Raw genomic sequence first — 67,343 nt, forward strand, 5'->3', positions numbered from 1 at the left:
GGAATGGTGTGTTCTTCTCTCTCTCTCTCTCTCTCCAAAAATGCGAACAAAAGTGTGTACAAAGTGGGATTTTGATTTCGTCACTCTCTCTCTCTCTCACAGATGCGCAAGCAAAAGTCTACAAATTGTGATTTTGATTTCTTTTGCTTTATGGAGAAACAGGTGAAGCATTTTGAGGTGGCTCAATTCCTTGGAGCGAGGCTCTATGATTGTGTGTTCAAGTATACTGAAGTCTGTGACGAAGTATTGAAACAGTGATCCGCTTTTGCTCATCATATTTTCTTGTATCTTTACTTGGTTCGCTTTTGTTACCCCACATGTTATATAACGTGTGGGTTATTCTGTAGACTTCTACCCCATTGACCCCGAGTCTGTGAGCTAATACTATGTGAGCTCCCGAACCCATATATACAGACACTATTGCTCCCATCTGTTAATGGTAGCTTCCGTGGTTCAGAATTTTATCATACCATTAATCGCCAATTATTGAGTTACAAGAATAAGAAATAGATTTGAACGGATTGGGGACATCATTTAGAATCAGCTAAAGTGATTTGCTTGTGTTTCATCTGTGTTGTGTCTAGTCTCTCTCTCTCTCTCTCTCTCTCTCACTACTAAAGAAACTCATGCATGATTCTCTCTCGCTAAAGAAATTCATGCATGATTCTCTCTCTTAAAGAGACTCGTGCATAATTTCTCCCTCTTAAAGAAACTCATGCATAATTCTCTCTCTGTGGACCTCATTTATAATAAAAGGGAAAACTCACTATACAACCCTAGCTTCAAGCAGGCTCTCTCTTCTGGATTTCCCCACCCAGAAGACCACCCCTAGCAATGAACTGAGATCCCTCTCCCATCTTGAGATCTCATATCACACACAAAAAACCTCGCTCTAGAACAACCCCCACATCATCAAAACCTCTACACAACCCTACATCTATATGTCGAGCTATCCCATCTTTGACCTCTTGCAATCTTGCAAAACCGTGAGACAGCTCCAAAAAATTCATGCCCATATGATCACCACCAATCTCACATCTAGCATAACCCTAATAAGCAAGCTCTTAGCCTTCTGTATATGCCCCAATTCAGGCAATCTTCTTTATGCCAACTTGGTCTTCACCCAAATAAAAAACCCCAACTCTTTCATGCATAATCTTATGATCAGAGGCCATTCCTCAAGCGCTCAACCCCAAAATTCCTTTCTTTATTTCAAGCAAATGCAAAAGCTTGGTTTGGAACCCAACATGTATACATTCCCCTTCTTGGTAAAAGCTTGCATTGAAGCTAGTAGTATCATTGATGGTGAGTGTATTCATGCCCAAATTCTAAAACATGGGTTTGAAGACAATGTGTTTTCTGGAAGTAATTTGATCCAAATGTATTCAATTTGTGGGAAGAGAATTGAGGAGTCGAGGAAAGTGTTCGATGGATTGCATGAGAGGAATGTAGTGGTATGGACATGCATGATTTCATGCTATGTCCATCATGGCCATGGTGCCATGGCTCTAGAACTCTTCGAGTCGATGAAAAGGTCAGGAGAAGCTGAGCCTAGTGAAGTGACCATCGTCCATGTCATTGAAGCATGCATAATTGCAAAAGACGTGGACATGGGTATCTGGGTGCATGACTATGTGATGCACAGCAAAAGCAAGCTAAATGTAGTAGTTGGGTCAGCTCTAATGGATATGTTCTCTAAGTTTGGTAGCTTGAATATGGCAAAAAGAGTGTTTTGTGAGATGCCTGAGAGAAATTTGGTATCATATAACACTATGCTTAATGCCTGCTGTCGAAACGGCAAGCCCAAAGAGACTTTTCGGCTATTTAGTGAGATGAGATTAGTGGGCTTGGAACCTGATGAGATCACTCTCTTGAGCTTGCTTGATGCATATGCTTCGGTGGGGGCTCTGTGTTTGTGTCAAGCCATTCATGGATATCTGTACAAGCGCAAGATTGACCAGAAATTCATGCTTTATACCGCTCTTATAAACACATATTCGAAGTGTGGAGACGCTAATGAAGCATTGCAAGTGTTCCAGGAGATGGAGGAGAGAGATGTGCTCGCTTATAGTGCGATGATCACAGGTTTAGCCATGCATGGGATTAGTGAGAGAGCCATAGAGCTTTTCAGAGAGATGGACAGGGACCATGTGAGGCCCGATAAAATTGCTTATGTGGGGGTGTTATCGGCTTGTAGCCATGCTGGGAAGGTGGAAGAGGGTCGAGAATTCTTTGATTCCATGAGCGTAATTCATGGAATTGAGCCCACTTTGGAGCACTATGGTTGCATGACTGACCTTCTTAGTAGAGCCGGTCACTTAGCCGATGCCCTAAGGCTCATAGAATCGATGCCGATGAAGCCCAATCTCATGGTTTGGAGTGCTTTCTTAAGTGGTTGTAGGATCCATGGTGATGTTGATAAAGCTGAGAGTGTGGTTAAGCACATCGTTGAATTGAATCCACAAAGTGGTGGGGTCTATGTGCTATTATCTAATATATTTGCAAAGGCAGGGAGGTGGAGAGGGGTGGAGATGATGAGAGAATTGATGAGAGACAAAAGGGCGGGAAAGAGTAGTGGGTGTAGTGCTATTGAGATAAATGGTGGGTTTCATGAGTTTTGTGTTGGGGATGAAAGAACTCACCCCCAATCCAGAAGATACATGTTATGCTAGAAGAGATGAACAGGAAAGTGCAGGTTAAAGGATGTAAGTTCAATGGTTTGGATATTTAAATCAATGTACAGGGGCCACAAAGTGTGTGTGTGTGTGTGTGAGAGAGAGAGAGAGAGCGATGAAGACAGACCTTGATAAATGTTTGCAGTCTATGGGTTTTGAACCATTTGAATTAATTATGCAAATGGATGCTCACTCTTAACTTGTTTTAAAGACAATTATTCAAAGAGGTGCTATGTCTTCTGCACAAAGTTGCAAACAGTTAGTCAGCATTCAATCTCAATTTCCCTTGAGCTTTTTCTCCATCAATATTTCCTAATCTTAAATGAGTACATCATATAGCCATATTCTTTCATGAATAAGAAGTCAAGTCATAAAATATTAGAGAGAAATGGTTACACACCACAAATATGATTTTCCATAGTAAATTTCAACGTATGTTAGTTGCAGAGCACCCCATCAGTCAAGGCTTTAAAATAAGGAAACACATATTGAAGGCTTCTGATTAAATGGAATAAAGAAAATGGAAAACAGGAAAAGTCCTCATATTCAATTTTCACATTCCACTATGGTACCATCAACAATTCAATAGAAAAATAAAGAATTAAAAATAAGAAAATAAAAGGGGAAATTGGGTCTTCTTCTTATTAATAATGAGTAGTTGTCCCAGAAATTCCAAACCAGTACACATAATATCAATTACCCATGGGTTTACATCCTTTTCCTCTCACAAAAGACGAAAAAAGATAAAACATAGAAACTAATGGCCATGGAAAAAAGACAAGAAATTTACCCATAGAGAAAACCCAAAAACCAATGGCCATGGATTGTATTTCTCTCACTCAAAAGATAACTAAACACCCATTTTCTATAGTTAGAAAATTCGAACCAGAAACATAGAAACTAATCTTCTTTTTCCTCTTCTTCTTTTTCCTGGTCAGGATCATGTGCTGGATCAGCTTTATCAATAGCCTCTCTTCCCTTACTCAAAAAGGGTTTGCAGGCCATTTCCACACCGAGCCATGCAAAACCTAAGGCAGCGAAAATTATCGCAGCAAATTTCAGGCTATTCATGGCTGATTCCTCTCTCTTTCCCCCTCCCATCTCAGTCATTTCTCTCTCTATAAACTCTGAAGACCATGCTGTGAACTCCAAAGTTCAATTTCTCCACCGATTTCTCATATCGTTATATATAGAGTAGTGGTACATATTTTCCTTTGGGACACGGTATCTGAGTCATACGTAAAAATGCGGGCCCTTCAATAATTTCTTTTTGAAATAGAATTTGATCTTAATTTTTTAAAAATATATAATCATTAATATAGAACTTATTTATCGTAAAAATAAATAAAATTTAAAACTTAAAAATAATATTTTTTTTTAAAAATATTTAAATAGTTGATTTTATTTTTTCTTTGAAAGACTATTATTTATAGGGACCCGGTTTTGGTTGACGGTGTATATCTCCAAGCCTGTATAGTAACAGGTGCGGACTTGAATGCTCTAACAATTTTCTTTTTTTTTTTAAAATTTTTTTATTTTTCAATATATATTCTCTCCGGTGTCTCTCTCTCAACAGAGATTTCATAATTAATTTAGTCTCTAGTGTAATGCTCTATTTTGTAATAACGATAGTAAAAGATTATTTATTATATTTTAATTTATTTTTGATACAAGGAGGTGACAATCATTTTTAGCTATTGGATGTGAAATTCAAAGGTTTAGAATGCTTGATAAAGTTTGAGAAATTATATTTTGAACTTTGCAGCCACTCAAACTGATACTTACCACCAAAATTATTGGATGATGATATTTATTTGTATTTTCTTTTTTTGAGAAAAAGATTGCTCAGCTTGATTGTGGATGGGTATATTATCAGCTTTCCCCTATCTTCATGGCCTCTGGAGAATTTGTTTTTGCTCCAAAATTTTAGGCACATACATTTTTTGTCTAAGGAAATTTGTGAGAAAAATAAAATTTGCTAAAATATAGAAAAATTTACTTTTAAAAGGGAGAGAAAATATATTTAATACGAATTTTCCAAATTTTAAAAAAAATGGTGATTGATTTACACATCAAATTTGCATTATCACCATAAATATAATTTAAAAGTTTTTTAACGCCTTGAGTTCGATTCGTATCGAGATCATAAAACCCCTTCGCCACTGAAAGTACCCAAAAAGATCCAACTACCCATGAAACAGACTGCATAAGCTTATCAGTAAAAAAAAGCTTCTAGAATCTTTTTAAACTTTTTGGTTTCTAATCAAAGCCACGAAGATTTAGGTGCCCTCTAGAAGGAAATGCCCCTGAGGCCCACACAATGCTATCGGGCTTGCCCACATCGGTGTGTCTTCGGACATGGGCTCATGGTTTAAAGTGTTTGTTAGTGCATTATAATATCCCAATTTCAAATACCAACATGGGGTGAAAAATATAAAAATTAGATAATGGGAAAATTCAGAAAAAATGGAAAATTAGAGAAAGCAATGTGTAATATTTTGAAAATACGTTATTTGATTTTGGTAAAAAGTGCTTTTAAAATAAAGAAATTTGTGTTAATGTCTCTTTGAATTACCTTTGTTTAAGAGATTCCTAGAGTGTTTGGTTTCATATTTATACTCGTTATTTTGATTTTTTATTATTTTTAATTGCCTTTGTTTCAGAACTTGAATTTTAATATTTTTTGCTCATAAATTTATTTCAGATATTAAAGGTCCAAAATTGTTCTAGACATCAAATTCGAACCTTCAAAATCTAAAATTCATTTGAGCTTTAAACTTGATTTGAGACATAAGTGCATATAATGTGGAGTCTTTTAGGTTAAAGTGCAAAAGTCTATGTACCCTATCATGAACATCGACTTTTGGACCTTGTGGATGGAAGTTAATGTTTAGAACGACTTCATACCTACAAGATCTGAAAATGATGCATTAGAAAAAAAAAAAATGGCAAAGTTCGGAATCAAATCTTTTGAGGTGATTTTTTAAATAAGTGTGATTCAAGAGGATATTAGCGTGAGTTTCTTTTGAAAATAAGAAAATATTGAAATAAAATCACAATTGGAAGTTCATTTGGTATTCAATTATAAATCTATTTTTACTAGATGTCATAACGAACTGTTCAACAAAAATAAAGATGTTACAACGACATTGATAGTCACCGTCTAATATGCGAACCTGCTCCCTACCTCTAAGGGTGGCAACAGGCCCAATATGGGCTGGGCCAGCCCTAGCCCTGACCTGGCTCGCATCCCCTCAGAGTCGGTCTAGGCTTGGTAGGGTCTGGCCGGGCCAAAAAAAAATGAAGAAAAAAAAAAAAACAAAATATCAAGCAGGGCCAAAACTGGGCCAGCCCTAGCCCAACTCTCGGGCCACACTTTGTAGCATAGGCCTCACTTTTTTTAGAGCCAAGCCATGACGGGCTGGGCTGGCCCATTTCCAGCCCTACCTACCTCTTGCGTTGGTAGTATGCCACGGGGAAGGGAAGATTATCTAAATGGCGCATGAAAGCGATGCTATGAAGTAACGTAGGACGTTGGTCCATTGAGACTCAACCGTTTCTTAGCAGCTAAGCAATGAAGGCCCCTTTGACTTTACGGAAAAAACATTAAATATTGGAAATTATTATATGTACCGAGTAAATTTACAAATTTTTCTTTTAGTTCATAAGTTTGGTAATTTTATGCGAGGTCCTATATCGTTTGCTTTTATTTATTTTTTAACTTTGGTCTAGATATTTTAAATATCAAATAACTTATTTTTTTCCTTTTTAGATTTTATTTGTGGGGTAGTCCGATATTCAATATATTGAACAGTCCTTAAGGGTAGGAATGGGTTGGGTTGGGTGGCCCTTAGGTTTAGTGCCAGAAAAATTTATATCTAATGGGATGGGAGGTTGATTTCTTAGGAAATTATTGAGAGGAATTTACCACTAATGCATCTAAGACTACATCTTTCCTTACTATCAAAAGACATGGTAAAATGTTAAACAGTTCATATCTTAGAGTCCATTTACTCTCCTTAGTAAAACTCAATTTGAGGTTATATGTGGTAGCATCTGTACTTGTACAAATAAAGTTATGGTGTTTTCCGCCTTCAATCTTAGTCAAACTTTCTTGTAGACATGACTTTCAACACTTTGGGTGCAAAAAAAAATATAGAAAAGGATATATTGGTCATTTCATATTTTCATCAAAGGTGATTTTTACTCTTTTCTAAAAGGAAAAATTACGTATGGACCATGTTTGGTCCGTTATATTACAATGCTCCAAGTTTCGAAATGATGTGGAGACCACCCTACCGCACCACCACCTTTTTTTCTCTAGAATTACCCACTTATGCGATATTTCCAACACCCAACAGGTGGAAAATTTTCCAAGGTTTTTTCTTTATTCAAGATCTGTCTTATGTCAGAAATGCTAAAGAACTCGACAAATAAAGTTGTTCGGTGTTTGCAATGTCGAACGGCCCAAAAAATCAAGATTGTAGGGTATCTAACGCTAGCAATATCGGACAATTGAATTTACGAGCATGTTTTTTAAGCCCTAAATTGAACTTGTTTGGTATAGCAACTAGTGGATAGCTTAAAACTGAAAAAAACTACCAGATTCAATTGTCCGATGTTGCTAATGTCAAACACTCACAGAAACTTGATTTTTGGCGCCGTTTGGTATTGTAAACACCTAACAACCTGACATATTAGGTTGTTCAGTATTTTGGAAATATCAGATAGGTGAGCAATTCTAGAAAAAGAAAAAGGGCGGCGGGGTAGGGGTACTCTTCAAGTAATATTTGCACTGTTTCGTAAATTGGGGGCGGGGGGGGGGGGGGGGGGGGGGGGAGGGGAAGGGGATGAGGAGATATGGTCCATACGTAAATTTTCTTGAAAATTTTGAATCAGTTTCGGGATCCCATAGAGTTATTTGAATGAAATAAAATTAAAATTTTAATGAATTTATTTGAGGGATTTTGTTTACAGTGTACTCCCATGGCAGCATATTGTGTTCCCGCCTGTCACGGGGGTAGGACATAAGATATTAGAAGGTATGGAACTTGAAGTTCCAAATTGGTATTTTAGTGGATTCGGAGGTCCAAGTTCTATACCAACTTAAGTAAAAAATTAAAAATTAAAAATTAAAAATATCCAGTTAGGAGCTTCAAGTACCAAATTGGTTTTTTAACAAAAACTTTTGGTCTTGGAACACGAAGTTCCATAATGAAAGTCAAGAAAATAAAATTCCCACTGTAGAAAGACTTTTGAACCAAGTGAATTTTTAAATGAAATAAAAAATCCAAAAAAGGACATGGGTGTAAAATTCAAAGTTTGTTGGACATTTTATAATGCCCCAAAAATGAATAAATATTTATGTCAATGTGAATACGTGTATTTTTAAGAGATTTATGATTAGTGAGAAGTATCAACTACATCATCAAAGCCTTATCTCAATTAATTAGGGTCGGTTACATGAATTTTATTATGTCATTATTCTCTATCAAGGGCGGACCATGTAAGTATCTATATTTCTTCTCACTATTTTCATATATATCCTTGTGGGCATTTCTTTTGTCTTTTTGGAACCTTCTACTTGAACCAAATTGCCCCTCTTAAATGGTGTTGTATTATGTCTACATTGCACACGGCTAGCCCATTGTAAGTCTATTTTCCCTCATTTTATCGTTTTTTGGAGCCACGTTTAAGTTCCCTCATATGTATTCATTATGAACTCTATCATTTTTTATCTTACCACTCATCCATCCTCATCTTATGGATATGCTGTTACTTAAACACCCAACATTCTACCCCATAAAACATGGCTAATCTTGTAGTAATCTTATAAAACTTTTCCTTCAGTTTCATTAGTATGCGGCAATCACTTAAAACTCTTGATACAAATCTTCACTTTGCTCACCTGGCTTTAATTCTATTCACGACATCTTCCTCAATCTCTCTATTCTCCTGGATTATCAACCCAAGATATCAAAAATAACTCTATTAGGCATTTTTTAGCCATCAAATCATTTTTACTTCTATTGTTACTAAATTTGCATTACATATATTCTTAACCCGACTAATTTTAAAACATTTTGATCTAAAGTTTCCCTCCAAAGTTCTAACTTTGAATTGATGCAACATCTAATCTCATTAGTCAAAAGTATATAATCCATGAACAACATATATCATGGTACCTCAATCTGTAGTTGCCTAGTTAACTCATCCACAACCATGGTGAGAAGTATGCACTCCTCAGATTTGACTTAATCTGATTTATATAGAAAAATAAATTCAAAATACAGTATATGCTCATCAATCAAAGCATGTCATCCGCAAACAACATACACGATATTACTTCATCTCGTCGAGGCCTAGTTAACTTTTCCATAACCATTGTAAGAAGTATTTACTCCTCAAATTTCAGCTTAATCTGATTTACATAAAAAAATACATTCAAAATACAATATATGCTCTAAAAAAATGAGACCTGGACGTAAAATATGAAATACATTAAACTATTTTTAATTTTAACAAAATAAAATACAACTATTCTATAGATTTCCCTATTAGAAAATCACAATGATATTTGATTCTACCGTGATCTAGTTCCACAATGGAAAATATCATAGAAAAAAAGGCTATGCATCTAACCTCCAAAACTAAGACAAGGAAAATATTTCTGGGACTTTTCCTTTCTGGCTTTAAAAGAAGAGACTCACCCTCTTTGCTTTAAAAGTAAGTGGCTTTGCCTTCACCCTTCTGCTTTATTTTGGATTATGAAGCGTAAAGTTATACTACTCTTTGCAAGTTAAACCTTCTGTAGGTGAAAAATCTATACATTACTTGTATCAAGCTACCCTTCTATGATTATGAACATCACCAATTAACACAAATCTTAAGAGATTTACGAAACTAATTAGTGGTGGTTATCGATCACCACTCGATTATTGATCACCACAAATGTTTCGTGACTGGCCTGAATCGAAATGGACTCGGGCAAGTTACCCGGACTTGCCCTATAGGTCAGGCTGAGTAAGGTGTACACCCTACATTATGTTATAGTATAAATAGTATTATGCAAATTTAATTTAAATAAAATCTAAATATCTTTTGGGCTAGTGTTTACCGTTTATTGGCCTCACGGTTCAAACCCCCTAAAAAACTTACCACTCTATCCTTTTAAATGCATGTCTTGGTTCGTTTTCTATGGGCCTCATGTTTGGGTTTCAAACACGCTCAAAACCACAGCACCACCCTATTTTTGAAAAGGAAAAATATATAAAGAGATCTTTTATTTTTGATATAAGGAGGTCACAAAGTCCATTAGATTTCAAATCTGGTGGTTGTAAGAGCGTCGTTCACTACACTTAAAATTCGAAAAAAAATTTGTAACACATCCCAAGCCATCTAATTTGACATTCAAAAGCTATGAGTAATTGTGATCTCCTTATAACTAATATTATAAGGTTACACAATCCCTTTAAAAAATACATGTCTTTTTTTTTTTTAAAAAAAAAGAGGTTAAAAAATAATGTGGGTATGTTTGGGTTTCGAACCCCCTCAAAACACCACCAAACCACCCTATCCTTTTAAATGCATGTTTATTTTTCTTTTAAGAGGTGCAGTTGGCATACGGATGCATCCATAGCTGGAGAGGTAAGGTGCACCTTCAAATTTTATCATGGTATATAATTTTGATATAAAATGTTCTTAGATTACCTCAAAATCTATTTTTATATCTAATTATAAAATTTTAAATTTTAAAAATGGTTAAAATTAAGGAGATTTATAAACATATGAAACTCTTGAAAATGGACGGTGTAGATAATATGTTGTAAAATGCACTATTTCTGAGACTTAAAATCTTTTTATCTTCCATGGTCATACATCTCAATGTCGAAATGATCGATCAACATTAAAACTACCTTTTCCAATGGATTTTTTAGGTACATCCGTAGTTCTATATTATAAGGTTGCATCCTTATATAAGCTTTTTCATAAAAATAATGATGATGCATCAACCTCGTGTTGCAAGGGTACACCGTCAAGAAGCACACCACATTTGGGTGTGCACTCCTCTCACACCTGTAAAAAATATAAAATGAAATATTTTCAATAAAATAAAATAACAAAAATAACTCTGAAAGCTTTAAAGGGTATTTTGATCATTATATTTATCAAAAACTTGTTTTTAATATTTTTATTAGGTGCTCCCATTGAGTTGAAGACACATACCAAATTTTATATTCATGTAACTTATAGAAAAAGAACTAAAAATAAAGGCGTTAGATCTAAGCCGAACGGTGAGTGGCTCACTCAATCTAAATTGGAAAGCTGAATGGGGGGAGCATATATCTTCTATACAGTAGGAGAAGTATAAAATCTTAGAGGTCTTGGGACTTAGGTACATCCGATAACACACCTGTTACAGGGAGCCCGCTCTTTTTAAATCTAGATAAGAGATGGATTTTAAGTCTAAAATCTTAGAGATCTCGGTACCATCGCGATCATGAATTGAGATAAAAAAACAAAAATTGATTTTGGATTTTTCATAAGGAAAATTTTTATATAAGGGCAAGGTCCTATACAATTAAATTAAGGCGGACCTTAAAAATCTAATAGCAAAAGTTATTTAAATGCCAAAAAATTCTCAAATCGATCATCTCGGCCTCAAGATGTAAGGACATAAGAAAAATGAATTCCAAGTCTTAGAAGCAGTCCATCATGTAATATATTTTTGGACTGTCAATTTTCAAAGTTTTTTTATGTGTTCATAGATATGCTCGATGTAAACTATTTTTTAAGCTTTAAATGTTATAATTAGATATAAAAATAAAATTTCAAGCCATCACAAAGATTTCCAGAACCCAAAAACATATTCCTATATTATTTTAGAGGTGTGCCTTATTTTGATTGTGTGTGTCCTCAGCCCTATACAAACCACACCCTTTTCAAAATGGTACATCATGTATTCATTTTTATAAATTATTCATTTTAATTTTTCAAAGATAAATTAAAACTGCACTATTGTTGGAACTTCACATGTATCAATTTTAAGGGGAAAATGGGTATGCGAGTGATTGAAAATGCATTTGAATCTAAAAACCCTTGATAAGTCCAGAATACTATCCATAACCTTTCATTTACATTATGGGAAAAGTTTATATATTGCCGAGGATCTTAACAATCAAATTAGATCCCACCTCAAAAATTTTACCATAAGAGGTTGTTTTAATGTCTAAATATCTTTAAATTGATCATTTCGACATCAAGATGCATGGACATAAGAAAAAAAATGGATTTCAAGTTTTGAAAATAGTGCATCAAGAGGTTTTGATGCCCAAGGGTGCAAATGGACAGTTTGCTCCTGCAGGAGCATGAAATGATTTGGCATCTACCCACCAGGCTATTCCTATGAGAGAGAGACATGGGATCGCCAATGACCTCACACTGCAAATCAGCTGAAAACAATGTCTTCAAAATTAGAAAAATGAAATAGAAACACACTGCAAATCTCCAATTACCAATGCTTCAGAAAGAGAGAGAGAGAGAGATGAAAGTGAAAGACACCGCAAATCTCCAAATACCAATGTCTTCTAAAATAGAAAGACGCTACAAATATCTTATTGCCAATAATTTCTAAATTGGAAACATCGAAGAACATGAAAGGAACCGAATAAAGAAAGTGACTTATAATAAAAATTTTAAACCCTAATATACATTTAAGGGAAAATTTCGTAAAGAACCTTAATTCTTCATCTTATTTTATGGTAGGCCGTATTTTCATTTTTCTTTCAAGAGGCATAAAAAAAGCGCTAATAATTTCATCGTACCCCTTTATCTTTTATCTCTCTCATTTATTCACTTATGATCATGAAAATTAGCCCCAACAAACTCTTTTATACCATTTCAACAAAAAACCATTTTAAAAACTTTTGTAATCCACCTCATTATATCTTTTAACCTAAAATCATTTCAAAAATAATATTTTTATTATATTTTTTGGCCTTTCCAGAATTTCAATGCCACTTTGAGGGCTCCCTATTTCTCTCATATTGGGTTGAAATGGTATAAGAATATTTGTTGATGCTAATTTTTATGGTCAAAAGTGAATAAATGAGGGAGATAAGAGATGAGAGGGTACGAGTAAAATCCTTAAAGATTTTCTTATGCCGCTTGAAAGAAAAATGGAAAGAATGTCTACAATCAAATAAGATGGGGAATTAAGGTTCCGTACAAAATTTTTCTTAAATTTAAATTATTTTTAATTTTATTGTTAATTTAAATTACTTTTACCATATCATAATTAGTTTTAATACTGATAACAATGCTGATAGTATTCATTATCATGATAAAATACCTTCCCTATAATAATGTGCGTGTAATTCGAAAGCATCATTTGAATTGGAAAAGAAACATATTGCTTACTTAAAAACAATTGAAAATCTATAATTCCTTTTTTATTTTTCAAATTAAAACACACCTATTTATTTCATATTTTAATCTGAAGTCGTACTTTTGAAAATATGTGTATTTTAAATTTATTTATTTATTTATACATCAAATTAATCTAAAATTTGACATGTCCAAACTTTTCATCAATAAAAAATATATAAAAAATAATCTAAATTATCAAAATACCCCTAAACATTGTATTGATATTTTGATTATTTTATTATTTTCAAATTATTTTAAATATATTTTAAGTATTTTTAGGTGTTTGATGGTGGGAATTACATACCAAATTTTATCTTAATCCCAAGAATAAAAAAAAGGTAAAATTAAAATATATTTTATTCTTTGAAAGAATGGGGCTTGAGTGTAAAATTTTAAATACAAAGGACTATTCTTAAATTTCAAAAATAAAATAGAATTTTCATGTAGATTTTGTAAAATATTTTCAAAATGTCGTTTGGAAAAGTAGGAGCATTCGTAAGAAATCAATCATAGAGTTATATAAGTAACGGACGCGATTTCTATATGACCTAGCCCACATGTGGAGACATGCGGCATATTAATAAATCCATTTTTGAGATGGATTTTTGGAGTTAATTTTTAAGGAAATATAATATCTAACATGGTGATCATGAATATGAAAAAATAAGTAAATTTTCAAAACTAAAAATAGTAATTTTAGAAAGAAAACATTTGGACCATTAGTTTACCTTGTCATTAGATGGAACACCTTCTTGTATCCATCTTTAAGATAGATGCTTTACACTTTTTAGACCACATATGTAATCATGCGGTCCAGCCCGCATGAAACAATTTTCCATAAGCAAAAAAGCCAATAAAATGGAAAGTGAATGATGATACTTAAATTGTTGGAAAAATATCTTCTTATTCTCTAATTTTAACTTCTCTATCTCTTTGGACCTAAAGGTGAAAAATATTACTTGAAAGCAAAAGACTTCCATTTTTTCTATCTTGTAACCCTTGAATCCCTTTTTGATGAAATTTTTACCCTAATAAAAATTAAAATAACATCATATCTTGCAAAAGCTTCGTTTGTGAGATCTCCCACTATCGCTTTATCTACACGATAAAAGCTTTTTAGCCATTATTGGGAGGTGAGTTTTTCTTCTCTCTCACCAACTTGGTAGAGAGAGAAGATTTTCTCTCATAGTAGGGTTGCAGATATTTTTGCTCTCTCATCAACTTGGGCGAGAGAGAGGTGCTTCTTTCATGTTAGCACAATGGGTATGGTGGGGGCACCAATTGTTCGTGATACTCTCTCACATGGAGTTCCAGTTGTTGCCCTCGAGTGCACCATCGTATCTCATGGAATGCCATATCTCCAAAATCTTGAGACTGCAAAGCGAGTTGAGTAGATTGTAAAGGAAAACGGGATGATTCCTGCAACTATAGCCATCTTAGTGAAAGAAAAACCTATGTGATCTTTTATCGAAGAATATATTATTATTATTTTTTTTCGCCCTTTTTTTTTGGTAAAAGATCACTTACAGGTGGTTTTTATATAATAAGATAAATTTCAAAATAAAATCAACATAATAATAAAACCAAGATCTTAACAACTTGATGCCATTGAAACAACTATGCATTATGATTGAGAATAAAATATAAAAGTACAAGAAACAAAATGAAGAGTCCCGGAGATTACCTCAACCGGGTTTTTACACCCACACCGAGTCACCACCATTCGATGGCGTGGGATAAACAGTCTAGCTTCAATCTCAAACTGAAAAAGCAAATTTCGGCCAAGTCACACTAATGGAACATGAACCCCTTTGATCACAAACTCAAACCCTAAGTGAATTATCTTAGCAACCTAGTTTGAGAAAGATGGATTCTCTTTTTGCTAAACCCTAAAACCCTAAGCCATAAATCCATATTTGAGATATAGGAGAGAGAATAACTCTATAACCTAAACCCTTAAGTTCTTTCACAATGTGGGAGAGAGAGATCAAATATGAGAGAGAAATTTTCTTAAGAGAGAGATAGAAAAATAAAGTGTAGAGATTTTGGATAAAGACAATCATTTTTTTTATATATTTGAACAAGATTAGGGTTTTTTACGGTTTTTCTTAGCTTGCCTCTTCTTGTGAGATTGAACATAGACCGTCAATCATGGGTGACTTGTAGGGTGAGAGATCTGAGCCATCCATTCCATAGATGGGTCATCAACATTATGGAATATACATGGACCATTATCCCTCTTTCCTTAACCATTTTCCCATCAAGAGAAATTAGATAAATTAAATCTAATTAAAATATTATGCGTTCCATAATTTTTCACAAAATATTCCAAAAATATATCAAGTCAATATACAATTTCAATATTTGGTCAATATATGTTTAAAATATTCCATATCTTATTTGATCATATGCCATAACATAATATTACCAAAACATGAAATAATTTAAGCTCCAAGAAAGAATCCAATGGGTGGGGTGTGCCACTCATGTGTGGCACATGTAGACCCCACCCACTTGACACATGGTGGGCCCATGTGCACTATGAGCCCCTCCATGATATTTTATATAATTTTAAATTATAAAAAAAAAAATTAAAACATTATTTGAATGTTATAATTTTGTAAAATCAATATCTTCATTTTTATAAGTCTAAAAAAATTATAAATAGAATATCAAATGACTCATAAAAATCCAAAAAATAATTCTAAAATAATTTTTATCATAAAACAAACATAATTAAATTAACTTGATGGGAAAGACCCATATGGTTAAGGAATTTAATCTGCAATCATGGGGCACTCCACCTTCAACTGTGGATTACAGACTACACTTGCCTTATCGAACTGACCCAATGTTTCTCATGACCCACAGTCCAAGCAAGGGCTCATTAGTAAGTCACCAAAGTCTAGCGGATGAGCCAAGGGGTCGTAATCTCAGTTTGTGGATTGCAGGTGCTTCCCTATAGACAAGTCAAGGTCACCAATACCTTATGCGATCATAGCTCTATGACGCATAAGGGTATCTCTCGCACATGCATACGCTTCACCCTAAAAGGTGGATTTTTGGCTTTTTCGAACAATCTATCGATATGCATGCTGTGTGATGGTATATGGATGAGGTTTTGACCCTTGGCTCTGTAAGCCACCGTCACACATAAGGGTTACACAGTCCCTCGGCTCACTCATTCGGGCATATTCTCTGACCTCATCAAGGGCTAACCCATAAACCCTCATCGGTTTGTTCTTCATGCCCAGATAACATAGGTTTTTCCCAACTGACTGCCTAGATCATCAAACACAGATCGGTGTCAGCAAACCATTGAGTTCATGAGGGACCACACTCTCACTGAGTCATGTTTCACTATATCATTTCATTTTACAAGTACTCATAAAGCCTTTAAAGGCCACATAAACCCAATATCTCTCACTTAGCCTTTGAAAGCTTTACATTCTCACTTTCTCTTATTCTCATCTTTTAAGCATTTGTACTTATTCTCTCAATACATTAGTCATGGCTTTCGCTATCAATCCTTTAACAAAATGATTTATAGAGACAACACATTTTTCTCTTTATTGCTAGGATCTCATCCAAAAAATGGTCGTAACTCATCTTTCACATCGCATTGCGAATCATTGACATGTTGTCACAAAAGACCATCATGTACCCTCATCGTATGGGGTCGTATGTTCATGAGCTCAAAAGAGTTCTTCAAATAAGCTGCTTCCTTTTGTAGCCATACAATTAGTACCAAACATTTGGGTTTCATGAGAGAACAACATTATAGTCTGTTGTTTCATTTGACATGTCAAATACTAGCAGGTGCTCCCATTGAAATATTTAGTTTATCTGGATCTCGATCTTTTTCAATCTCACATCATTCCCCAAGTGATAAAAAATATGGTTTTATATGCTTAGAGTTCTTATGGAATCGTGGCTCCTTTGACGCACATATCGTCACCGTGCTGCCCCAGAATATTCTTACTGCCTCACAACGCACGAGGTAAAAGTCAAGTCGATTAAGAAATTTTTTTAATCCATACGACCTCCTTGATCACCAAACAGCACGTCATGTACTCTGCCTTCATGGTGGATAATTTCGTTACATCCTGTTTCTTTGATTTCCAAGAAACTGCACCCCCTCCAAGCATGAACACATATCCTAATGCAGACTTCGCATCATCTGGATCTGTGAGATAGCTTGCACCTGTATAACTGAATATCCAAGCAGCTAAAAAAACATGGGACTGTAGTAGTTCCCACTCAATTATTGCATATACAACATATACGTTCTCAAGATTCTTATGCATATATCATGAGGTAGCATATCAAGTCTCTTGCAATATGTAATTCAATACCCGTTGGTTTCACAATATACAACAACCTTCATGAACCACAAATATTCAACCACATTGGACATCTTGGTAGTAAATTCATATAAACCAAGTTATCTAATCAATACAACATGTGTTAGGGAAGTTCGGTATGATGACATTCCTACAACATTTCCTATGGTTCAAAGTCTTAGGTAATCGAGGATTCTAACTAAATAACTAGAAACATGAGTCAAGACATATAGGTATTTAAAAAAAAAACAGTGCATGATAATTTTTCTCCCACTTTTATAAATACCTTCAAGACATAATGTTTATTTTTTTAATAAAAAAAAAGGGACTTGGTATATATATACACATTTTACAAGCAATAGTTATATAATAGTATGACAGTTTAAAATGATTTTTATAAAGACCTAATGGACCTTGCAAGACTATGTGGTTTTCTCAAAACCATATTCATACTTAGGTTTTTATCAAATCATCCAATTTAATTATAAAATATATACTTAGCCTTCATAAATCATTTTACCGCATTCACCTTTACCTATCAAGTCAAGTTCATGGCCACAAAAACAAATCATATATATCATCTTATAATTTTATCCAAAATAAAGCATGACTAAATAATGTCTATTAAAGCCTTGACAAAATATTTCATTTTTAGTAATTATGAAGAATTTATCAAGAAATCATCATCACATGCAACACATCATATATATAGGCATTATTGAGAGGATAGTCACCAAGACCGAGTTCCATCAGAACACTCCCTTTGTGCTTACATATTTGAATGAGTCACACACATCTCTCGTGTTTCATCCTTAGGGCTCAAAGCCATTGATCAAATCACATATCCATGTGTATTACTACCTTACGTAGTTTATACTCAAGCACAAGGAGGCACAAAAAAACACAATGTATTCAAAATCGGCACTTTCAAATTGTTAGCACTTATCACTTAATATCCATACACTCTATACATATTCATAAAACAATTAGCCAAAATATAACTAAAGCACATTAAACCAAGTTATTGAATCCTCTTTCCCTATATGACATTTCCCTATATGACCTTACCATATAATACGAGATAGAGTTCATACCTCAAAACCATGTAGTGTGGTACCTGGGCTTTCTTGATTCATCGCTTTTACTTGTTTGACAAGCTTTTGTGATCTTGGAAGTGCACACAACTGATGGATAATATATTGGGCATTAGTTTCACATGTCACGAAGTGTCCGTCTCTTCGGCACTTCGATTCTCCTGTCTTACACTGTGAAGAAAATATATTCTTAATCCCATTATTTCAAATATCACACTTTCGATTCTCCCACTGATATTTAACATTTTTATGCTACCACAAAGTCTATTTATATATCCCTTCATTTCGAAGAAACCAATATGTTTTTATAGGTATTGTGTTTCTTCTTCTTTATGCTATTATCAGATCGAATACTCTTTACATAGAGTGTCATATCTTGTCAACTTTGTATTAACTCTCTCTGAAGTTTTATTATAATAAACCATACTCATAGCACAATATAAAACCTTTTTAAATGAGCCCTAAAAAAATGTCTTTATAATTAGGAATTCAAAGATGTGTCTTAACATGCCACATCTTTTTAATTTACTGCAGAATAGACCTTGAGCATCCCATGATAAAAATATGATATCTTTCAACTCATAAAGAGTTAATCTTCGAATCCTTTTTAGTATTGAAATAGACTCAAAAAATATAAAATAGTGCTCAGGTCCATCCCTAAATTATACCAGTTAGTGAATATTCATTTTAGTGACATTTATGTTAAAAATTTGTTTTTCTCAATCCTCAAAGAATTTCTTCTTGAAATCTTTTGTATTGAAAACTATACTCAAAACCAAATTATAACATCATATTTGAATCCCAAATAATATTTTTTTTTAGAGAAATAAATAAGTGACATTCACATCATAAAATAAATCATATTGCAGAATTCCATGATGAACACTATCTAATAAAATTATCTTTTCTCTCTACCATCATGGAGTTTCCCTTTCAAACAAATTTTGTTTGCAAGTAGACACATAATAGTAACACATATATTTTCACACGCCTTATATCACTCTTTTAAGTAGGTTTGATAACTATAGCTATTTATGTCTTCAATGAAGGACATACCAAATTGCAGAAAATTCAAGATGACCTCTCTTCATATCAAATTTTTATTCCTCTCTTCGCATAGATATTTCTTTTTCAAATAAATTTTATTACGAATTAGTCTCAGAATGAAAGTCTAAAAACTTAGTGTGAACCATAAAATATTATGTTAAAAATAGAAATTAAATTCTAATTTCCAAGTCATGAAAATAATTTTTGTTGCAGAAAACAGCACTTACGTATCTTTTAATAAATTGAACGTATCTTTCAAACCACAAGGACTTTCTTGATGAAGCTTTTTTTGTTTCAAAGTAGACTCAATTTTATGACTTACAATTCAATTTCAACTAGAAATAAAATCATATGATTGGTGAGAAAAATCACGGAACTCAATGAACAGTTCCTGAATTTTGCATGGTCAAAACTGATACCCTTCGTTATTGAGTTCATAACTCTCAATTCTTATAGGATCTCTTACTGAAATTTTGTAGATAAATCCTACTCTTAAAGATACAAAATATCACTGAAGTATATAATAGAAAAAACCTCATTATATTTTTTCATATCACTACTCCAAAATAACCTAGAATACTCATTATGTATAGTGCATTTTCGGTGTTGAAATATTTCAATAATTATTAACCGTGGGTGTATTTTTTAACCAAAAAAGTCATTAATTTTCTTATATCTCATTCTTAAGTTTGATTTAGACTTAATAAAGAGAAAAAACAACTAATGGCCTCAAGTATCAATAGCTTTTATACCAATGAAAGAAAGACCTATGTGATCTTTTACCGAGGACTACATTTTTTTTTTTTTTTTTCTTTACCCCTTTTTTTTGGTCACTTACAGATGGTCTTTATTATAATAAGATAAATTTCAAAATAAAATCATCATAATAATAAAATCAATATCGTAACAACTTGATGACATTGAAACAACTATGCACTATGCTTGAGAATAAAAGATAAGATTGCAAGAAACAAAAGGAAGAGTGTTGGAGATTACCTCAACCGCGCTTATTACACCCCACATCGAGTTACCACCATCCGATGGCGTGGGATTAACGGTCTAGCTTCAATCTTGAACCGAGAGAATAAATTTCGGCCAAGCCACACTAATGGAACATGAAACCCTTTGATCACAAACTCAAACCCTAAGTGAATTCTCTTAGCAACCTTGTTTAAGAGAGATGGATTCTCTTTTTGCTAAATCCTTAGCCATAAATCCTTAGCCATAAATCCATATTTGAGAGATAGGAGAGAAAAGAACTCCATAACCTAAACCCTTAGGTTCTTTTACAATGTGTATGAGAGAGAGAGAGATAGAAAGATAACGTGTAGAGATTTTGGGTAGAGACAATCCCTTTTTTATAGGTTTGAACAAGATTAGGGTTTCTTAAGGTTTTTCTTGGCTTACTTCTTCTTGTGAGATTGAACATAAACCATCGATCAAGGGTGACTTGTGGAGTGAGAGATCTGAGCCATCCGTTGCATAGATGAGCCATCAACATTATGAAAGGTGCATGAACCATTATCCCTCTTTCCTTAACCATTTTCTCATCAATAGAAATTTGATAAATTAAATCTAATTAAAATATTATGCATTCCATTATCTTTCACAAAATGTTCCAAAGATATATCAAGTTAATATACACAATTTCAATATTTGGTCAATATATAGTCAAAATATTCTATATCTTATTTGACCACATACCATAACATAATATTACCAAAACATGAAATAACTTAAACTCTAAGAAAGAATCCAATGGGTGGGGTGTGCCACTCATGTGTGGCACATTTAGGCCCCACCCACTTGACACATGGTGGGCCCATGTGCACTATGGGCCCTTCCATGATATTTTATATAATTTTAAATTATTAAAAAAAAAATTCTAAAACATTATTTGAAGTTTATAATTTTGTAAAATCAATATCTTCATTTTTATAAGTCCAACAAAATTATAAATAAAATATCAAGTGACTCATAAAAATCAAAATAATAATTTTATAATAAAACAAATCTAATTAAATTATCTTGATGGGAAATGGATCCATGTGATTAAGGAATTTAATCTGCAATCATGGGGCACTTGACCTTCAACTGTGGACTACAGACTACATTTGCCTTATCGAACCGACCCAGCGTTTTCCATGACCTACAGTCCAAGCAGGGGCTCATTAGCGGGTCACCAATGTCTGGCGGATGAGCCATGGGGTTGCAATCCCAGTCTGTGGATTACAGGTCCTCCCCTAAAGACAAGTCAAGGCCACCAATATCTTATGCGACCACAGCTCTATGCCGCATAGGGGTATCTTTCGCACATGCATACGCTTCACCCTAAAAGGTGGATTTCTGACTTTCCAAACGATCTACCGATATGCATGTTGTGTGATGGTACATGAATGAGGTTTTGGCCCCTGTCTCTGTAGGTCACCATCACACACAAGGGTCACACAGCTTCTCGGCTTACTCATCCCAGTATGTTCTCCGACCTCATCAAGAGCTAACCCATAAACCCTCATCCATTTGTTCTTCATACCCAGGTAACATGGGTTTTTCTCAACCGACTGGCCTAAATAGTCAAACACAGATCGATGCTAACCCTCGTTTGGTTAGTATGGTCTACGAGGGACCACACTCCCATTGAGTTCATATTCCACTATATCATTTTATTTTACAAGCACTCATAAAGTTCATTTTACAAGCACTCATAAGGCCTTTAAAGGCTACATAAACCCCAACACTTAGATGGCGTTCTACACATAGGTTTAAATCATGAAGAGTTGAAATTGCTGGCTTCCCTCGGCAAGAAAGCCCAAAAGACAGCGCTTATGGATTTTCCATATGTTCAAGTGGGTTTTCTCTCTCTAGAATTTCGGAGCCGGGGATTATGGCAACTCATGGATAATTATTCTCTCTCAATGTGGTAGAGAGAGAAGAGGAAAAAGTTCTTTCACGAGTGGGTTGTGGGTCCTTCTCTCTCCTCAAGATGTTAGAGAGAGAAGAACGAGAAGAGAGAGAAACGATTGTCTTGAGCACTTCTATGGAGTCTAGTATGATGGGTGGTGGATCTCTCTCCTTGATGAGAGAGGAAATTTTGCCAACCCCAAAAATGTAAGACTCTGAGGTGTCTTGGCCTGAATTTGAGATGGGTTGGGGGGTGAGAGGTGGATAGAGAGAGAGTGAGAGGTGGATGAGTTTTTATTGGAGACAGAAGGCATAAATGCCAACTGGGGGTGGGTAGAGAGAGAGTAGAATTTGTAGGGGGCTTTGGCTCTGAGTTCCACCACCCTGAAATGCCTTTGCCTCGGTCTTGCATCTAGAGAGAGTATGTAATTTGCAGTTAGAGAGAGCATGAAGAAAGAGAGTAATCTTCGGTTAAAGAGAGAATGAAGAGAGGGAGTTATTTGCAGTTAGAGATAATGGATTAGGAATTAGAGAGAGGGAGTAATTTGCAGTTAGAGAGAGAGTGAACTCAGAGTTGGTTCAGTGAAGAAAAGCCATCTACCAGCGTATATGAAAGAGACAATCGCGAAATCGTGACCGTCGGAGAACAATGAGATATGGAGCGATGGAATGGGAGATCATTCCCCTGGACACAAAGGACCCAAGGATGAGAGATCATTCCCTCTCTCTCTCTAAAAAAACCACAAACAAGGCCTTTGCAAGATAGGATGTTATTTTAATTTTTATTGGGGTAAAAAATTCATTAAAAAAAAAAGTTCAGGGGGTTGTAAGATAGAAAAAATGAAAATCCTTGAGTCCAAGGAGATAGAGAAGTTAAAATTAGGGGATAAGGATATATTTTTTCTAAATTTTTTGTACTTCAAAAACTTGTCAACTTTATTATTTATCAATTTTTAATGTATTTATATATTAATTGAGAATAATTTGAATTTATATATATTGATCCCAATAAAAATTTATTATATAATATTAATGTATTTACTTATGGGCAAGCTTTCTATGTTTCTCCTATAACATAAAACTTATATACTACGCCTTATCCAACTGTCCATTTTTGAATGGAGGGCTACGATTGCCTCAATCACAATGTGACGTCCCGTACACTATTTTATTTTTAATTTTTTTTCTGTAAACTATTTTGACACCAAATTTTATATGTCCAATCCGCTATTGAACTTGCACTAGAATATAAAAATAATATTTTTAATAAAATAAAATGACCAAAATACCCCCTGAAAGATTCAATGGGTATTTTGGTCATTATATTTTATCAAAAAATTACTTTTAATATTTTTAATAGGTGAGTCCCAATGAGAAGATGGTACGTACCAAATTTCATATTCATACAATTTGTATAAAACAAACTAAAAATAAAATACTTTGAAACGTCGGATCTAAGATCAAATGGTGAGTGGCTCTCTCTTGATCAAAATTGGACGGGTGGATGGTAAGGGAAGCCCAAATCTTCTATAATGTAGGGAAAGCATAGAAAATTTCAAATTTAAATATAATATAAATAGTTTATATTTGTGACTCTTGTATATGGTTGGCGCAGTAGTAGACTACATGAACATGAAACAAGATACAAGATGTACCACTAGCTGAACAAAATGGGAAAATATCGTAAAAGGGGTTGAAGCCTTTAAAATATCACTAAATGGTGAAAATAATACAAAATGTACTTGAGGGTATCACTTTTAAATGTCTATGTCCATTGGTTACTTCCTCAAAAAAAAAAAAAAAAAACAAAAATTTCTAAATTTTCCCTATTTGGTATTAAGAAGCCCAAAGCAATTAGGGATATTTTAATAATTTTATCCCTAAACGGGCGTTAGGTATCACTTTATAGCTTAATTATCAAAGTACGTTCTAGCTTTCCAACACCAAAAACAGAAATTTAGAAATTTTTCAATGTTGTTTTGAGGAAGTAACTGATTGATATGCAAATTTAAAACCATATCCTCAAGTATAATCGGTAATTCTTTGACCCATTAAGCAATATTATACAGGGCCTAAATCCCTTTTTTTTTTTTTTTTCCCAACAAAATATAAGATGTCTAGGTTCAAATCTAGCCTTTACACTCCCCCCCTAATTGTCCCCCGGCTCTAGTACATGCACAAAATGTTTCGTGCCCCTTGACACTAGTAAAACACACATGAATATAAATATGTCTTGGATTTAAAATCTTTTTTTTTTTTTGACAAAATTCAAAAAATTTTATTACTATATCGGAAAATTACAATCATCGAATCACAACAAAAAAATTACATTATCAGACACTATTAAAGAAAAATGTAAACTTATATTGTCAGACACACATGGCAGCCATGCTTGTCTGGGAGAGCATTTCTGGTAAGCTTGCAGTTTTCTTTTTTAGTATGAATTTTCTGGTGAGCCATTATCTCCAGGGCAACTCAAGCCTATCAGTTAGATTATACCAAAGTTATAGAAGTGTTTGATAAGTTGTAGAGAAGGTAACAAGGCCCATTCTCAGTTATTTGATGTTTACTACAAAAAGATAACCCTTTAATCGGTAAAAGGGTTAGTATCCAAGGCTAGTAACCCATGTGCATAGAACACGATAAATAAAGGGAAAGTCTCCCGTTCATGTCATGTGACCGGTCGAAGGGTGCACAAGACCTTTCAACATGCCACAATAAATTGTATATCGGCTGTAAAATAGTTTTTTACTTAAAATTATATGTATATGAAATTTAAAGCGTATGTATATGTTTAAAGGGAAAAATTTATATAAAGTTGCAACCTTAAAATGTAAAATTACATATGTACCTAAAAAATCTATCGAAAAGGTTGTTTTAATGTTGAAAAACCCTCTATTTGACCATCTCGACATCGAGATGTATGAATATATATAAAAAAAATTGTTTTTGAGTCTAAAAAATAGTACATCTTGCAACACATTATCTAGGCTGTCCATTTTCAAGATTTTCATATGTTTATAGATCTCTTTGATTTTAACTATTTTTGGAATTTAAAGTTTTCTATTTAGATATAAAAATAGATTTTAAGATAATCTTAATAATTTTTTACAATAAAATTACATGTTATGAGGTGCGTCTTAATTGAATTGTTTAAGGTTGCAACTTTATGGAAACTACATCTATTTTTAAATGGGGCAACTAATAAATATGATAAAAAAATATTTTAAAAAATATAAATTAATTAAAATACCCTTGCAATATTTCAAGTAATTTTTATTAAGTGCAACGTATTAATAAAATATCTCAAATTTCAAATAAATAGAATTTTTAAATAAAAGACAAAAATAAAACTATTTGTTATTGATAGATGTGGCATGGTTCAACGTGCTTGCGCATCCATCAAACGTCCATATCAAAAACCATCCCATAAATAAAACCCATTTTTGTACAAGCCTTTGGGGGACCACTTCTTCCTTCTTTTCTTTTCTCGACGTCCTTGCCGACACACCTAATATGTCCCCACAAGGCAAGCCTAGGAGAAAGCATTCTTAGGCATGTTAATGGTGTTCCCGTGGGGCCACATTAATCCACTTAGTTACTTCCTTGAAACCCCTATAACTTTACTATCATAGACAAACAAGATTTTAGATTTTACAGCCCTCAATTTCATATAATTACCTATGGATTTTGTGACAAACAAGATTTTAGATTTTACAGCCCTCAATTTCATATAATTACCTATGGATTTTGTTGAATAGTTCGAGACAACTACGAATCGATTTAGAGTATTGTTTTTATGGTACATTTTTCTCATCATTATGGCTCCATTTCAATTAATTGAAGTTGGTTATATAAATCTTGCTTTACCATTTTAATCTATTAAGGGCCATACTTTAAGTGAGGTCATAAATCCTCGTATTTTTTTTCATTACTTTCGATTATGTCTTTTTCGGTCTATCTCTTACTTTTTTTGAGCCTTTCACTTGAACTAACTACACATGACGACCCACCTAAACTATTATCTTTTATCTTAATACCTATTGGTGTTACACCTAAATTCTATTATTTCTTATCGTTCCACGCATCCATCTCAACATCTTCTTTGATAAGGTTAAACTAGATATCAATATTAAGGATAATCTTCTTATGGGTCAATTACGACAATAATACAATGGATATTGGATTCAAAATTTCAGGAGTCATAAAATCTCCAACATGAATCTAAAATATAAAATATAAAACAAAATTTTACATGGAACCTTTTGAAAAAAAAATTAACACGATTTATTTAAATCTTTGGTAGGGTAACCATTTTCTAAAAGAAAAGTATAAAATAAGACTACTTATCATTTGTATTACGAGGTCTACTAGTAGCAATTAGATTAAACGTCAAACAGTTGGAGATGTGCCATTGGCCAAACTTAAGGTTAAAAAAGAACTTTGCGGTGTTAGTGACACGTCCTAAACTTTAGGATTTGACATCTGTCGGTTTAAAGTGATTGGGAGATATGAATACAACATGATGTTCCACTTCATAGGATTCATGGCCATACTCCAATGTGAAAGGGCAGATCACCATGATCTAAAATCTCCGAGCCGAGTTAAAATCTCACGAATTACCTAAGTCGGACCAAAATTGAGTTCCTATCGGCTCCAAAGGGAGTCTTATAATCGGATTCCAGGTTTTAAGACACTACAACTATCATGAAGTGGTGGCAATGAGCCAAGTAACCAAGTCCAGGTCGGTTGTCTCAACTTTGAAAAACTAGAGTCTGGGTCACAATGTGGGCCGAGAGGGATATCAAAGCTTCATGCTTGGGCCGGTTTAGGGCCAAATCGGGCCAGGGCCACGTTGGTGCTGCTAGGGCAAACATGCCTATACATGCAAGGCGCCCACATGCTCATCAAGTCATCAGCATGAGGATCAAGACAAGAAGACCCCAAAACACGGGAAGCCACATCCATCCATCCATCATCAATGATGGTAACGGATGATCACCATGCATGATGTGATGTCACATCATAAGTGACTGTTCACCATCACGCTCTAAGGATCAGCATCGATTCGAATCTCGCGCGACCCCATCCAATCATCTAATCAGAACCACATTTAAGTGAAGTGTGACCTTTCTGGAGTTGCCATTTTTTAAGAAAGAGGGCAAGATACACATCAAATCATTTGAGTTACTCTATAAAACATTTTATCATTTCTCTCTCTAACGTAGATTTTGTTTTTTCTTGCAGCCATTAAATGTGGATATCACATCATATCACCGCAGACCCCAATAAATCATCTATTCAGGAATGGGATTCCCCTATGTTTGGAGCTTCTATTCACATTTTCTACGATTTCGGATGGGTGAACTCACCTGTCTGTCCGTGTCCGATTGTCCAATCGGTTTTATCCAAATTGGGTTTAGATTGATCGAAAAGTTATCCAAATTGGGTTTAGATTGATTAGAATCGGTGATCTAGAAGAACATTATAAAACAAAATAAAAAGGTGAACTTTAGATTTATGAATGGGAGATTTATAAGAGACTTTAAACAATATTAAATAAATTTTAAAAAAGAGAAAATATGCATAAGAGAAGGGGCTTAGAGGGGAATTGGGGACATGTATAATGTTGGAAAAGTAGATATGAGTGATATACTATCCGGACAAGCTTGTAATTAGGCTGATTTGAAGCCACGATTCATTTCAGATCTAGAATTTTTTTATTTGAAAATTGTTAAAAATATTTTAAAAGCTAACTGATGGATTACTCTATTCACAATGTTCAATTTCCTAACAAACTCGCTCCGTTACCAACCAAAACCAAATCAATCTCTCTAAATTTGACTAGAACGTGATTCCGATAGAGAATCTGGTCACATCTACCATAAAAATCAACCCATGTCGACAATTTTTAAATCGCTTAGTCACCAACAACCAAATCAATCCCCTCTAAATTAGCTGGGAACTCGACTCGGACAGAGAATCTGGTCGGCAATTTTTAAAGCGAAAGGTTTCTTTACTTCTCCAAATATGCTTCTCCCTTCCCATTCAGCCGTCCAATTTAGGTCAAGGGAGTCGCTAACCATTGATCTAAAGATCTGATGCCTCATAATATTTTATTTTTATTTTTGTTTCTACAAATTATATGAATATGAAATTTGATACATATTGCCATCTCAATAAAGCAAAATAAATATTATTATTTTTGATAAAATATAATGAAGAAAATACCTTTTGAAAGGATTTTTTTGAAAATATATATTTTTTGATATAAAATATATATATATATATATCATTTTATTGAAAATATATTTTTTGATCATTTTATATTTTTTGAAAATGTATTTTTTTATCATTTTATTGAAAATATATTTTTTGATCATTTTATTCATGATCATTTTATTTTATTGAAAATATATATTTTTTTACATTTTACAAGTACTAATTTAATAGAGTGGCGGCATTCGATGTCAAAATAATTTGTAAAAAATATAAAAATAAAATCGTGTAGAGATATGACCGTGAACGGAAAGGACAGTTAGATACAGGAAAAACACATAGGTTAGAAAGCTTGTCCATTTTAAAAATCAGTATCCTATAAATGTCTTTTAAAAAAGAACGCTATCAGGTTAGAGAAGTGAGAATCATATCAACTCCCCATCTCTCTATGCAATCTCCCTTTTGGAAGGGAAATCTCTCTCTCTCCCTAAAATGATATTAACTCGCATTCCTCTCTCTCCATCTAGAAATAGCAATGTCTTTCCGTCTATCACTCACTCTAGATTCTAGAACACTAATACATAAGATTCTTCACCATATAACATTATTACATGTTCTTCATAAATACACCCAACAGTGATTCAACATATGTAAAACGAAGAGAGAGAGAGAGATTATAGATGAGAGATAGAGAGAGAGATTATAGATTAGGGGGTCAGAGGATCCAGCCATGACCCACGGGTGAAGCAGCAGCTACCCCTACTGTGCTAGCATCCAGCTGAATGAATCCCATCAATGGAGACACATCACTAACCATCTCTGAGACTCCACGGTCTGAGCAGCTTGAGCTGATGATTTGAGGGCCATGACGATGTATTATGTCATACTCTCTCTCACTATAGGGCCCTGACTGGCTAGAGAGAGATTTTAGGAGTGAATGGTCTAGAGAGAGAAAGCTTTCGGAAGGGAAAGGTGGGAGGCTCATTGGGGAAGGGGCACGGTTGGGGGGCAGTAAATGCGATGGAATGTTGCTAAAATACGGGGGAGAGAGAGAGTTGGGGGTAGAGAGAGAGTGATGGTTAGTGAGAGAGTGGGAATTGGGGTTAGAGAGAGAAAGGTTTTGGGGGTCTTCAACTTGGGGTCTCATGAAACTGGGTCGTGAGATTTCCGATGAGGGCTGTACTGGTTCAGTGGTTGGGGATTCAAGGAGAGGGGGCAAAGAGAATTGGGAGGCAATGTCTAAAAAATATTTGTTGTTGTTCCTTAAGAGGAGCAGGTTCCTTTTCTCAGCTGCTGCTACTTTGTGAAATATTCTGCATATAACCCATTCTTCCTGGAAAGTCACAAGAACAAGTAAATTTGCTTAAAAAATCGAGTGGGCTACGGTGCTCCGCCTTGGTCCAAGTGATTTATTCGGGTGGGTCTGGATAACTCGTCCGCAATCCCACTCAAATTTTTTTCTACCAACTTTTTTTAAAAAAGAAAAAGTTTATATAAAGATGGAACCTTATAATGCAGTCTACTGGAAAAAGTACCTTTAATGTTGAAAAACCTTCATTCTCAATATCGAGATGTATGACAATGAAAATAAATAAATAAATTTTAAATCTAAAAAATAATGTATTTCACGATATATTATTTATACCGTCCGTTTTTTAGATTTTCATATGTTTATTGATCTATTTGATTTTAATTATTTTTAAAATTTTAAATTTTATAATTAGATATAAAAATAGATTTTGAGCTACCAACTTTCTAAAATAATTTAAAAGTTCGATTTTTTAAAATGTTAGTGCGGAGGTATTAATGGGAATTGAAACCCCAACACGGCGTGGGTGCTACCACACCGATCCCATCCAGGCCCCTTTATTTGTTATTAATATAAAAAGCTCAAAACTCATCGAGTTACTGGCCGAGTCCGAGTACCACCCTTAGACGAGTACCAGACCACTCTCCTCTCTCTCTCTTATTTAATTGAATACAGACTCTCTCTCTCTAGAACTTTGGGTACCTTGCAGGCAAGGTGATATGAGAAATCACCCTGAAGACGATACTCGTGCATAACCCAATTGGTTTTCTGCCCCTTAGGAGCTCTCCCTCTGTAAAAAACAAGTGTTTTCTTCATTCCAACAAGGACTCCATTGGTTGCACTGTGAATTTCTCTGTCCTTGCCCGTTGCCTTCCAATAACCAGCGTCAGTTGCTCTATTTGTGCGATGCCCCGTTGGGTATTTTCTATCTCTTAGGCTGAAAAAATACCACTCTTTCTCTCCCATCTTTGCAATCTCTGATACCCCATCACAATATTTTAAGAGCGATAAAATGAACGATTGATAATGAAAGACAAGAGATTGATTGTCAAATGCTTTCTCTCTCTCCCTAAAACACAACCACTAAATAAAGACCGTACGACTACTGCAGATTTTTCAGCAAAACAAAACCTAAACAAAACTCACGCCTTATTTCATTCTCTATTTGAAACCTTCTCTCTCTCACACGCACTTTCTCTCTCCTCTCTCACTAAGCCATTCATTGGCACTTCACAACAACAAAGCTCCACATTTAAAACCAAGAAAAAAGTCACAAATTTTTATATTCGAATGGATATAGAAAAAATCGAACCGAAACGGTTAACCCGACATGAGTCCCGAACGGTTCAACCGGCCTAACTAAACTATTGCACCGGCCGGTTGAATCTCTCTCTCGCCAAAACAGAAACCAAGACAAAAGCCACAAGCTTTTGTTCTATTTGAATCTCTCTCTCACAGACGCAATAAGAAATTCTATGCAACAATAATCCACTCACTTTTCTCTCGCTAAGCATACCTGGAAGCTCCCAAGGCTCACACCTATTGAGATCAACCTCTGCAATGCTAACAGGTGTAGAGCCACTCGGATTGAACACCTTGGTGGCAAGATAAAACATTATGAGCTCCTCATCAGTTGGGTGAAACCTGAACCCAGGTGGAAGCCCTTGTTCATTCGTCTCCTCACACAAACACACACCCTCCATGAGAGAGAAACACTCTAAAACTAAGAGCTTTTAGGGAGAGAAATAGCTTTTAAAGAGAAACAAGACCCTTAGAGAGAGAACCAGTTTAGATGGATAAAGACAAAGATCTGAGATAGAGAGAAGTTGAGGAGAGAGAAAGACCCACAGTTAATCCACTAGAACATCTGAGACAAAATTTGGAGAGAGAGAGACAGAGGCCCAAAATCAATTCTCTACAAACACCTGTGAAAGAGAAAGTTGGTGGAGGAGCAAGCAATATATAGGCATTATCAGCGAATGAAAAGCCTGGAAAAAAACCAGAAAAATTGCGGAAAAAATGCAAGTGGAGATTGTTTGTTTAGAGAGAGAAAGTATTTATGATTAGAGTACGAAAGTGCACCAGGAGGGGCTCAAAACGGAAAGGGAAACGAGAAGATTAAATGCATGGCAGGGTTTATGCGTGCGTGTGAATGGGGTGAGAACACGTGTGTAGACTCTAGAGGGAGAGAAGGCTATCTTTAGAGAGAGAAAACAAGGCCATATATAATTGCGCTTCTTGGGGGTCTATCCTTCGCAATAGGTGCGAGTGTTCCATCACGAGAGGGGAAATAAATCAACAAATGCAGGTTTCTGGATTTTACAATATGGGCCAGAGGGAATACCAATTTGCCCATTCTTGTGTATAAATATCGAAATTGGTCTCATTTATGGTAGGTGATTTTTTTTTTTTTTTTTTTTTTTGTGTCATGGGTGTGATTTCTATAAGGTTGCAACCTTGAACAATCCAATTAAGGTCCACCTCTAAATTTTATCACCATGTAATTTTGGTATAAAAAATTATTAAGATTACCTTAAAATCTATTTTCATATCTAATGATAAAGTTTTAAAACTCCAAATATGATTAAAATCAGGTAGATCTATAAATATATGAAAATCTTGAAAATAAACGGTCTAGATCATGTGTTGCAAGATGCACTATTTCAAAGACTCGTTTTTTATTTATTTATTTATATTTATACATCTCGATGTAAAAATCATCAATTAGAAGGCTTTTTTAACATTAAAAAAATATTTACCATGGATTTTTAAGTGCTATTGTAATTCTACATTTTAAGGTTGCAACCTTATAAAAACTTTTTGCTTTTGTCATTAGGACATGTAGTTTTGTAATACGTCCCTCTCCTAGAATTCCATGTTTTGGAAATAAAACATTTTCCTCACTAAATATGGAATGCGTGTCTTTCTCCGCCTTACCAAATGTAGAAATCTTTCTCTCCAACTAACGAGCGTATGTAGAATGTTCGTGCAGGAGCATACTAAATAGTTACTCCCTCGGCAAAAGACTTCTTCGGGAATTCTTTTTTTGATTTAAAATTTTTAGATGAATGTTTTCAAAGAGGGAAATTTGGATTTAGAGTTCTTGAACATCAAGATCAGTTGCAAGTCAATATTTTTGGGCCCCAAAGATATTATACTCCCATGGGAGTATATTGTCCATTCAATGATTTTTTTTTTTTTTTTTTTTAATTGCACCCTTTATGCATTTGGAAAAAAAAAAGTCCGGATATTGAATAGAGACCGTCCAATTTTTGGAGGGTGGGATCTAAGAGTTGGAAAACTCAAAATTTTAGATTTTTTTTCCTTTTGAGAATAATTATCATGTGAATATTAAGTGTTTTCTAAAATTTGAGAAGACTTTTTTTTTCCATTTGAGAATAGTGACTTTCGGTGTTTCCCAAACTTATAAATTACAAAATTCCTTCCATATTCCTAGCAAAAGGGAGTAGATGTACATTACGCTCCAACAAGAGGGTAGTATAGGCACTCTTTTAGAGAGAATTTGTGGATATGGAAAGAAAAAAAGATTTTGAGCTGGTGAATTACAACACATTATGTGAATCGTCCATATTTTAGATTTTCATGTGTTTATAGATCTACTTGATTTGAACTATTTTTAAAAGTAAAAAATTTATAATTAAAGATGAAAATAGATTCTCAAGCCATCCTAGAAATGTTCTACATCAAAATTACATTTATGATAAAATTTAGAGGTCCGTGATTGTTTAAGGTTGCAACCTTATACAAACCACACCCTTTTTTTTTTTGTTCCTTAGGTTCTAGAAATTAACCCCTAAAATTTAGGATAAAAAAATATTTCTGGCATGAGTTTTGTCCAAGGGAGTAGATGTACAGTATAACTCCCGTAGGAATTGGGAATCTTTTGGCCCAAGGAAAAGCTGAAACTCCATTGTATCTCTTGTGCTCATTTGCACAAAAGACGTTGCAATAAAGAAACCTGGAGGGTCTATCATCTCGGCCTTACATTATGGTCTTGATTAAAAAAAGGAAGGAACACGCTATCCAGACCGTCCATTTCCCCTAAAAATAGGTGTTCACCAATTTACAAGGTCCGTACTATCTTTTCAGCTTTAAATTTCATAATTGACATTAAAAATAATTTTAGAGCCATCACGGACATTTTCAGTACTCAAAGTTCTTTCCATATGATGTGAGGCTTTTATGTTGTTTTCATAAATCTACCACTTATGGATGCCACATCCATTTTTAAAACTTGAAAAATAAAAAATATGAATAATTTGTAACTTTTGTAAAATACTTTAATATAAAAGCATATCTCTTATTAGTTATGTTTTTTTAAATATATAAGGGGTCTTTCTAAAAAATTTACCTATATATTTATTTAAGTGGAAAAATGATTCACTTTGCTCATCTGGGGCTTTTGAGGGAAAAGAAGAGGTCAATGTCACCTAAAATTCTCTATCATTATACGTGTCTAATTTAGAGGGTAATTTTAAAATTAGCATTCCTGACACTCACAAACAAAATACAAATATATGCCTAGGTAGGAAAAAGGATTAATCATGCGTCAATAAAAATTTTGTATTAGGGAACAATTAAAAAGATGAAAATAATCTTTCTTCATGTAATGGGAGGGGAAAGGGTTTGGCCATTGTTTGAAAAGAACAGATTGGTTGGATAGATTGCCCCCCTTGGAAACCAGTTTAGAACGGAGGATCAGATGGTCCGTATCATCGACTTGCCAATAAAAAATAAAACATAGAGAATAATATATATATATTTTAAATACTGAAAATCAAAGGTGGGGCTGATTCCTAGCCCATTTTGGATATATAGTCCGAGATGGACTAGTCCCACCAATTTTCGATCCAATCTTGAACAATTTAGTATTCTGTTTTTAAATCACTGGTTTTATGTTATGAACAAGGTCAACATAGAATCGCTCAGTCTAACTCAGGAACGGTCACCCATGCCAATTCTATCGATATATAAGAAATCGTTCAGATCTAGAAAGAGAACCAACGATTTTTTATTGTAAAACATTGTTTTGTTAGAGTAAAAACACCGATTTCACTAATCCAGGCTAGTTTTTGGCTATTTCACTGTTTTTGCACGTGTTTTTCTATCAAGTTCGATTTTTTTTCTTCATAGTAAAATGACAATCTAGACTAGTTTTACGTTGTATAATCTGGATCATTGATCCGTTTTTTTGAATCATCACCGCCAAATTTTCACCAAAAAAAAAGAAGGGTAATCTAGATATTACAATGTTACAAGGTATAAAAATGGGAATTACTTTGGAAAATGGTTCTTAAATGAATGGGCTTAGGTATGTACGGCCTACCTCCGCCCCTTCATAGCACACCCGAGGAGATACTTAACACTGTTTAGGCAGAGTCAGACTTCTCATTTATTTCTTCCTTCACATCCTTTTCTTAAACATTTATTTTGTAATTTCTTGGTAATTATAATCTTTTTTTAAGACGTTCCTTTCGTTTCTTTGTACACAAGTTACTAAGATCAGATCCCCAATAATTTACACAGTAATTTGTGTTGTCCCCACACTCTCTCTCTTAAATAATTCTTCTCTCATCCCAAAAAACTTAAGACCCGGTGATCTCACTTCTACTTTTACCTCTCTCCCTCTTTTATGTTGTGATCATTTAAGATAGAAATTTTTTTAAAATACAGTTATAACCATATTTTTTTTTATGTTGTCACCATTTAAGATATAAATTTCTTTTATATAAAGTTATAACCATATTTTTTATATAGAAGCAAGGTGCACCTCAAAAGTATACTGAATACGCAACTTCACTATCACAAAGCCTTGGGATGGTACGAAAATATATTGTTGTCTTTAATTATAAAATTTAAAATTTAAAAAATGGTGATGAACAAGCCGATTTATTTACAGACACTTAAAATTGTTGAAAATAGACGGTTCATATAATATGTTAAAAGATGAACTTTTTTTAAGATAATAAATACCTTTTTTTTAATATCTATGAATCTCAAGGTTGATATGCTCGATTTGAGGCTTTCCAACATAGGGACTACCTTTTCTAGTGGGTTTTTTTTAGTGTGCCTTACTCTTATCCAGAGCAATTGCAATAATTGAGTTTATTGATATTCTTGGTACAGTAGATGCCATTACAAATACAATCTTACTCAATTCGATGGAGTTGTTTGATCTTAAGGAGATCTTCTATAATTTCACACGTGACGAGTTATGTCTTTGTTTCGTCCAGTCATTAATAATTTGATTATTTTTAGATAATAATAGATAGAAACAATGCTCGTAAGGAGTCCTATCGAAACCAAGAAATATAGGCCCGTCTGCCATCCACACCAGAATAGATGGAGTTTTCTGAAAAAACCTGCAGATGGAGGAATACCTCCTAGGGATAGGAGACATAGGGCCGAAGAGAGAACCCAAAAAGGATATTTTGTGTATAATCCTACATAATCCTTATAGTATAAGGTTGAAACCTTATATAAATTATTTCCTACTAATCCGAGAAACACTCAACCTTATATAAACTTGTTCCTAATAATTCAAGAAAAGAGTGTTTCTAAGTAGGACAACCTTCTAATCGATAATGTGTGGCTATATAGATCAAGTAAATTAAAAAAAATGTATGTAGCAACAAGTTATTTGGACCGTGTATTTTAAAGTGTTTATAGACATACTCGATTTGTACCCTTTTTGAAAATTTTTATTTTATAAGTGCATCTCCAGATAAAATATAAGGAGGCAACTTTATATGTAATAAGCCTCACCCTTTAAGATACGCGTCTTTAGAACTTTTTGTGATGTAAGAGCGTGTTTGTGGGAATGAGGCTTGGGTCATGGTGGTAGCACGCCGCACCCTTGTCATCACGTTGTGGTTTTTATTTCTACTGCTAACACCACCCCACTAATGCCTTAAAAAAAACCTAACTCGTAATCTACTTAAAAAACACAGATAGGGTGTTTCTTCCCTATTGAATTAGCCAAAAAAAAGAGAGCATCTTTTTGCAATTAGTTCTCTCATTCCCCAATGTCATCTCTTCCTCAAAAAAAAAAACAGAAGAAAAAGGACGAGGTTTGCATAAATTGTCAACCTTAAACAATTCAAGCAATATGTATCTTCAAAATTTGTCAAAAGATGTAATTTTGGTGTTGAAAACTAAAGACCTAAAAATCTATTTCACATTTAATTACAAAACTTAAAGCTCAAAAGATAGTATCGCCAGAGCAGATCTACAAATACTTAAAAATCTTGAAAATGGATTGTCAAGATAATACGTTACAAGATGTACTATTTTTTAAACTTGAATACAGATCTACAAATACTTAAAAATCTTAAAAATGGATTGTCAAGATAAATATGTTGCAAAATGTATTATTTTTAGGACTTGAAAATATATTTTTTCTTCTATATCCATACATCTTGAGGTGGGGATGATCAATTGGAGTGTTTTTAACACCATAACAACCTTTTTCGCTGTATTTTCGAGGTGTGCATTACTTCTAGAACATAAGGTTGACACTTTATATAAATTTTTCCCAAGAAAAGTATCATTTTCTTTTTTGCGAAATTTAATAAAATATACACAAACTATTTAAGATAGTACGCATATCTTTTTATTTAATTTCAAAATACCTATTAAAATATACATGAACCTGAGTTAAAATAATTTAAAAATAATAAAATGTTAAATTGTTGAAAACTTATGTGCATTATGATAATTTTATCTTCTTATTTAAAAAACAAATCTCTTTCAACACACTCAATTCCCATCTCTTTGAGCACTTGGTAGCATATTATATATTGAATTAAAAAAGAGTATCAGTTGTGGCAATGCAGCACTGACCACAACTCTTTCTCGCATTTTTTATACTAATCTATTGAACCTGTATACTATGCTCCTATGAGAGCATATTGTATAGTTACTCCCTCTTTAAAAAGACCTACTTTGAAGGATTTTTTTAGTCTGAAATTTTGGGAACTACCTAAGAATCACAAGATGATTATTTTCAAAATAAAAAAAATGTTTTGTTTTCTTTTTTCTAACACTTAAATTTTACCTTTTAGAAATTGGATGGTCCTTGTTCAATTTGGAGATGTTATTTTTCTTAATACCAAAATAGGAAATTTTTTTATGAGTACTCTAGTTGATGAGGCTGCATCCCCAACATTTGAGTTCTTAAAATTACTTTTATATTGAGTTTTACCTTATGGAATAAATAGAATACTCTTGCACGACCATGTAACCTTTTGGCTTGTTTCTTTTCGTCCCATATGTTGCTCTCTCTGCATAAGATATGGCGGGATTGAAAAGTAATCTAAGTAGCCGCTTGATTATGGGTGGCCATGGAACCGGACATGACCCGGCACCCGTATACTCGATACGGGTTTGGGTATGGATCCAATATTTGGACCCTAACGGGTCGGGTCGGGGTCCAAAACCTAGACTCAAATACTATTTCGATCTGAATTTGGTTGGACGTGACTCATACCCATAAGCGGTTGAAGATAAAATACTTCAAGCCCTATTTGCTTGGGTGTATTGATGATCATAAAACCTGGAGATGTACAACACCAAGCAAGGTGAAATATTTCTTGCGGTTGCTTGGATACAAACGGCTGTTTAGGTGACAGGTTAAGGAGACTCGGGTTATGCCTTCCAAGTGTATGTCTGTTTTGTAAAAATGCAGAAGAATCTATTTACCACCTTTTCTTGCCATGCCCTTTGGCGGAAATAATTTGAGCTTGGCTAAGCATTATCTCGTGCTGCTTGACTCCCTATCCCTAGGGTATCTCTGATTTGATGCAACAGATTTAGACCCCATCGTTTTCCTCTTTGGGTATCGCTTTGTGGAGAATTATTGTTGCTGTTGCGCTCTGGAGTCTTTGGAAAGAAATAAATTTGAGGACGATTGAGGGTTGCTACAAAGATCTTCCCTCCTTTATTGATTTCATTAAGAGATCGTCCATTTTGCGGGTTTCTGTGACGTTGTGCTTTATTTCCTCAAGGACCATTTCTTCCCTAATTTATGAGATACAGTATTTTTGAAGAAGCCTCGTAGGCGACTCAATTGTTCATGGTTAAAGCCTCCGGGGGTTGAGTAAGCTCAATTTTGATGGTAGTGTTCGATGCAGTGTTAGTGGTTATGGTGGACTTCTTTGTGACAATGTTGTATCGACTATTTGGTCTTATCAAGGGAGATTGCATGCATGTGAGATTAATGAAGCGGAGCTTTGGGCACTTAAAATGGGAGTGGACCATCTTGCCTCTAATCATCTTGAGGTGATTCAGTGAACGTCATCAAATAGTGCATTCAGCCGGACCTTATGCAGTGGAACCTTAGTGGCGTTATGGATGGTATCATTCTGGCGCCGGGTTCCCATGGAATTATTTTCGTCCACGTCAAGCGTGACTTCAACATAGCAGCTAACTGTTTTGCAAAAGCCGCTACCGCCTAGGGTCCAGCTTATGTTTGATTGTGCTCTTTCTTTTTTTTCTATTCCTTTCTTTGTTTTTGTTTTCTTTTCATTTTGTTTCCCTTCATTACCTTACTTCTATCAAAAAAAAAAAAAGTATTAAGGGTCATAGAACTCGTAGTCATTTTTTGCTATTAAGCGATAAATCAGACAGCTTGAAATCTAATGGTGGGGGATTGTGACCTTGTTGTCAATATATGATATATGATGGTAAAAAAAGAGCAAAAATAAATAAAAGGAAGCCCATAGTGAGTGTGACAATGGATTTATTTATGATATGACTTTTTATGTTTATGAGTATTTTGGAAAAAATAAAGTTTTTTTTTTGACCATGAATACTTATTTTTATATTTTTCTATCATTTTTACATTATTTTTCAAATACCCCCATCATAAATTTAATTTTCAAAATCAAAATTCTCTGTATTTTTTTAACTTCATTATGTTTTTTGTTTAGTTTTACTTTAAATATATATTTATTTTATGATATTTTTAATGTTTTTATTTTTTAATACTTTTTAGCTTACGTAGAACTCGGACCTACTCAGGCCGAGTTAAGTCCAAGTACTCTCGGCTAAGGGCGCTGACCGAGTACGTAGCCCGAGTCTTTGCCTCGACCTTCGAGCAATAGGCAAAATTGTATATACTTGAGGGAGAATAGAAGCTACCTATACACACAGTCTCTCTCTTTTCTCGAGGAAGAATACAAATTACCTATCCCTCTTTCTCTCTCTGCTCTCGTGAACCATTTGCATTTGCACATGCATTTCGTGTGAAGCAACTGTTCATTCTGTTCTGTAAAAGGAAGCCCTCGAACCTTTTGCATTTGCACAAGCATTTTGTGTGAAGCAACTGTTCATTCTGTTCTGTAAAAGGAAGCCCTCGAACCTTTTTCATTTGCACAAGCATTTTGAGTGAAGCAACTGTTCATTCTGTTCTGTAAAAGGAAGCCCTCTCACTTTCACTCACTCACTCTCTCTTCGGAAAAGTCAATCCTACTTTTGTGAAACTTCAATCACCCAAAACCTTGTAAAACTTTGGAAACATGTGATAGTGTAAAGGTCCATGGATGGAACTTCGGGCTAAATGTAAGTTAAAAAACAAAAAAGAAAAAAAATTTTATTTTAGAAATTTATGTATAGATTAATAAAGTTTGATGTACGGATTGGAAACTATTTTCGAAATTATAGTTTTGATTACACGGAGGTTTGTTTTTTTTGTGTTTTTTATTTATAATTTTACCTCCAATTTGATGTTGCAACATTAGGCCATATTTTTTTACTTTTATGGTTTATTGGGTAATCCAACGTTCCAATATTGGGCTGACCTATTTATAGGCTGGTTTGATATAGGAAACCTCAAACTGCCCTATGTATATAAATATTGGACCACATTTAAAATAAAATAAAAAATCCCAAAATTAAGCCGGTTTGATGTCACTAGCATCCGACCGCCCTTTAGAGCTTCCAATAACATTAACACAAAGCGAAAGTATAGAATGAGACCATTTACGTTTGGTACAAGATGGTCACATTAGTTTTGATTATTAGACATAAAATTCGGTGGCTATAATTATTTTATTGACCGGGTTCAAACAAAAAATTTGTTTCCTTTTTTTTTTGAACTTTATAACGCATCGGAGCTATCAAATTTCATATGGGATGGTTGTGAATAATTGTAACCACCTTATATCAAAAGCAAATGACCTCATTCTATACAATCCCTTAAAACTATACGATAAAGCCACTTAGTGTGATCCTACATCAATGAGGCCTACGGCAATTGGGTATGTAAAAAGTAGTTTTAGTACACCCTCAATATACAAAGACATTAGTCAATAGTTATCAAAACTGGATAGAACAAGTGGTCCGACCCTTTGTCTTGCCCGGCATGTGTACTGAACTGGTGGTTGGCTAGTTGAACCAATTTGATCGCCGGTTTTACTGGTTCTCTTGCATGAACCAGCCCAATCTCTCCCACCACCTTTCAAGCCATTTTTTGGGTCGATCTTTTCATTTTCTTTTCTATCATTTTTATTTTGAATACACATGATATTTTATTTGTAAAATCCTTAATGCACATTATATTTTATTTGTAAAATCTTTAATCCAACTATGTACTCTTGTCTTCGATGAACGGCCCAACACTTTTCCTAATCTGAAAAGGCAAGCATGCTGATCGCCCGGTTACCTTTTCCCATTAAGGGTTAAACCTAATGCCGTTTGAGTATTTGAAATCTATTACGTGACAAAAGATTACAAAGAAATATAACATTTGGGTACACTTAATCGTAAAGTGATGGAAAGAGATTATGTGAGATTTTTCCAAAAATAAAGAAATCCATCATACGTTAAAAATCTATTATGAGAGTGATAGGCAAATTTGGGATGGAAAATCTTTTGCGTGAGTTTTTTCCTATTTTGATTAAAAAAATCTTCTAAGCCCTCTCTCTTCCTAATAACGTGGTGATCTCCCTTTTTTAAGCTCGTCCTCTTATCTGAAGGCATCAACTGTCATATAAAAGTAAAAATCATTAATTAATGATAAATTACACAACACAAACATAATAAAACATTTCACACAAGATAATGTGATCCCTCATTTCTTACGCTCATCCCCTCATCTGAAAGTATGAGTGTTATATAAAAACAAAAATAATAAAGGTAAAAATCAGTAATCAATGATAAATTACACAACACAATCATAATAAAAAATTTCACGCAACATAATTTTCATAAGATATTACTAAAATCTCAATTGAAATAATATATCTCTTTAGTCATCTCCAATACCTCAAAATTTTATACGACAACCAAACCTTCTAGTTTACTAATCAAACTTCTTCCTATTTTTTAACTCATACCGTACCGATTTTGAATTTAATATCATAAATTTATTGTTTATTTCAAACTATATAGAGAGACATTTGAAAGACTACTGTAAAAAAAATACAAATAAGGCTTATCATAATAAAATCATGTTATTCCATTCATATTGTTCCAATGACTTATCATATTGAAATCAATGTCATGTTAGAAAACATGTGATTGCATATAAGTGCCAAAGGCATTTAAAATAAGTAGGAAATAGTGTCATGATTGTAAAATGGTACAAGTTATTATTAAAATTTTTTTTTGGAATGATGATAATGTTATTATTAGAAATCTTTTTGGAATGGTGTGATGATGATTTTAATTCAGTATTTTAGTAGAATTTTCGGACAAAAAAGAAGAAAATAATAATTCTGTATTTTAGTGGAATTTTGTGACAAAAAAGAAATAAATTATAGTTTATAGGCACGTGCTGGTAAAATGTTGGTAATGCATTTCTTATATTTTTTCCAGACATAGCTAAACAATAACAATATATTTCTCAGGTTGCATCTAAATACTACCCAAACACTAACAATTCATTTATGTATTACGCTAGTAATATATTTCACCGACAATATATTTTTAGATATTCAAATGGCCCCTTACTGTAATGGTCGAACAAATGTTCGCCTTTCGAACACAAATAGCTTGTGGATCACTCTTTTGATATTTTGGCAAAAAATCGTAACCCTAAATGGTTAAAAGGAAGCTTTCTTCCTTACCATTTTGGCATGCATCCTTCACCTTTTTTTTTTTTTTCCGCATTTTTCTTTCAATTGAAAAATTTTCTTTCCCTCTCTTTAGATCCAATTGTTTTCTCTCCGTTTCATTGGGACAGAGGCGCACCTAGTACTTCTCAATCACTGATTCAATCCTCATAGCATTGCATCAAACTGCCCCAACTTTTTTCAAACTTTTGTTGGGGTTTGATATTGGATCGGTATATTATAAAAAACATAAATCAAATATAGGGTAACCCAATATTTCTATTGTTGAAACATAAAATAAAATAAAAAATAAAAAATACAATTTGATGTTTGCAACTAGAAAATAATAAGAAAGACCTCTGCATAAATTGCCGAAAATATGGACCAAATTATAATTTTGATAATATTTTTTGTTCCGTGCATAAATTTCTCAAATACTTTTAACTCAAGATTGTAACTAAATTTTTTAATCTTATATCTAAAATTAGGACTTAATTGGTTATTCAGTGGTAGGATTCGGTCCTGGAACATTGCGTTACAATCTTCAGAAATGAAACCAACACTTGACTAGAACAATAGGGGTTTCACTAAAGGGCAAGCTTTCTATGCTTTCCCTACAACATAGAAGTTCTATCCTCCCTCTTATCCAACTGTCCATTCTGAATGGAGGGCTAAGATTGTCCCAATCATAATGTCACATCTATACATTATTTTATTTTTAATTTTTTTATAAACTATTTTGACAATTTTGGACGTCCATTCCTTTATTGAACTCGTACTAACAAAAAATATATAAAAAAAAATTTCAATAAAATAAAATATCCAAATACCCCTGAAAATTTAAAGGGTATTTTAGTAATTATATTTTATTGAAAAATTATTTTTAATATTTTTTATAGGTGCGTCCCAATGAGAAGATGGCACATACCAAATTTCATATTCATATAATTTGTATAAAAAAAATTAAAAATAAAATACTTTGAGACGTCGGATCTAAGATCAAAGGGTGAATGACTCTCGTGATCAAAATTGGACGGCTGGGTGGTAGGAGAAGATAGAACTTATATACGGTAGGGGAAGCATAGAAACCTTTCCACTCACTGAAGGCCAGATTGGATGTTGTGTAAATTATAAGTAGTGTAATTTTATATAAAGAGCCCACTCTATGGGGTGTTTGGTGCGGGACAGATAGCTACAGAGTTAAGACTATGGGCAACGTTTTACGTGGAATAAGCTGCTTTCAGGAATAAGGATAAAACAATAATAAGTTGTTTTGCCCTTAGTTTGAATAAAGCAATTTAGCATAGCGAGTTATCTCCCACATTCAAACAAAGAACAATTGTAGATGGATAGTGTTGGATGATTCTTGATCAGGGAAATTGGCGATTTCATAAACTCTGCTATGGCCGGTCTCAAGTCGGTCATGTCGATCTCAAACCTTGAGAAAGGAGGAGGATTGTGATAGGTAGGCACACAATTTTCATGATACTAAAATCAGAGCAGGATTCATGTAGCTAACCCCAGATAGTTGGGATAAGGTTTGGATGATGATAACGAAGACAATGATTTTTATGCTTAAAGTAGTTTAGCAATGAAGGGATCTTCTACCCTTAATAAGAATAGAACTCAAGACGTCATGTTACCGTGCCCTGTCATTCTAATTACCTAGCCTTTGGTGCCTTCCTCAATAATATTGTTTATTTATGTTGTACTTTAAGATAAACTTATCAAAATGCATCTAAGAATAAACTATTAACATTTTATCCATCTTTTAAATTTTATTTAAGAAAGCACATCAAAATAGATGTGATCATGATTTGGCAATTGAGATTTAATAAAATATACATATTTCAAATACTAAGTTTATTTTTATAAGTATCCCTTGCATTTATGATTAAAAGGGAGACAAAATACTTGCGATGATTGTGGCTATAAGTACGTAGAAGTGATTTGGAAAGAGTATCCTTCAATCTCATGATCGAAGGGATATGTGGTCACGAGTGTCATCACCATTTAATCAATGTCTTGGACGGTTGCTAGAGAGTGGGGCCATTTTCTAGAAGGTTGCAATAAGTCTTTGAAGATATTTCGATGATGAAAAACCCTTAGTTCGATCATCTCGACCTCTAGATGTATGGACATGGGAGAAAATATATTTCAAGTTTTGGAAAGAGTGTATCTTGTAATGCATTATCTAGACCGTCAATTTTCAATATTTCTAAGTGTTCATATATCTACTCGATCTACACTATTTTTTTATCTTTAAATTTTACAATGTAATATGAAAATAAATTTTAAGACTATCATAAAGATTTCTATACTGAAACAACATATTCCAGCACTATTTGAATGTGCACTTTTCTTTGATTGTTTAGAGCCTCAGCCTTATACAAACCACACCCTCTAAATTTTTTTCTAAAATTATAAATCAACCCTGACCTTAACTTAGCCCTATATTCACACCTAATCCTTATTTTAATGCAAGTAGACCTCTTAATTACAATTTGACCGGAACTTGAAAACTTTTGATATTAATGAAATAAATTAAGGCAAACTCATTCAAAAAATAACCATGAAAAAATATAAACATCACATATGCATAATTTTTTTGCTCTTATGTTGATATCACTATTTAGACCCCATAAAAAATGACGCTGTGAGCACCATGAGCTGAAAATCAACATTTCAGTTTTCTTAAGAAATCAGGCTCAAAATTTTTGAAGTCCGAGATATTAGACATTGAGGCCATCACACAAGCCTCTAGGTTGTTGCTTCTTACACGGCCACCAAAGGTACTTTCAATGGGCACGGAATCAAGTGGGTAGGGTGAGGAGACACCTCCACTATCCCAAAATCTTCTTTTGCAAATAATATTTTTTTCAATGATCATAAATTTTTTTTAAAAAAAAAAAAAAATTGTCCCTTAAAAATGATATAGATTTTAAATTTTTTTTGGAACATTCATTTTAGGATGCGGTTAGCATGCGGCCAAGCCCGCACATGCACAAATGTACTCTTGGCAATAAATATATTTTTTAATTATAATTTGATCCTAATTTTTAGAGAATATCTAATCTTTAACATGGAGAATATGGAAAAATAAATAAATTTAAAAATTAAAAAAGAATAATTATATTAAAAAAACATTTGAACCATTAGTTACAATTATTTTTAGAAGGATGCAATATACCTTTGGACCACATATTGTACAAATGCGGTCCAGCCCGCATGTAACAATTGTTTTTCATTTTAATTCTTCAAAGATCATGAGATCTGTATTACTTTTGGATATTCAAATGGTTGAACTGGATTTATCGTGGCTTGAGATATGTTTAGAGTCCTAATTCCTTAAAAACCAGATTGGATTCATGAGTGGACTGTCTTACAAAATACTTTTCTCATAAGTATCGAGTTTAGTTTCAAGCGTTTACAATAAGTCCATCTTGTAATACTTTTTTTGAAATTTTTTTATATAAGGTGTCAACCCTATATTATCGAAGTAAATGGCACATTAAAAACCCACCTAAAAAAGTTGTTCTGTTGCTAAAAAAAACCTCCAACTTAGTATCTCCACCTCAAGATATATGAATACAGAGAAAAAAAATATCATGTTTGAAAATGGTTCATCTTTTAACACATTATCTAAATTATCCATTTTCAAAAACTTTAAGCGTATTTATATTTGATCGGTTTGCAGTATTTTTTAGGCCTTAAATGGTTCATCTTTTAACACATTATCTAAATTGCATTAGTTTTTTGCATTGGAATTGCATCTTTGGTGAAGTTTGGAGGGTGTCTTACTTTGAATGTTTCAGGGGGCACCGTATATAAAGGAAAACTTTCCATGTGACCCCACCCTCATATATAGTATATGTAACTCCTCATCTTAGCCGTCAAATCTTAGTACATAGGTGAGATAGCTCGAGTTACAATGTCACAAGTTGGCTCTTAACTGTGAGATCCTGATACGACCGCTTAGAGTTTTTAATTTTTAATTTTTATCCTATAAATCATTTTCAAGCAAAATGTGGGTCATGCATAGATTTGATAGGCATGCACCTAACAAAAATAAAAAAAAAGGTTTTAAGTGATAAAAATTACCAAAATACCCCTAAAAATTTTGGAGGCATTTTGGTCATTTATTTTAAGGGGAAATATTGTTTTTAATTTTTTCAAAGTTCGCCTAATTTTTTGGCATGACATTGTGGCATGAGCAATCGTAGCTGCCAATTCTGGTTGAACGACTGAGAAGTGGGGTCACATATAACTTATATATTGTTGGGGCTACAAAGTAAGCTTTTGCCTTGTTTTATAACCATATGTTAATTATCTATTTCAAATATTTATAAAGAAAAATTTATCATGTGCTGATCTTATATTATAGAAGTAAGGTATACCTCCAAAAACTACAATAAAAGGTTTTTGACATATTATCTAGAGATATCTATTTTTGAGATTTTTAAGTGTTTGCAGATCTTGTACTATTTTTAAAGGATAAAATCCATAATTAAAGGTTAAAACAAATTTTCTGGGCATCATAGAGGTTTGGAGATGTGTGTCTTTGATTGTTTAAGGTTGGTACCATATATAACTGCATCGATTTATAGAGGGTGAGGTTTGTATAAGGTGCTCACATTATAATATACAAGTAATGTGCACCCTTAAATTTTGCTGGAAAATATAGTTATGATATCGAAAGCCTTGTGATGGCCTAAAAATCTATATTTAATCCTAATTTTGATATTTAAATTTCAATAATAGTGCAGATCGAGCAGATCTATAAACACTTGAAAATCTTGAAATTAAATAAGTCCAGTTAACTTGTTACAAGAAGCATTTTTTTAGAAATTGTTTTTTTTTTCTTTATATCAATACATCTTGAGGTCCAGATGATCAATTGAAAAATTTTGTAGTAATTGTTTTATTACATTTTAAGTTACACCTTAATTTGAGGTTGCAATCTCACATTCAGTTTTTCATTTATAAATTCTTATATCTACGCCAAGTTCATGGGGTCCACTTCTGACTTGACATATATGCCTTCCAAGATAAATCGTTTCATGGTTTCCTGCATTTGCATCCCATGATATAAAGTATCCATTTTAAAGATGGATGCAATGGGTGGTCTATCTAAAAATAGTTGAAATTAATTGTTCAAATAATTTTTTTATAAAATTACTATTTTTAATTTTAAAATGTATTTACTTCTTAATAGTCATGATGTTCATGTTAGAGATTACATGTCCTTAAAAATTGAGTTAAAAAATCCATCCCAAAAATAAATTTTTAGAAGGGAACTCATTTCTACGTGAACTCATAATAGAAGCCATGTCCCAAACTGCTTTATGGAGTTTTCCTTCAAACCTGTGGCCTCAGGACCACCAAACAATCTCTCTCTCTGTCTCTCTCTTTTGAACATGCAATCTCTCTCTCCGGGGCCTTGTGACCTAACGACCCAACAATTCAAGAACCTCTTTCTCTCTGGGGCCTTATAACCTAACCACCCAGGAGTTCATACACCCGTGAGTTCCCAATAGTGTGGGGCACTTACTATTGAAATGGTAATGAAGTTAGCTAACAAGGCACAAAACATGTGCTCTGTCTCACTGTCTCTAGCTCAACCATTGTCTTAAAAACTGACAATGTGGAGTGTGAATTGCTGATCCAGATCAAAGATCGGGTAGGGAATTGACCGGATTCTTTTACAAAACCAAGAATCAGTGTGACTCGGTGAGAACATCCCAGTTTGTCATTGACATTTGATTCTATCAGCAGAATCACGATCCAAGCTAGAGAACCACTAGATTACCATTTTATGCAAATTTTTATTATTTTTTTACTTTTCCAAACTTTTTAATTTCTTTTATCAATGGAAACCGCAGATCCAAAGCAGCACAATGAAGGAAAGAACCATATCCATAGTAGGTCTTAAAATGCTGCTCTCAACACATGTGACCTGTCCCCTCTGTGTGTGAGACACCATGTTCCACATGACATTTCATGTGATGTCTACGTCTTTAGGAAGAGAAAGTCCTATGCAAATTCAATGCTTTCCATTTTTTGTAAAGTGCGGAGTCGATGTTAGATTTTGCGATAAATGATAACGAGGTATATGTTAGAGAGAGAGAGAGAGTATTGGCATTTATGAACAAGGGGAGAGGAGAGATTACATTTTTGTGGAGAGGGAGAGCAAGATGCAATGTTTTTATTTACTTATTTACAAAAAATTCAAACCCAAGGCTTCATAACAAATGATAATTTTGTCATATATATGATATCACTATCCTAAAATCACAAAAATCCTTGATACAAAAGACACACTTCAAGAAAATAAGAAAAAAAAAGGACACAGATACAAATAAGTATTATTAAGATCGGACTGATCACCAATTAGTGAGAGTATTGATCTAGTCAAAACCGGCCTAACCATTTAAAATAATCAAAGGTAAAAAAAAACGGTACTTAAAAAAAAAAATATAGTTAAAACAAAGGTGTTGTCCAATTTTGTATAGGAGATCAAACTAGTCTAATCAACTAAAACCAGTCAAACACTAGTTTTAATCGAGTTTTTTTATTAAAACTGATTTTTTCTTTGGATCAGACCGGCCTAAACATTGGTCGACGTTCGGATCACCAGTTCGGTTGGCCTTCAGAACTCTGATCCAAAACATTGAGTCACAAAGAATACGAGCCATCTTTCTAAAATAGTAGTTCTCTTATTTGAATTGCTTTCAATAAATACATTGAGCTTCATAGTTGCTTTAAATAAATACATGGAGCTTCATATGAACTCGTACACTATCTTCCCTTTACTGCATTTCACATGATACCCATTGACTGAAAACAACAAATTTAAACAAAAGAATGAACCTAGAGAGAAGCAACATAGTAAGACCATCATCAAATGTACATGACTTATCATATAACGCAGATCTAGATCCGGACCATCCATTCTTTTGCCCAGAGGCCTAGATCACCCCACTTCCAAAACTATGATATATATTGAATTTCCATGCAAGTATTGCAGCTTGGCATACACCAAGAGTAAATGGGTTCATTTTGTGACCCTAATTTCTACCCCCATTATCAAAATTCTGAGCATAACTATAGGAATCATAGTTAAATTTTTTATTCGCAGGTCTAGGGCTAATAATCCTCCTAATTTCAGATCTCACCTTCGAAAACACATGGCTTAGCCTCCCTTTGGAGCCACAACCAAGCATTGTCTCACCTTCATTCATCTCAAGATCTTTAGCAAACTCTGCCTTCTTTGAGAGGATCCAACCCCAACCCCAATTCCACCATTTCTTGATTGAGAAACCTGCATCATCTGCTAGAGACGACATGGACTTGGATCTCCTCCATGAGAGGTAAGAGAGAGAAGCGCTGTTAGAGAGAGAACCTGGGTTGTATTTGAGGCTTAGAGAAGAGAGCCTCTTCCTAAGACCCATCTTCTCAGACTCTGAGGCTCTTTCTTGGTGGGTTATGGGCAGTGACTGGTTTGTAGTCATGGAGTGAAGGATTCTTGAGGCCATGGATATTCAGGGGGCTAGAGAGAGAAGGTGGGGGTTTAGAGAGAGAAAGTGGGGAGATAGAGAGAGGAAATTGGAGGATGGTTGTGCACCATAAGAGGTGGGGGTTGAGGACTGATATGGTTTTTGAGGAAGTGATAATAAAACTTAAAGAGAAAAATGGGTTGGAAATGTGACATTGATCTGTCACAGGCTGGTTTATTCTTGAGGATGATGGGCCAGCATTTACTTGTGTTTTCCCTTGTTTGTTCTAGGTAGGGACCCTGTTATATTTCTTGCAAGAAAAAAATGACATATATGCCCTGAGAAACTTATTATGTCAAAGACAAAAACACCCTTCACCAATGTCAAAGAAAAAAGTTTATAGGGGGGTGAGGCCCTAAACCATAAAATTAAGGTGCACCTCAAAAGTTCACAGAAGATGTTCTTTTGATATCAAAAAATATTTAGTTTGATCATCTCCATCTCAAGATGTATGAATACGAGAAAAAATAGATTTCATGTTTTGAAAATAATGTATCTTGTAATATATTATATAGGCTGTAAATTTTCAAGTGTTTATAAATCTACTCAATTTATGTTATTTTTTAAGCTTTAAATTTTATAATTAGAGATGAAAATAAAATTTTCAGGCTATCAAAAAGATTTCTTATACTGAAAAAATATATTTAGATACTATTTAAGGGTATGTCTTACTTTAATTGTGTAGGGCCTCATCCTTATACAAACCACACGGATTCTAAAATGCAAGGGAATGCAGTTGTGCACCGAATAGTACTCCTGGTTGAGAAATTTCAACTTATTTAAGTGGATCACATGCTTGGAGCAATTGGAACATAAGGGGGAAAAAAGAAGAAGAAAAAAACTCTATAATGTTAATTCGTACGTTGGTTTTTAAGATTTTGAGTTAGTGTTTAAAAACGTAGATTGGTGGAGTGTAGCTATCAGGAAATCAATCTAGATTGAAAAATCATTGATCCAGATCGATGGTCAGGCCGAGAGAAAAAACCAATAAAAAATAGAAAGATTGTAAGCAAAACATAAAAATTTAAAAATAATAAAAAAGTGGGCACCGGCGATCGGGTTGGAATGAATGAAATAATGTTGGACAATGGTCATTTAGAAGGGTGACTAGGTTATTTTGGTCATTTCTACTTAAATTTATGTGCATGGTACGCATGCGTAGCTGTTGGTTGTGAGGTCTGAATCTGGCTAGCGGACAGGAAGGCCCCTGCCGACGCTTTATAAAGGAGACTTACAATAATGAATTGATTAATTAATAATGAATTGATTAATTAAAAATTATTAAGATTTTCTATAGCTCTACACTAAATCAGCCCTCACTTTTATAGTAATAAACACAACAATAACCCTAAATCCAGTTCTCCCTTTCTAGATTTATTTGCACGGTTTTTTAAGAATCCATGTAGAAATCAGTCACCTCTTAAAAATCTATTTTTGAGATGGATTTTTGGACTTAATTTTTACAGACATGTAATCTCTAACATGAAGATCACGAATATGAAAACATAAATAAATTTTAAAAATTAAAAATAATAATTCCATTAAAAAAATATTTAGGCAGTTAGTTTCGATTATCTTTAGATGGACCACCTATTTGTATCCATCTCTAAAATTTAAAAATTATATCTTGACACCACATATGATAGAAATGCGGTCCAGCTCACATGAAACAATTTTATTTATTAATTTATATCTGGTAAATATAGGTCATACACATCTTGTGTATGGTTTAAACAATACTTATATAGGGAATCTACCTTGTAAACCTTAATATGGACATGGGCTCTAAAGCACCATTTGTTGAATTGTGTTAAAAATGTGAAAAGTATAATATCTTTTTTATCCTATTTTTTTTACTTTTTTGTTTTTTTGACATGTTAACGGCAGGAATAGAGGGTGGGATGTTATATTGAAACATCAGCCTTCCTAATTTTAATTTTTCCTTTCTAGATTTTTATCCAGCAAAAATAGGTCATACACATCTTTTGTATGGTGTAAACAATACTCATCCAGGGAATCCACTTAGTAATCCATAGTATGGACATGGGCTCTAAAGCACCATTTTTTATACATTGTATTAAGAAGGTGAAAGGTCTGATTCTCCTTCTTTATTATTATTAATTTTTTATTTTTTTATATAAATGGAGGGTGAGACGTTATGTTGAAGCATCAACCCCTTAACTACCGCTCTTATAATGCAAAAATACATCAGACTAATAGTTTATAGTTGTGGAGCATTTTTTGACGGAAAAGTCTATAATGAGTATCCGGACTTCTGAGTTTATCTAGGTTTTTCGTGGATTTAGAATGTAAATATGATAAAAAAAAATCACTGGAAATATAGTTGCGCCATAGATCCATGTTTTTACGGTTCTAAAAATGGTCAGATATGATTTGCTTAGAAGTAAAATGAGCAAAAAAAAGGTCAAAAAATAAAATTTGAAACATATTGCATTGGACGAAATTAATGGACCCCTAAAATTTTGATCCAAAATACACATTTGAGGTGGATTTTAGAGGGGGGATGCATATAAAAATTGCATGATTGTTTGACATACCAAAAACTCATCCTTTTGTGTGCTCCGCAATCTTTTGTAAATGTATAATTTACTAGTACCATAAATTTATAGGAATGGGCTCAAGGTTAGGTGGATAGAATAACAAGGTGCCATAGCAAGATGTTTTGAGTTCCATTCAAAATTTTCACAAAGCTATGAAAAGTTTATCATGTTAGTCATCTAGCATGTACATGGGTTTGGTATATACGCCAACTCGTATGGTGTTATTTTTTAGTTTAAGAACTTGAAAATATAATTAATTTTTTATTCTATTGTAGTAAAAAGAAGACCCTGGATTCTGTACTCTCGTGGGAGTATATGCTGTCCATCTACTTCGAAAGTTCATGTCAGAAATATTTTTTAGATTCCAAATTCTGGGGATGTAATCTTTAGAACCTAATGATCAACCTCAAAGACAAAGAAAAAAAAAAAAATCTGACTCTCACTCTCTATGTGCCTAAAACAAAATGACATGCCAAGATTGCATAAGAACCGCCCAATTTTTAAAGGGAAAGATCTAGATGTTCGTGAACTCGGAAAATATTTTTTTTTCCTTTGAAAATAACCATCCAATAATACTTAAATGAATCCAAAATTTCGAAAAAAAACAAAAATAAAAATGAAATCCTTCCAAGCATATATTTCGACTGAAGGAGTTGTTGTACAATATGCTCCCCTAGGAGCATGCTATACGTGCTCAATGAAGAATGCGCTTAAGAGTAAGAGTTGCTTTTGGAATTTGGATATAAGACAAGGGGCTTCTGCCCTGGGTTTTCCAAATTAACAAAAATTAGTCAACGTAATGGAGGTTAATGGATTGTTTAATATGTTGATTTTGGATGAGAAAGTGTTAATGATGAGCGGGGAGCCAAAAGATTCACGAGAAGTGGGTGACACACGATGTCATCATTAAAGCATTTTGGTAACAAAGATTCATAGGGACCAAAATTGGTTTCGCTTTTTGTAATGTGTGCCAGCAAAGCAAACCTTAACGCGTACTGCACCCACACCGACACCGACGTGATATCTGGATCCGACCTGGTTCAGGAATGGGTCCAATAATTGGACTCGACGAGTCGGGTTTTGGGACTTGAACGCTATCGGGCTCAGGACCGGGTCTGGGTCCATGTGGACCCGACCCAAATAGTATTATTCAGCGTTTTAAAAAACGCCAAGTCAAACCGGACTCGCCCGGTTCGACTCGAAAATAGTAAAAAAGGAACCGGATCGCCCAAAAATCGGAAATCGTCCGGTTCTAGAGAGAACCGGACGATTCTGTACAGTGAATCGCCGATTCACTGTACGGAATCGGCGAGTCCGAACAGTGAATCGGCGATTCCGTACGGAATTTTTTTTTTTTTTTTTTGGTAATCCATGATCGAATTTTTTGGTTTTTTGTAACCCATAATAGAATTTTTTGTAATCCATGATCGAAATGTTTGTTTTCTTTTCTTGTAATCCATGATCGATTTTTTTGTTTTTTTTTTTTTTTTTGTAACCCATGATAGAATTTTTTGTAATCCATGATCGAATGTTTTGTAATATATGATCGAAATGTTTGTTTTTTTTTTGTAATCCATGATCAAAATGTTTGTTTGTTTTTTTTTAATCCATGATTGAATTTTTTGTTTTTTGCTTTTTTTGTAACCCATGATAGAGTTTTTTGTAATCCATGATTGAATTTTTTGTAATCCATGATCGAACTATTTTTTTCTTTTTTTGTAATCCACGATTGAATTTTTTGTTTTTTTTGTTTGTTTTTTTTTGTAATCCATGATCGAATTTTATGTAATCCATGATCGAATTTTATGTAATCCATGATCGAATTTTATGTAATCCATGATTGAATTTTTTGAAAATTTGTGATTTTTTTTGTTTAATCCATGATCGAATTTATTTTTGTAATCCATGATAGAATTTTTTGAAAATTTGTGATTTTTTTTTTAATCCATGATCGATTTTTTTGAAAATTTGTTTTTTTTTTTTTTAACCCATATTATTCAAAGAAAAAACGAGAGAGATGATGATTCTGAGGTCACCCTATCCCAGCCATATTATTCACATATCGAGTCCCAACAGCAACAGTGTAGGGATGAGCACGAAATACTGTAAATTAAATGCTGAATGGCGGTTCATGCAGGGAAAGAATATATCAATATTCGCATATTCATTCAAAAACATGAAAATTCTTAATGGAGTACCCTCATTTTTTATTGAATTCCTAAAAACCAATATTTATAATGAATTTTAATAATTTTTTCGGATTTTTTTGAAGCTTTATTCTGACCGATTCACCCGATTCCGATCCGGATCGCCGATTCGCCGATCCGGATCGCCGATTCGCCGATCCGGATGGGTTTTAAAAAGCCCAATCCGGGTCACCGATCCGGTTTTTAAACCATTGGTATTATTAAATAAATAATATTATATATATTAATAATATTTAAATAAATATAATTATATAATTTTAGTTATAATGTTTAAATAATACATTATATATTTAACATAACATTTAAATATATCTAAATATGTATTTTTTATTTTTGGATTGGGTTTATCGGGTACGAGTCTTGTCCGAGTCCAGATCTTAGTCCAATTGGGTCCGGATCCCATATTTTTCTTGGGTGTCCCACCCCTACCCCTGTTCTGACCAAGAGCCGGACCCAACCCTATTGAGTTCAAGTTGAGTTGGATCTCACTTATCGTGTTTTGGTTGATTCGACGTATGCTTGACCCGAGACTGATCTAAGTTATAGGCAGACCGGGATGAGTCGATTCCGACATGACACTCAATTTGGTCCGGGTTGACACAAATATATACCTAACCCTTCAGGTCTAGACCCAGACCTGAGGGCTCAACGCTCTCCATTTGGCCCTCCTAATTCTAGGATTTATTGCCCCATCTCCCAATGCCTCTCTCCTCTCTCTCACAATCCACTGCGTGTTGAGTTTATGTTTTTCATCAAGGGACTTTCTTACTCCTAATTTTGCTACAGAACTCTAACAAGGTGTCGAAACTCACCCCCTCTCTCTCTCAAAAGGTTTTGAAACTAGTGTTCGCAACATCAGCTAGTTCAACTTGGAACCGGCCGGTTAGATCAGAATCGGGCACTGACTAGCTTTGGTTTAGGCCGATTTTGGTGATTCGGCTTGATATTTTAAAAAAATTATATAAAATCTAAAAAAAATAAGAGATTTGTTTGTAATTCTTTTTTGAATATATTTTTTTATCATTTTGGTAAATTTTGGAAAGTGTTTTGCCCAAAATATTTATTTTTATATTTTTTGAAAATTCTAAAAAATATGGCTAAGTATAAACTGATTTTTTTAAAAATATTTTTCCACTAATTTTTAACTTCATTTGGATGTGCTTGGTTTAATCATTTTTTAAATATATTTTTCATTTTTTTTTAGATTTTTTATGTATCCGCTTCCGGTTTAGATCAGTTTTGGTGATTCGGTCGGATATTTTAAAAAGTACTAAAAAAAAAAAAAATTTATATAAGGATGCAACCTTATAATGTAGAACTACGGATGCACCTCAAAAATCTATCGGAAAAGGTAGTTTTAATGTTGAAAAACCCTTTGATTGATCATCTCGACAACGAGATGCATGACCATGAAAAGTAGAAAGATTTTAAGTCATATAAATAGTGTATTTTACAACATATACTCTACACCGTCTATTTTCAAGATTTTCATATGTTTATAGATCTACTTGATTTTAACCATTTTTGAAATTTTAAGTTTTATAATTAGATATAAAAATAGAGTTTGAGATAATCTTATGAACATTTTACATCAAAATTATATACCATGATATAATTTTAAGATACACCTTACCTCTATACTTGCGAATGCTTCCATATGCCAACTGCATCCTTAAAAAAATTATATAAAATCTAAAAAAATAAGTGATTTGTTTGTGATGCCGCTTTGAATGTCTTTTTATCATTTTGTTAAAATATGGAAAGTGTTTTGGTCCATAATACTTATTTTTTATATTTTTTGAAAAATTTTAAAAAGGGAAAAGATTATATAAGGGTGCAACCTTAAAATGTAAAATTACAGATGCACCTCAAAAATCTATCGGAAAGGTTGTTTTAATGTTGAAAAACCCTCTATTTGATCATCTCGACATCAAGATGTATGAATATATATAAAAAACGTTTTAGTCTCAGAAATAGTGCATCTTGCAACACATTATCTAGGCCATCCAGTTTCAAGATTTTCATATATTTATAGATCTCCTTGATTTTAACTATGTTTGGAGTTTAAAATTTTCTAATTAGATATAAAAATAGATTTTAAGATATCCTAAGAATTTTTTACAACAAAATTACATGTTATGATGAAATTTGGAGATGCATCTTAATTGCATTGTTTAAAGTTGCAACCTTATAGAAACCACACCCTTTAAAAAATATCCCTGGGGTCAAATCGATTTTTTAATGTCTATTTTTTTTTACTTATTTTCAACTTCATTTGGATGTGCTTTGTTTAATCATTTTTTAAATATATTTTTCATATTTTTTTAAATTATTTTTGTATTTTTTAACACTTTTTTGATCAGCCGGAGCTTGCCTAGTTGGGTGAATTGGACTGGCCAGTTCACCGGATACTCAAAACCGGCCGAGACCGGTTCGACTTTTCGAATACTGTTTGAAACACATCCATAAGCGACAGAAATGGGACTAGTTGAATTAATACTTGCTATTTGCCTACTTAGGCTATGTAATATACTTGCCACCCTAGTTTTTTTTGTAATTAATCTTACGTTTTTAGTAGAGATTTTTGTTGATTATTTAATTTTTGATGTTGTTAAATTGGAATTAACAATTTGGTATTTTTCCTCTCTCTATCACTCACTCTCTCCCTGAGTATCACGTTTTCCTATTTCTTTCCCACAAATTCCACTCTCTATCCTAAAATTCTCTCACTCTCTCTTTGTTTTTTGAATTAAAACCAGCAACTTTCCATTAAAAGAGAATAAATACAATCTCAAAGAACTAGGTAAAGGTGGTGACCATCAACGATAATTGGTGTACACCACCTTTTACTCCTTTAGCTAGAGAATCCACCTCCTTATTAGTGTCTTTGCTTCATAGATCCACAAATAAATTTTGGATAGCAAAATTCCTATTTCATCCAAGGTGGAAATCGATCTCTCTCTAAAGATCGCACTTCCCATCCCTCTCTCTTTCTCACTTATCCTGTTATCCTAAAATCTATATCATTTTTTAAAGGTCACCCTGCCATAAATCACATCTAGGTGCCCTTTATTCTTGTGGACATGCATCTACCGCTTAATTATGGCTTAATGTAATAGTAAAAACATCTTACCTTTACGAAGAAACATGGGAAACCCTCCTTGCCAACACCTCAATCATCCAAGGACCAGAGAACGCCTACAAATATCAAACAAATCTTGAGAGTACACTTATATCCAAATTTTAGATTGTACTTATCTGATATATATATATACAATGAGACCATTTACTTTTTATGCAAGGTGGCCACAATTTCTTACAACCATTTGATGTGAAATTTGATAGCTTGGATGTACTACAAAGTTCAATTTTTTTTTTTTGTTTGTAATTTGAGCTTGGTCAATAGAATAATTACAGCCAACCAACTATACATCTACTGGTCAAGGTTATTTTGATCTCCTTGTATAAAAGGTAAATGATCTCATTATCTCATTATATATATATATATATATATATATATATATATATATATGTGTGTGTGTGTGTGTGTGTGTGTGTTAATTGTGGGAATGGAAGGTGGGACGTTATGTCAATTGTCACGACATCTACCCCGCAACTACTGAGGCCCAGCCTAATTCTCAGATTCATTCAATACTGAACTAAGTCTAAGTGAATTAGGACGATTTGAATGTGAAAGTTACTAACTGATTAGCATTCATGGGTGGACATGCATGAGTTTAAATATGTTGGTTTTTGGTCATGAAACACTAAATTTTAAGCATTCTAGCTACAAGGCTAAAGCTAAATTAGTTGTTTCAAAGCACCAACTTGATGGGAACATATCAATGAAGGGGTTGAGACCCCTTGCAAAATTATCAAAAGGTTCAAATGATCATAATTTACATTTAAGGTTTTATTTTAAAATTTTTGTACGTCCTCAAAAAACTCTAAAATTTTTGAAAAAGTTATCAAATTTCCTTTTTTTGGGGTTGGGAACCCCAGAAAATTGGGGCTATTTTGGTATTTTACCCCCAAATAGGCTTTAATAGAATGGCAAACGTACCCCTGTTCAGGATTAAAAATAACAAACAATTTGTTCATGATTTGAAGAATAATAAGGGGAATTTACATAATTTGAGCACCCAATGCATATTCCTTATTGTTTCTCATATCAAATCCTAAATAATCTATTTGTTATCTCTAGCCTCAAACAAGCAAGGATATTTCTTACTTTCCTAAAGCTTCTTTGGAGATAAAATTCTCAAAATGCCCCCAATTGCTCTAGCTTTCCAATCTCGAAAAGAGGCAATCTGAGAACTTTTAAAGATTTTTTGGGGATGTACCTGATTGAAATTGTTGATTGTGATCATTTGACCCCTCACGTGATTTTGTAAGAAGTTTCAACTTGTTAATTGATATTTTCCCAATTAAATTTGAGCACTGGAGCTCAAAAGGAAAACAGAATATTAGAGCCATAGGGTTATCAGAGGCTTGAATTTTGTGGAAGAGCAAATGCTTGTGTGTCACTATGACTAAGCTTCAAGCCTCAGGAATTAGGGAAATGAGCTGAGACCTGAAAACGAGCCTCCTCTCAAGATGAGTGTTTTTTCAAAGCACAATTTCTTGGTTCCTCTAAAAAGCCCTCGAGAGCTCCTTTCTCTCGAAGTTTGTACTTATTAAACACAAATACTTGACAGCACCCAGAGCTCAGATCCCAAGTGCTTAAACCCACTACATGTTATCTTGAAGGTCCAGTGCTGTACTGGTGCATCAAACATGTCACCCACCGGTCCCTACTCGAATCGACTAAATAACCAAGTCGGTTTGGCTGACATGGTCAAAATTCGAGGGGAAAAGAGAAAAAAAAAAAAAAAAAAATTGTAAGAAAAAGACAAACTTAAAAATATAAAATTAAATATTCAAAATCAGTTACTCAATTTCATCTAATATGAGGTATAAATCAGAATAAAATAGTTAAAATAAAAACCTCTTTGGAAAGAAAATAGCAGGGAAAACCATAAATCTATGTTAGGAATTATTTTGTTTAGATTAATAAATATTAGTTTGGGTATTTTTAGATCAATGTTGTATGAACTTTTGGGATAAATTTAAACAGTTTTGGTGAAACAAATAGTGTTAAATAAAATATATTTGATTTTGGAGGTAAAAACCCCCACAAATTGGACTCTAAATTCTTCTATTTTTCTTTTTTCATCCAACAAATCGCTATAGGAGTCTATTAAAGGGCTCCAATAACAACATCTTAAATCAAATTGTAAATAATTTGGTTCGAACTATAAGTTATTGATTATTGATTGGAAAACATGAAAACCTGAAAATATCTGTTTTCCTTTTTTATACGAAAAGGATTATTGGTCAACTTACCTGAATCCGGGCAAGAACCAGCCCGATACCTTGACGTTCTCGAGCCAACTCAAGAGATTCTGAGTCACCTCCATGATTTTTTAAATGTTAAGTAGACCTTTTGCCTGAAAGAGTAAATATACTACACGCAACGAGTGCGTTCCCGTCAATAAGCACAGGCCCATGTAGCATGTAAGTAGCCAATGTACTTGTGGCCAACGGACTCTATTCATTACTCATGTCATTAGAGAATCTTCTCTGAGTTTAGCGCACGTTTGATTCGTTTGAAATCTCTCTCCGGGAGAGATTTCTTCTGACCCACCCATTTTTCCATGTTTGTTTAATGAGAAAGTGGCACTGTTAAAAACGCAAATATTCCAGCTTCAATACAAATTGGCACGGTTTCATGCGGCTTCATACCCTATAAGGTATATCGCCGATTTCTCGAAAATCTATTCCTCGGATAGACATGTCCTATGAATCAAACATGCCCTTAGAAAGGCAGATATACGCAGTTATGATGCCGAAAATTAATTACTGTTTGTGATTTTTGTTTCTAATGAGGTCTTCATAGATCTCAAATCATCTTCTTTTTGTGGTAGTTATTGTTGTTGGGACGAAATGGTAAATTCTAAAATATTATGTATTTCGTACCTGTGTACAATGTTCTCTGGTTTGTTTTGGTTCCGCCTTTGCGGCCGAAGTTTTTGGGTTTTATATTATGATTAAATAAATCCAACTGAGCAAATCAATTACATATATTTCAATATATTGGTGTTAATTTTAAGAATGCCCTGAAATGTGCAAAATATGGTAGAAGCACCTCTACAGTATTTAAAAATTTACAGAACTACATAGCAATATTCGAGAGTTGGAAAATATAGCTTATACATGAATACATATTTCAAAAATACCTAGTCATAAATATTTTAATTATTTTATTTTACTTCTGAAAATACACACCAAACTTCCACAAATCAGCTCAAGAGTCTAAGCATCTTGATCAAAGTGTAAAACCCTCCAAAGCACATGGATCAAAATGACAAGCCCCCCAAAATAAAACTGATATCAATGGTCACTTTTTAACCATAATTGACAAGCAAAATTTTTTGACCACATCCCTCCATTTTCTATTGGAAAAAGTTTATATAAGGTATCAACCTTATACTATAGAAGATAGGTGCACCTTAGAAACAGAAAAAAAAAAAAAAAAATGCTAGAAAATCCTCCAGTCGATCATCGAATCCCTTGAGATGTAAGGATCAAAAAAAGGAAAGGATTACAAGTCCTAAAATAATACATCTTGTAACATATTATTTAGAATGTTCATTTTCAAGATTTTCAAGTATTTCTAGTAGGCTTGATCTATACCATTTTAAAAACTTTAAATTTTATGATTAGAAATGGAAGTAGATTTGTAGGTTATTATAAGGTTTCCAGTACTTGAACTAACCGCATCTTTTGGCTCAATTTGAGGCGCACCTTACTTTGATTATTTAAGATGCACACCTTATACATTTTTGGGTTGAGCCCACAACTTCAATGTTGCACCACCAAGTGCCTTATTAATTTACTACTTTATTCAGGTACGTAGGCATGCATTAGCAATTAATAATACAGGCGTCAATGCTCAACCAGTAGGAATGGTGGAGGGAGAGTAAGAGATCACCTACTATACAGTCTTTAAATGCTACATCAATACTGAATTAACAAGTAAACATGGACTCTAGGTTTTCCTAAATAGCTTCAACAAACCATCTTCCTAGACTAGTTCCTTGATCTTCTTAATGATAAGTATAAGAAGAGGAATCCGCACTCTCTCTAGATTCCAAGACTTGAGAAACGCCTATTAAGAACAAAAGGTCATATAAGTGTTTCAAACCTTGTTTGGTGGGGCTGATCATTCACCCACAGATTTGTGTGGGATCGCTAGATCAACGACTAGATTGGCTCCGGATTGGTCTGAAGTGGTAATCTAAAAATTATTTAAAAATAAATAAAATAAAATAAAAATAAAAATAAAAATGGAGGTTTATGAGGTGGAGATTACAAGGTGACTTATGAAAATATTCGATAAGCTTAAACATTACGATGGGGTTTTAGAAGGGAACTAGGCTGCAACCCATACAATTCCATAGGCACTTTGGTCCCGACGGATGCCTATCCGAATCAGAAATCAACGGCTTTAAAACACTGGGTGATACACTTTAAGTTCATTTTGAGAAGATTCATTTTATTAAGGGTGCAGTTGGCATACGGATGCATCTGTAGCTATAGAGGTAAGGTGCACCTTCAAATTTTATGATGCCATATAATTTTGATATAAAATATTCTTAGGATTATCTCAAAATATATAATTATAAAATTTTAAATTTCAAAAATGGTTAAAATCAAGTAGATCTATAAACATATGAAAACCTTGACGATGTAGATAATATGTAGTAAAATGCATTATGTCTGAGACTTAAAATCTTTTTATTTCTCATGGTCATACATCTCGATGTCGAGATGATCAATCAAATAGTTTTTCAAAATTAAAACTACCTTTTCCGATGGATTTTTGATGTGCATTTGTAGATCTACATTATAAGGTTGCATCCTTATATAAACCAGTCCCTGATCTACATTATATGGATTTACGGCTTTATTTGTCAAAAAAAAAAGAGGTTGCGTCCTTATATAAACTTTTTCCTTGTATTAATATCTACTAAATATTCATTGTACTATTTTCAATTGAATACTAGAGAAGGGAAAAGGTTACCCAACTGCCAAATACGGTTCTAAATTGCATCTTAGTGGTTTATATAGTTTTTGGGGGTAAAGCAACAGGGAAATTATTCCTTGCCTATCTTCTAATGAAATAAACGTGGATGAAAATTTGATGAGTCCCCTGACTCACATCTTTAGGTAAGTCCTCCCTTCAAAATCCATCCTAGAGATTCGTTTGGAATCCAAATCTTTGGGTTCGAGAATCTGAACCATGGTTGATATGAATATGAAAAAAGAAAAAAAATTTTAAAAATAAAAAAATATATTTTTTGATATATTTTTTACACCATCTATTTTGGTTTTTGGTTTTTGGAGGGACTATGATCATATCCCTCCATCTTTAAGAGAGAGAGAGAGGTGGGGTAAAGGATTCACAAATAGGCGAAAGGTGGGCCGAGGTTCACAAAGAGGTGGGAGATGGATTGAGAAAGAGGGATCTCTAGAAAGAGGAATTCTAGAAAGAGAGAGGGGATGGGGGATTTATGGTGGTTTTCTTTTTTTCTTTGTTTTTTGTCAATGTTTAGAAACTGGTAGGAGCTTTGGTCCAGTACAAAACGCTCCAACCGCCGGTTGACCTAGTTAGACCTGATGTTGGGAAAAACAATGTTAAAATTTATCGAACTTCATTTAGATGATCAAAATGATTAAAATTGGCTGTTCCCACCAACAAAATCAGTTAATTTGCTTTATCAATTTCGAATAAACTTGATTATTACTTTGGACCAGATTGGCTAGCACCGGTTGGCAGTCTGACCGGCTGAAACACTAGTTCAGCCCAATCTTGATAAGTTTACTCAAAACCACTTGAGCCAGCCAGTTCGCTGAATTATTGGGTTGTTTTTAAATTTCTCTAGGGTGTTTTTTATGAACAAAAAAAACAAAATTCATGAGAATGGGGATAAACTGTGTGACTTTAGAGTGGTGCCCCCACTACTGCTGAGCTGATATAACAATTTCAAAAGAAAAATGCGGCTTTTCTAAATGGGTGAGGTTTACAAGAAGTTGCAACCTTAAACAATCATAGGTAAGGTGCACCTCTAAACTTTATTATAAGAGTAATTTTGGTGTTGAAAATTTATTGGATCGCCCGTCAATCTATTTTCATCTCTCAGTATAAATTTTAAACTTCCAAGATTCTTCAAATCAAGTAGATCTATAAACACACAAAAATATTGAAAATAGACGGTCTGATAATAAAGAAAATATACGTTGAGATTTCGTTGGGAGTGTTGAAAGGGCTTTTTAAGGTTTGAAGTTTACATGTAAATTTTTTCTATAAATAATGTATAAAGTGTTACTTACGTTTTTTTTTTTTTTTCCATACCTATGTATCTCGAGGTTGAGGCGATCATTTTGAGGGTTTTTTAAACATTAGAAAGCCCTTTTGGGATAGTTTTTTAAGGTGTGTCTTAATTCAATAGTATAAGATTGACACCTTATATAAACTTTTCCTATAATATAATATTGGTGCACTTCATATGGGAATTTATCACAAATTTTTTTTTTGAGAAGTATGGGGAACGTTTTTGTGGATCTAAAATAAGTTTTGATAACATATTCAAGATAATACTTATCAAAACCAGACCAAACCTGTTGTCGGTAGACTGATACCTTGGCTGACCTAGTCCAAAGTGGTATGTGTTTGAATGTTAGTCAATGGATCAACTATCTAAACAAAATTGGGCAAATTTTATTAAAATATTTTATATTTTAAATTATTAAATATATATTTTTTTCTTTTTTCTTTCTAAAAGCTAGTCCAAATGGTTAGGCCAGTAGTTGGATCAGTTTTGACTCGACAAAACCCCTCACTTATTCAGTGCCGATCTGATCCTAATAACATTATTTAAGACATTTCGTGCTGAGCTCCAAAACTTTTCTGCTTTTTTATTCCAATTTTACCTTTTATTTTAAAATCTAACTTTCAAACTATGCACCCAAAAACAATGTTTGAGCGGTTTCAAAGTCCAACTTTTGAATCGTCTCAAACACAAAAAGATAAGTTTTGAGCACAAAAGTTCGACTTTTAAACTCAATAGTAAAATAAAGAGAAGAAAAAATGTTATATGCCTGACTTAGTTTGGGTCCCTATGTGGGCGATCAATAAACTACATGTTCATTTGATGAGTGTAACTGATACGAGAATGTTGAGATGGATGAGTGACAATATAAGAAAAGATAGAATTCAAAATGAGTATATTCTGGAGAACTTAGATGTGACTCCTTTAAACAATAAAATGAGTAAAATAAATTTAAGTGGGCTGGCCATTTGCGCACAAACTTATAACAACAAATGTTAGGAGGTGCGGGTTCGTTCAAGTGGAATGCTAAAAAAGGGACAAGGGAGTCAAAAGTATATAATTGGAAGTAGTGAGAAAATATATGGGAACTTATGGTCTCATTGAGTTTACGACCCTTAATAGCATTCGTGTAGCCGACCCCAATACTTGGAAAATGGCTATGAAGATGATGATGACATGGGCTTCCCAAAAATTTAACATTGTTGATATGGCCATAATAATAATTAACAACATGACCACATGGATAATCACCTTTTTTAATTGGGTTGAATGGTGGTTAAAATGGAACATTGGTGGAATGCACTCCCTCCGTCACCATCCAGCCCATTGAATTATGATTATAGCATCATGGTCATAATGTTGGTTGGACTTATGGATCATGTTGTATGGTCCTTTTTCGAATTTGAGTATGGAGCATGCTCTTACAAGAGCATGCTGTGCGGGAGCATGCTGTACAACAATTCCCTTGGGCAAAATACGTACTTGATATATATATTTTAATTCAAAATTTTGGGATCAAACAAAGAAACAAAATAGCATTTTGAGTTCTTGAACATCTAGATCCTTCCCTCTAAAATTACGAGGGTTCTTATGCAATTTTGGGGTGTCATTTTTTTAGGTACACAGAGAGTAAGTGAGAGTAAGTGGTAAATTATTTTTCTTTAATGTTGGTCACTGGGTTCTAAAGACTACAACCCTAAATTTTGAGATACGAAAAGGAAAATATTTCTACCATGTACTTTGTCTGTGAGAGTAGACAAACAGTGTACTCCGGTAAGAGTAGGAGATCTTCTAGCCTCAGATTTTCTTTTTCACTTTCTCCAATGTTTCTCTTCCCTGGAGTCGAGGCCTCACCATTTCATCAAAAACGGGGAGGGTATTTTTGAATAATTCCGAAAGGAAAAAAAGTTTATATAGAGCTTAGGCTCTAAACAATTAACTTAGAGCCCACCTCAAAAAGATTACGAAAAAGGTATTTTTAATGCCCAATTATCTTCAAATTGATATCTCGACATCAAAATGCATGGACATGAGAAAAAATGGATTTCAAAATTTGGAACTAGTGCATCTTGTATTGCATTTTTTTATTGTCAATTTTTAAATTTTCATAGATTGCTCGATCTACACTATTTTTTAAGCTTTAAATTTAATAATGAAAATATATTTTAAGGCTATCACAAAGATTTCCAGCATTAAAATCACATTTCTTGATACTATTTGAAGGTGCGCTCTACTTTGATTGTTTAGACAAAACACACCTATTCTGAAAACCTCCAATGTTGATCTAAGATTGCGGCCATGATTTCGTGACAAAGAAAACGACAAATGATCCCAAATCTTTGACAAGTCAATCGAGCTATCCTCCAATTTTTATCACCTAAATGCCCCTAATCATGCTCTTTTGGCTTCAAAACATATTTAAAAATTTTATATAGGAAAAAAACACATAAAGAGACCATTTATTTTTAGTACAAGGAGGTTACAATCATTATTATC

The 67,343-nt window shown here is 33.6% G+C and overlaps 4 protein-coding genes across 11 annotated transcripts in view; 2 read left to right on the top strand and 2 right to left on the bottom strand.

Moving 5' to 3' along the window:
- LOC18439760 (damage-control phosphatase At2g17340) overlaps window positions 1-533 on the top strand; it is a 6,992-nt gene extending 6,459 nt beyond the window's left edge. For 4 of the 8 annotated variants that reach the window (XR_016052701.1, XR_016052703.1, XM_020670861.2 and 1 more), the window contains exons 11-12: window positions 1-6; window positions 103-533. The exon at window positions 1-6 is cut by the window's left edge and continues 57 nt beyond it. Coding sequence is in view for 4 of the 8 variants with exons in the window: in XM_020670861.2 (XP_020526520.1) it covers window positions 1-6; window positions 103-258 (162 nt within the window). In the remaining 4 variants the exon portion in view is untranslated. The remainder of the gene's footprint in view (window positions 7-102) is intronic. The other 4 variants (XR_016052700.1, XR_016052702.1, XM_006849918.4 and 1 more) reach the window with 1 other exon arrangement.
- A 408-nt stretch (window positions 534-941) lies between these two features.
- LOC105421088 (putative pentatricopeptide repeat-containing protein At3g05240) lies at window positions 942-2,672 on the top strand. The gene has a single exon (XM_011627204.3). The coding sequence runs from the start codon at window positions 942-944 to the stop codon at window positions 2,670-2,672; it is 1,731 nt and encodes a 576-aa protein (XP_011625506.3).
- A 26,617-nt stretch (window positions 2,673-29,289) lies between these two features.
- Window positions 29,290-31,726, bottom strand: LOC18439762 (protein CUP-SHAPED COTYLEDON 1). Its single transcript, NM_001305828.1, is given in 3 exon segments — window positions 29,290-30,040; window positions 30,719-30,993; window positions 31,533-31,726. Coding segments are annotated over 3 exon segments (1,080 nt in total). The 5' UTR covers window positions 31,720-31,726; the 3' UTR covers window positions 29,290-29,422.
- A 16,359-nt stretch (window positions 31,727-48,085) lies between these two features.
- Window positions 48,086-50,624, bottom strand: LOC18439763 (uncharacterized). Its single transcript, XM_088862588.1, has 2 exons — window positions 50,265-50,624; window positions 48,086-48,157 (listed from the first exon to the last, which is right to left on the bottom strand). Exons 1-2 carry the CDS (start codon window positions 50,622-50,624, stop codon window positions 48,086-48,088), a joined length of 432 nt encoding a protein of 143 aa, XP_088718714.1.
- Between the last annotated feature and the right edge of the window lie 16,719 nt (window positions 50,625-67,343).

The sequence above is a fragment of the Amborella trichopoda genome, chromosome 3, assembly GCF_054954075.1.
Source record: "Amborella trichopoda isolate Santa Cruz 75 chromosome 3, AtrichopodaSantaCruz75HAP2 v2.0, whole genome shotgun sequence".
Lineage (NCBI taxonomy): Eukaryota > Viridiplantae > Streptophyta > Magnoliopsida > Amborellales > Amborellaceae > Amborella > Amborella trichopoda.

Excerpts from the sequence above, each read along its gene's own strand:
- LOC18439763 (XM_088862588.1), bottom strand. The coding sequence starts at position 50,624 with ATGGCCTCAAGAATCCTTCACTCCATGACTACAAACCAGTCACTGCCC. Across the intron at positions 48,158-50,264 it reads TAAGCCATGTGTTTTCGAAG|GAAACCATGAAACGATTTAT; the intron begins GTGAGATCTGAA and ends ATGCAAATGCAG.
- LOC105421088 (XM_011627204.3), top strand. The coding sequence starts at position 942 with ATGTCGAGCTATCCCATCTTTGACCTCTTGCAATCTTGCAAAACCGTG.